The following is a 72,089-nucleotide window of genomic DNA, read 5'->3' as shown; positions in this document are numbered from 1 at the left end:
TGGCGGGCGCCTGTAGTCCCAGCTACTTGGAGAGGCTGAGGCAGGAGAATGGCGTGAACCCGGGAGGCGGAGCTTGCAGTGAGCCGAGATTGCGCCACTGCACTCCAGCCTGGGCAACAGAGCGAGACTCCGTCTCAAAAAAAAAAAACAAAAAAAAAACCATAGAATCCAACCTATAGGGTCTTCCATTGAATAAATCCAGGAAAATTTGAGCATCAAAATAAATAAGATGGTAATAGAGTGTAACCCAAAGATTAAAATAGGAATCCATAAGTCTATACTGAAGACAGATGGAAGGAAAGAGGAAGAAACGGATCTTCGTTATAGTAAGCTCTGACTGACAAATATGAAGAGAGTGATTGATAGAGTTAAAAAATCATTATTTTTCAAGTATCATAGTTAAGATTGGGTCAGACAAGAATCATCAATGGATGCTGAATGTAGGAGTAAAATTTTAATGAAAAGCAGGTTATTTACATGGTTTTTAAATGTTTCTCTACAGAATGCCTATTAGCTGCACGAGGGGAAACAGTAACCAGAAAGTAGAGGGCTGGACAACATCTGGACCAAGGGATCAAAATTAAAATCAATAATGTGAGCTTATGGACATGATGCCATAAAAACAATATAACTTTTGTGTTAGTCTAGCCAAGTGTGCTTAACCTGAATCTAATAATAAAACATACCTAAATTGAGGAACACGCTATAAAATAACTGACCTGTACTCTTCAAATAAGTCAATGTTGCTGGGCGCAGTGGCTCACGCCTGTAATCCTAACACTTTGGGAGGCCGAAGAGGGCAGATCACGAGGTCAGGTGATTGAGACCATCCTGGCCAAAATGGTGAAAACCTGTCTCTACTAAAAATACAAAAATTAGCTGGGCGTGGTGGCCTGTGCCTGTACTCACAGCTACTCGGGAGGCTGTGGCAGGAGGATCCTTTGAACCAGGGAGTCGGAGGTTGCAGTGAGCTGAGATGGCACCACTGCACTCCAGCCTGATGACAAAGTAAGAATCTGTCTCAAAAAAAAAAAGGCAAGAAAAAAAAGAAAGAAATCCATGTTATGAAAGATTTGTGTATGTTTGAGAAAGTTTCCAGCTTAAAATAAAGAAATGATAATTAAATGTAATATGTAATCCTGGATTAGATACTGTACTTGTATTTAAAAATGCTACAAAATACATTATTGGGAATATTTTGTTAAAAGTCATAAGAATTTTCTATCAAAGTTAAATTTTCTAAATTTGATAGCTACACCTTGATTACATAAGAGAATATCTTTTTCTTAGGATATCAACTCTAACTACTGAAGTTTTAAGTGAGAAAAAGGGTTAATACATGCAACTGACTCTCAAATGAGTTTGAAAATTAAATCACAACTATTCATTGGACTTACACAGAGAAACCACCTTGCCACAAGAATATTCATAAATGGTTTTCAAATTTTGAAGGAATCAAGACAAAAAGAAAATGCTTCTACCCTTTTTCACAAAAGTATACTTTACCAAATTGCTGTAAACTATACATAGCTTAAAAGTGAATATTTTCTTAAATTGGAAAACAAAACATTTAAGTAAAGAATCAACAATGTTTCAAATAAAAGTTATAAACACAAAAAAGAAGAATAAATCACATATAAATACGAATTATACATACACATATATCTCTACAGTTAGAGAAAGCGCTGTTACTAATTGTACAAATACTAATACATGTTCTAAGATTACATTTACTAATTTAATAAATGTACTAAAATGTTAAAATTTTTCTTTTTTCCAGTTTTATTGAGGTATAATTGACACAACTGCATACATTTAAGATGTATAATGTGATAATTTGATATATTTATATATTACAAAATTATTACCACAATCAAGCTAATTAATACATTCATCATCTCACAGTTACCTTGTGTATGAACTCTCAAGATATACTCTCTTAGCAAATTTTATGTAAACAATGCAGTAGTATTAATTATAGTTATCGCACAAGACATTAGATCCCTTTCGTTACTGAAAGTTTGTACCCTTTGACCAACATCTTCGCTTTTTCCACCTCTGACCCAAACAAATTCTGGCAACCACCATTCTACTCTCTGCTTCTGTGAGTTTGAGTTTTTTTAATTTAATATTTAAATGAGATAATACAATTTGTCTTTCTATAACTGGTTTATTTCACACAGCATAATGTCCTCCAGGTTCATCTATGATGTCGCAAAAGGCAAGATTTCCTTTTCTATGGCTGAATAATGTTCAATTGTATATACAATACGTACCATAATTTATTTTTCCATTTATCCATCAATAGACATTTAGGTAGCTTTCATATGTTGGCAATTGTAAATAATGCTGCAATGAACATGGGAGTGCAGGTATCTTTTTGAGATACTGATTTCATTTTCTCTGGATATATACTCAGTAGTGAGATTGCTGGACCATATGATAGTTCTATTTTAAATTTTAGAGGTATCGCCATAGTGTTTTCCACAATGACTGTGCCAATATACACTTTCACCAAAGTGTACAAGGGAAACATACCATCTCTACACCATCACCAACACTTTTTATCTCTTGTCTTGTTTATCATAGCCATCCTAACAAGTGTTAGGTGATATGCATTTCCCTAATGCTCACTGATGTTGAGGACCTTTTCATATACCTGTTGGTCATTTGTATGTTTTCTTTGAGAATATGTATATTCATGCTCTTCACCCATTTTCTAAATGAGTTGTTTTTGTGCTATTGAATTGTGTAAGTTCCTTGTATTTTTTTAATGTTAACTCTTTATTATATATATGGTTTGCAAATATTATCTTCTATTCTGTAGGTGTCCTTTTCATCCCATTGGTTGTTTCATTTGCTGTGCAAAAGCTTTTTAATTAGCTGTAATCTCACCTGTCTATTTTTGCCTTTCTTACATGTGCTTGTGTTGTTCTATCCAAAAAAATCATTGCCAAGACCAATGTCAAGAAACTTTGTCCCTATGTTTTCTTCTAGAAGTTTATAGTTTCAGGTCTTATATGCAAATTTGTAATCCATTTTGAGCTCCTTTTTGTGGATAGTGTAAGAAAAGAGTCCAGTTTCATTTTTGTGGACATCCAGTTTTCCCAAAACTATTTCTTGAAGAGACTATTCTTTCTCCACTGTGTATTCTTTAAACTGTGGCAAGAAATAGTTGATCATATATGTGTGAGTTGATTTCTGAGCTCTCAATTCAACGTCATTGGTCTGTGTATCTGTTTGAGAGAAGTGCCAAACTGTTTTGATTAGTATAGTTTTGTAATATAGTTTGAATTCAGGAAGTATAACATCTCCGGCTTTTTTATTCTTCCTCAAGATTGCTTTAGCTATTTGGGGCCTTTTGCAGTTTCATTTGAATTTTAGAATTGTTTTCTCTATATCTTTGAAAAGTGGCATTGAAATTTTGATAAGGATTGCATTGAATCTGTAGATCACTTTGGGTAGTAAGGACATTTAACAATAGTTCTTCCAGGCCATAAACATAAGATAGCTTTCCATTTTATTTGTGTCTTCTTCAATATCTGACAGTTTTCAATGTTCAGATCTTTCACCTCCTTGATTAAATTAATTCCTAACCAATGTATTGTTTTTGATGCAATTATTAAAATTTTGTGAATCAGTAAAGCTTGGAAAAGAATATCTAGGAGTTTTCTGTAATATTCTTGCAACATTGCTGTAAATTTGAAGTTATTTCAAAATTTAAAAATTAAAAATATATTGGTATCATGTCATTTACAAATATGTGACAAATAATAGTCAATGTTGTAAATAATACTGTGATAATATTAATAACATAATAAAACTAAAAAATGTAATGTGAAGTGAAACAATATTTGGGGCATACATTACTTGCACTAAATTTCTTCTCTTTCATATCAAGAATTTAATAAACTATGGCATAAAGTTTTATATGAAAACATAGAGTGATACAAATCTATTTGGCAAAGTTGGGATGATAAAAATTAGAAAAAAGTATTTCAAATTTGTGGTGGGGGTTTGTCATGGAGTGAGGTTGGAGAGAGACCTACTTTAAATAAATAAATCATTGGAAATATCTTGGAAACATATAATCAAATACCTCACGTTCTTACTTATAAGTGGGAACTAAACAGTGGGTACACATGGACATACAGAGGGAAATAATAGACAATGGTGACTCTAAAACGAGGGAAGGCAGAAAGAAGGTGAGGGTTGAAAAATTACCTGTTGGATACAATGTTCATTATTTGGGTGCTGAGTATACCAGAAACCCAAACCTCACCATTATATAATATATCCTTATAAGAAATCTGCATAAGCACTTCCTGAATCTATAAAAATTAAAAACAAAAATTAAAGCATTGGCAAAATGTTCACGTGTGTGCATCTGTGCATACACACACAAACACACACACATACACTCCTACTTAAATAAACCATATGATGCATTTGAAGTCTGCAAATAGTCACTATTTGAGCTGTAGATGTAGATCTTGGCAAATATTCTATGACAAGTAAATAAGCAATAAGAAGTTATATAGCAGCTGAGGTAGACAAATAGGAGAGACAGGACAAATACATAACACCAGATATTTTTGCAAAGACAACCTGAAGCAATTGATTCTGTCAGTTTAAGTTGCTCTCACATTATCCTTAAGCTGGTGAGAGTTGATTCTGACTGAGCCAGACCTGTAGTAATAGAGGTGCGCCGAAAATAAAAATTGGAAAACTCAGTCTGGCATTGTAGAATGCAGGAATTGTAGCAAGTAGAGTGCTTAATAAGGGTTTGTTTAAATAAACTTTTTATTTTAGAATAGTTTTAAATCTACTAAAGAGTTGTAAAGGTAATAGAGAGAACCCCCATATACTTCATACTGTTTGTCCTACTATAAGCATCTTATTAGTACGATATATTTATCACAATTAATAAATAAATGGTGATATATTATTATTAACTAAAGTCCATATTTTATTCCAATGTCCTTAGTTTTCATCAAATGATCTTTTGGGGACTGAGAGTGCATCGAAGATGCTGCATTAATTTGTCACACGTTCTCAGGCGCCTCTTGGCTGCAACAATTACTCAGACTCCTTGTTTTCAATGACCCTGACAGTCTGGAGCAGTACTGGTCAGGTATTTTGTCAATGTCCTCCTTTGGGGATTTGCTTTATGTTTTTCTTGCAATTGTACTGGAATTATGTGTTTTGGAGAGGAAGAGCATAGAACTGCCTTTTTCATTACATCATATCAATAGTAGGTATTATCAACATGAGTTGTCCCTGTTAATGTTAATCTTGATCACTTGGCTGTTTGTCAGTTTTCTTGGCTATAAAGTTACTCTTTTGCCCCCGTTTACATACTGTACCCCTTGGAAGGAAGTCGCTATGCACAGTTCACACTTAAGGACTGAGGAAGAATTATGTTCCTTCTCCTTGAAGGTAGAGTATCTACATAAATTATTAGGACAGAATATTTGTTTATTCTTTATTTGTTTGTTTACTCATTTATTTACATCAGTATGGACTCCTGGATATTTATCTTATGCTTTCGGCTATAATCCAATACTATTTTATTTATTTTGTTGCTGAAATCATTCCAGCTTTGCCCATTGGGAACTCTTATGTTTCCTCTTGACTTACCCCCGTCATTGACTGATTGTGTGTGTGTGTGTGTGTGTGTGTGTGTGTGTGTGTGTGTATGTCTTGAGCACTTTCTTCCTCTCTGACACTACAAGTTTCTCTGGGTTCATCTTGTATGTTTTCTGCTTCAGTCCTAGAATCAGGCGTTACTTTAAGAAGCCCTACTTCCTCTAATTGGATAATTCTAGAAACCAGTATTTGAATGTGAGGTATGTTTGTTGCTCCTGAGTATCCTTGTTTCTAGACCCTCTCAGCTAATAGAATAAGGAAATATACATGAGTATATTGACCTTTGTATATACATATATCTGTAAATATTTCTAGGTGTATCCATCTGAATCTATATTAAGCTAAAAATGAGTTCATGCTGATGTTTATATCACCCAATGGATCATTCTAGCCTTCTCTCATTTGTCTGTATCCTCTAGCTTCAACAGTGAGAAAAGGACTTCCATCATTCAAACATCCATTGACTTAAATGTTTAATTCTAATATACATGTGTAGTGGTTTTAGAATCAATCCATTCTACCACGGAAAACAAATATCAACTAAAATTCAATACTTATGTGAAGTTTCTTTGCTGTTAGTCTTACAGACTCCACTCATTTTCAAACTTTCTTAAGCCAGAACCTTTTCTCCTTATTTTTTTAGTGAGATTGTTTTGTACATGTTATACAGTTAGATTCTTTTGTCACAGTATGCATTTCATTCGAGAACTCCCAACCTTTCAAATAATTTTTTAAATTTGCATATGTTAAATTCAATCTTTGTGCTATGAAGTTGTATAGGTCTTGACAAACGCATACTGTTGTGCATCCATCACTTGAGTATCATACATGATAGTTTCATCATTCTTTAGAAAAAAAGTCCTAATATTGATAGTATAATGCATTCACTTACTAACTGGCTCTGTAGAGTCCTACTAACTCAGGGAATTCTGTACACATATAACGAATATTTCGACATGTCTTTGCCTATACATTGAAAATGTGAACAATTTTTTTCTTAATAGTTTAGGTTTCCTCATTTAAAATGCTGTAGGCGATTTTGAATAAGAAAATAATACATTTTTTGCCAGGCGCAGTGGCTTATGCCTGTAATCCCAGCACTTTGGGAGGCCAAGGTGGGCGGATCACCTGAGGTTGGGATTTCAAGACCAGCCTGACCAACATGGAGAAACTCTGTCTCTACTAAAAATACAAAATTAGCTGGGTGTGGTGGCGCATGCCTGTAATCCTAGCTACTCGGGAGCCTAAGGCAGGAGAATCGCTTGAACCTGGGAGGTGGAGGTTGCAGTGAGCCAAGATTGCGTCATAGCACTCCAGCCTGGGCAACAAGAGCGAAACTGCATCAAAAAAAAAAAAAAAAAAGGAAAGAAAATTATACATTTTTTGCCCAAAACAAAAATGTGTTCACAAATTTTATTTTCCACAATTTGGAAATGTGTCTATAGGCAAACGAGGTCAAGCTTATAATTTTCATAAATGTAATTTTGCAAATCTCAGAAAAACTAAAACTCCTTTTACATAATGTAATGAATAGGTGATGGTGGCATGCATAATGCAATTTTCACAAATGAAGTTAAATGTGAGTTCATATTTCCGTATTCAAGAAAAATATGAACTAACTCAATAAAGATGAGCAATATTAACCTTAAGGAGTTAATCATCAGAGTGAATGAGGGAAAATAGTATAATTAGCAATATATGAAGGTAGTCATTAAGGTGAACCAAGGCACATAATATAGTTTCCCATATAATATAAACAAAAACCAAAGTTCCCATAGCAACACAAACTTTTCTCCAACGTACACATACTGTACATTGGATTACTGGTTAGAGTTTTAATTTACAGTTTCTTACCCATTTGTGTAATAAGGGCATATTAACATGTTTCTGAGAACAATAAGATTTATATAGTCACATTCAGCTGTGTTTAGATTTGCTACCTTCAAACTTAATTTTCTATTTAGTTGACATTCCCTAAAAATATGCTGGCATTTTAGATCAATTTCATTAAAAGTCACACTGATCTTATTTGTGGCAATGTTTGTAAGCATTTTTATCCTTTAGCTCGCATGTTTTAGGATACACATGTCATGTGGATGTGAAATTTAATTTTAAAAACTTTGATGATTAAATATAGTGATGTTAAAATATAAACTTAATTGAAAATTAGGAAATTTAGTAGCCAGCCCCAAATTTTTTCACATAAACAGTAAAATAATAGATGCCACAAAATAATATTCTTTGTTAAAGACGGGCAATTATTTTTTGCAAGAAAATTTTTCTCTTCTCTAATTCTAGCTCAAATAATGTATCCCATTATAGCTATATTTTTATTTTGAATTTCTTCTCTATAAACAAAATAGGGCTACTTAAACATTTACATTTGCAAAGAATTTTACAATCATTTATATACTAATATTCATAAGATTTTTGTGACTGTGCTAGATGGGTGATAACTACAATTGTATTTTATATATGGAGAAGGATGCAAACACATAAGGTCACACAACAATGATAAACTGGCAATATAGTAGTCACCCAGGATATTAACATTAAAGTCCTACATTATTTGTAGTAGATGAAGAAGACTAGGGTAGAAATCTTATGTTTTATTTCATATTCACACATTTTATTCATCTAGAGGTAAACACCTATGCATTTTTATTGAGAACCGACAATTGAATGCTTAGAATATGCTGAAGAATTTTATTGGCTCTCTATTTCAAAGAGAAATGGAACTTTTTGAGATTTAAATTATTGATATATTTTGCTCATTGTAAAATGGAAAGAGTTTAAGAGAGGCTTTTTTTTAAACTAATCTATCTGTCCTTAAGTGCAATGCTCTCTAAGATTTGTCTCTTTTGGAATTATATTATGACAGGGACAGAAGAATCAATCTTTAAGTGAAGTTTAGTGTGAAGCCTCAAAACTAAAATATTTTGGAATTTAAATTCTCAATGGCATATAATTGAGCATCTGATATGGATTATAATTTAAATAGGCAGTATAAAAATATGAAATTCATAGCAAACTTTCCAGAAAACATAGATTTACATTCTTCCATTAGTTAAAATATCTTACTTAATAAGCGTATATATATATATATATATATGAGAAGCCGAAAATAAACTTCAGAAGCTGAAGTTTAGTGTAAAGCCTCAAAACTAAATTATTTTGGAATTCAAATTCTCAATGGCATATAATTGAGCATCTGATATGGCTTATAATTTAAATAGGCAGAATAAAAATATGAAATCCTTAGCAAACTTTCCAGAAAACATAGATTTACATTCTTCCATTAGTTAACATATCTTACTTGATAAGTATTAATATATTTATACATAAAATAAGAGAAGCTGAAAATAAGTGTATGCCATCTATCTTTGTTTTTACCAATATTTATTTTGTTTTGTTTTATAGATGGCATTAATATTTTAGTTTTTTTTTTTTGCACTTAAAGATGTTCTCATTTGGTACCAATATAAATGGTTTCATTCATGTTGCTGTGAAAATGAAAACACGGTGTCAGAATGTGAATTTTCTTTTTTTTTTTTTTTTTTTTTTTTTGAGATGGATTCTCTCTCTGTTGCTCTGTTGCCCAGGCTGGAGTGCAATGGTGTGATCTTGGCTCACTGCACCCTCTATCCCCTGGGTTCCAGCAGCTCTCTCGCCTCAGCCTCCCAGGTAGCTGGGATTACAGCCATGCACCAGGACGCCCGGCTAATTTTTGTATTTTTAGTAGAGACAGTGTTTCACCATGTTGGCCAGGCTGGTCTCAAACTCCTGACCTCAGGTGATCCGCCCGCCTTGGCCTCCCCAAGTGCTGGGATTACAGGCATGAGCCACCGGGCCCGGCCCCAGAATGTTAATTTTTAAACCAAGATGTCCAATTTCAGGAAGATAAGATCATCTCTTTTGAAGACAATGATAAATATTCAAGTTTTCCTTCATGAAGGTAATGTTTTTTGTCTAAGTCAACATACTTTACGATTTTTAAACTTTTCTCATCATATTTTTGACAGCAGGTTTTCCAATTTTGACAGCTCTTTAAAAGTAATTTTAACAGCCGAGTGATTTCTCTTCTAAGCAAAGTCAGATTATGTGAAATGTCAATGTAAAAACTATACACTTTGACACATAATCATTTTTAGTTGAATTTACTTATTAATTTTGCTTGCTATTACTAATAAAATATAAGTGCTTAGCTAATTGTATTGCTTTTTGAAATGTTTTAAAGGTATTTAAAACTGTATCCTTTTTACTACAAAATGTCTCATTTCATCACAATCACTTGCCCTTCCAAAAATGAAGAAGTGGGGGGAGTAGCAGTGCTAGGTTGATATAAGGCAATTGAAAAGCTGAGAAAAACGGCTACTGTAAAGTAAAAGTCAAGCCTGCATTGGCCCTAACCAGGTTTATAAAAAGGACAGAAGAATCTGAATCCCCTGGGGATCTTTTACAAAATATATGCATGCCCCATCTCCCCATACCCACACAAAGCCATCGTCTCAGCATTATAGCTGATGTTCTGATATACTCTCAGGGTAGGAGGACAAATAATGTCTTTTCACCCACCCACCCTCTCACCCGGTAGAAAACCTTTGGAAACAATTTAAATAAAAATTGGCAACTACCTTGACTGAATTAATCCAATTAATTTCTTCAACCCTTTATTTCACAAAGTGTTGCAGAAGGTGAGGTAATTATATGATAAATATAAACAAATGGGTTGTCAGTTAAAAAATTATCTTCTTTTTATAATATTTGCGCTACTCGGCCCGGCGCAGTGGCTCACGCCTGTAATCCCAGCACTTTGGGAGGCCGAGGCGGGCAGATCAGGAGGTCAGGAGATCGAGACCATCTTGGCTAACATGGTGAAACCCCATCGCTACTAAAAATACAAAAATTAGCTGGGTGTCCTGGTGCATGCCTGTAATCCCAGCTATCTGGGAGGCTGAGGCAGGAGAATCGCTTGAACCCAGGAGGCTGAGGTTGCAGTTAGCTGAGACCTACTCTTCCGTTTCATGATCATTTACTTTGGTGATTGAAAGCTTGTTTTTTCACAAAATGACACTGTCGTAATTGTAAAGAAAATAGTTTTACAGAAGAGGATTTCATTTTAGTTGATGATCCAGCACTATGTGTTAAGTCTCATCTGACCATTCTTCCCGCCCCCCGCCCTTTTAACTTTTATTTTAAATTCTGGGGGTACATATGCAGGTTTATTCCAAAGGTATATTGCATGAGATAATGGTTTGGAGTACAATTGAACCCGTCACCCAGGAAGTGAGTATAGTACCCAATAGGTAGTTTTGCAACCCTTGCCCCCTCCCTTCATCTCCCTTCTAGTATTCCCTAGGGTTTATTGTTTCCATCTCTATGTCCATGTGTACTCAACATTTAGCTCCTACTTACAAGTCAGAACATATGCTATTTGGTTTTCTGCTTCTACGTTAGTTCGTTTAGGGTAATGGTCTCAAGCTGCATCATGTTTGTAAAGGACATGATTTTGTTCTTTTCATGCCTGTGTAGTATTCCATGGTGTATGTATATCTGCTTTTCTTTATCCAATCCACCATTGACAGGCACTTGAATTGATTTTATTTCTTTGCTATTGTGACTAGTGCTACAATAAACATATAAGTGCAGGTGTCTTTTTAGTAGAATAATTTATTTTCCTTTGGGTACAAACCTAGTAATAGGATTGCTGGATTGAATGGTAGTACAACTCTTAGTTCTTTGAAAAATCTCCAAACTGCTCTCCACAATGGCCGAACTATTTTACATTCGCATCAACAGTGTATAAGCGCCCTCTGCAGCTCTGCCAACACTTATTTTTTAATTTTTTAGCAACAGCCATTATGACTAGTATGAGATGGTATCTTATCGTGGTTTTGATTTGCATTCCTCTGAGGATGAGTAATGTTGAGCATTTCTTCATATGTTTGTTGGCCATTTGTGTGTCTTCTTGTGAAAAGTGCCTGTTCACGTCCATTGTCCACTTTTTAATGAGATTATTTGGTGTTTGCTTGTTGATTTGTTTAAGTTCTATATAGATTCTAGATATTAGGACTTTGTCAGATGGATAGTTTGTGAATATTTTTTCTCATTCTGTAGGTTGTCTGTTTACTGCTCTGAAAGCATCTCTGGCTGTGCAGAAGTTCCTTAGTTTAATTAGGTCCCACTTGTCCGTTTTTGTTTTCATTGCTTTTGAGGATTTAGCCATAAATCCTTTGCTAAGGCTGATGTCAAGAAGGGTATTTCCTAGGTTTTCTTCTAAGATTTTTGTAGTTTGAGGATATGCCCACAATTCTAAGAATAAGAACTGTGTCTAATGTATAGCATAAGAAATTCTATTAATAATGAAGTAAGCAAAATTTAGTGAAGTCAGATTATTTTTATTGGATAAATTTATTCAGAAATATACACTGTCTCAAGTATTAAACTGGATTCTAAATCATCCTATGTCCCCAATTATTTCAGAAATACTCCTTCTCACTTTAAATGAGTAGATTTGCCCTAGAAGAATTAGGAGCATTAATTACATTTGCAATATTAACAAGTAAACAAAGAAAAAAAAATGGGCCAGGCGCAGTGGCTCACACCTGTAATCCCAGCACTTTGGGAAGCTGATGCGGGCGGATCACGAGGTCAGGAGATCCAGACCATCCTGGCTAACACAGTGAAATCCCGTCTCTACTAAAAATACAAAAAAAAAAAATATTAGCCAGGCCTGGTATCGGGCGCCTGTAGTCCCAGCTACTCGGGAGGCTGAGGCAGGAGAATGGCGTGAACCCGTGAACCCCGGAGACGGAGCTTGCAGTGAGTCAAGATCGTGCCACTGCATTCCAGCCTGGGTGACAGAATGAGACTCCATCTAAAAAAAAAAAAAAAAAAAAAAAAAAAAAAGAAAATAACAAAATCTGGGAATTGTAAGTTCATTTAAGCACTTCCTAGTACATAACATCACTGAGAGGTTGTACCCCATCGTCTGTCTGATTCCTTCTAATGATGGGGAGGATATTACCACCATAAAATTTTTCCATTTTTCTGTGCAGCTCTTGGTTCTAGAAAATTCTTCCTATAAGGAATGACAATTTACCACCAACAAGTTTTCGTTTGTTGGCCTTAGTGGTTCTAGCCAATTAAACTATTTACTTTTCGTGTTGCTTTGTTCAAGTCTCTATGCTTCTCTGGGTTCATGCTTCATCCTTGATGTAGTCAGCTAGCATCCTTCATCCTTAAAGCTGATATCTGTGACTCCAGTTCTTTTATCACTCTAGTTTATCCTGAAGCCTGGTCATCTTGCCTCCCTTCTCAGAAGCCTTCAATGGCTCCCAATTTTCCAAATGAATTAGGTACAAACTCTTTAATTTGAGTGAAAATTCACAGATGAAACTGGTAACTTGTATTGTCTCTGGAGGAGAACAGGTCACTTTGTGGGGCATATGGGTAGACGTTTTTACTAGATTCTCTGTTTCAAACATTTTGGAAGATTTCTAAAAAGCTTATAGGACCTACGACCTGTGCCCTATAGGGCTAATATAGTTAAAAATACTTTGCTCAACTCAATTTATTTTCAACAACCAGATGTGTCCCTCACTTCTCACTACCACACCAGTGAAATTTCTCTTATTTTGGTCAGCTAAATCATTCCAGACCTCACTTTTCTTGATCTCATCATGGTTATGCTAACTAAGCTCTTATTTTTGAAATTCTCCATCGGCCTTGCAGTGCATGTTTCTCCTGCCTTTTCTCCTCCTACTCTAACAGCTTTTTCCTAGCCTTCTTCATAGGCCCTTCTTTCTTTGCTCATCCTGCAATTGGTACTTCCTATAGTTCCATCTTAGGTTTTCTTGCTTATTACTTTATTCATTCTTCTTTCATGTCTTAATTTGGTTTACACTATTGCAGACTCTAAGTCAGCTACTTCAAGGCAAACAAATTATTTTGTTAGTAATACCAGAAAGCACAAATTAAAAAAAAATGGAAAAAGCAAAACATAAAAGAATATGTTCATGAATGGGTTTCCACTGTGGGAAACTGAAGCCGAATCCATTAAAAACTCTTTAATGTATCATGTAGAGTATGTCTCGGAATTGTTCAACTGAGAGAGAACCTGAGCATTTATCCCCTGCCTCACGTCCCCATTTCCTAAGGTTGCCCCTAAGGACATTAAATTCCAGCTACCCTGTATGATGTCTGAGCAAGCTCTTATGGCATTAGAAAAAGCTCTTGGTCAGAGAAACGGAGATTAAGGGGTTTGAAGTAGAAACCTGCCAGTGATAATAAAAACTGTCCATTGGGACTACAAATGATTTCAGAGAATATGAAGTAGAGTTTTACAAAGCTATGTTGAATGATCTTATCCGTACTCATAGCTTCATATACTACCTATTTACTAATCACTATCAAACATTTATCTTCAGTTTAGATCTCTCTTTTGAGTTCAAAGGCTCATTGGGTTTGACATCCGAATATCATAAGAGCATCTCAAAATCAACTTCACAAAACTAAGTTCATCATCTTTTATTTAATTGCTTCTTATCTCTGGAAGTCATCCTATACCTCTTCTTTTCCCTACCCACAATGCATAAAGTAAAAAATGTTATCAAATCAACCTCTAAATTTATTTTAAAGTGACTTTAAATACCCTCATTGCCAGCACCTTTGTTTAGGCCCTCATCAAAAATGTTTAGCCTGGTCTACTACAAAAGCTATCTAGCTTGTTTTTCTGCTTTGAATCACCTCCTAGCAAACATCCTCACAGTTGCCAGAATTATTTCTACCAAGCATGTAAATTTGATCTTCTGACTTTGGCTGAAAATACTTCAATAGCTCATCATCCCCTCCAAGAAAAGTCCCAACCTTTTAAAATGGCCTCTGAGGGTTTTCGTGATACTGCATTTGACTACTTCTCCAGCTTCATCTTCTGCCAAAAGCTCTTACACTTCTGCCACTTTGCATGTTCAGTCCCTGTATCTGGAGCTTTCTTACTCATCTTGTCTACCTCACTAATGTCTCCTCAGACGTTAAGACCTAGTTCACTTCACCCTCTTTGGGAAGCACTGCCTGGTTCTACCAAGTAGAACTCAGTTTGACAAACACGAGAACAAAAATGGCATGTTAAGAAAGGCTGAACAGAAAAATTTCAAATCCAAAGGAGCCTGGATACAAAATCCAACATTTCAGTCAAGCAGAAGGGAAGAGAGACAGAAGAAAGTACTTGCCAGCCAAACCCTCCTGCTTTAATAAACTTTACTAGAAGCCTCGCCTAGTGACTTCTACTTAAATTTATTTGGCCCCAACTGTGTCACAAGGTCACAGCTAGCTGTAAGAGACAATGAGTTTATACAGATTTTTTTAGCTGTGTACCAATCCATAACAAAATTAGGAATCTGTTAACAAGGAATATGAGAATAACGGATTTTTTTACTGTTAACTATCGGTGTCCTTAGCAATAGGTGGCATTAATACATTCTCATTATAAATGAGGAAATTAAGATGTAAAGAGCTTAAGTAATCTGTCCAAGATCACAATTAATAATTTAAGATTAAACATAAAGAGTCTAACTCTAGTATCATTGCTCATAACACTCATACATTTACTTATTATAAATATTTAGGTTCTAATACTTTGGTCATCCTAACCCTTAAAATAGGGATGATATGTTTGTTCCTTAGCATCACTACATTGCCCAGAACAGGATTTTACGCACAGAAAATTTTCAATATGTATTTCTGGATGATGATGAAGATGCTTAAAAATGGTTTCATTTCTTAAAATAACTGATAACTTTCATGTTAACAAATGCACGTTTATTTGATTGAATTCATGTGTGTATTTCTGCTCCCTTCGAAAATCTTATTAATGACAAGAACAATGGGATGGGAGAAGAAAACGATAAAATACACCAATGAAATTTAGAAATTGCGGATAGAATAGGATGGTAGAAACTGACTTGCTAGACTACATGCGAGGACATCCAATGGAGCCAAAGCCAAGATGAGTTGCTGAACTAAAAAGAGAGTGGTTACTTAAAACTTTGCACACCTGCTTCCTCTTCCTTGCTGACAACCCAGGTTGGCCCCTTCTTGTAGGAGATTACAAGCTTCCTCCAATAAAGAATACTAAAATTTGGGGATCTCCCACAGAAGTGTCCTAATCTCTACATTATCAACTGATGTGAAACTCACTACACAGTACTCCCCAAATATACAGTTTTCAAACAGCATTTTGGTGCTCTTTAGTTCTCAAATATTAATTAAAAGCCTCTGATATTAAATATAACAATTGCAACAAAAAGAAAAAAGCATTACTGAGAGGACACAAAATCAAGGAGAAGAAAATTTTACTATAATTAATATCCTGAGAAAGATGAGCGAGTATTTGCACCAATAAACCAAAAATGAAACATTCAGAGACCAAGAAAGAGTTCTTTGAAATATTAAGTAAGAGAGTTGAAATAGACTATCATAAATTCAAGTTGGGTTGTATGTGAAAGAAGAAAAAGTCTTTCAGAAAGCATAACAAAAAGGCAAAGAGATAGAAAATAGTTTTTTAAAAATCCTAAAATCAAACAGTCAGCTCAGGAAAGTAAAAAGCCAAATACCAGGATTTCCAAAACAGGAAGAAAAAAAAAAACCATGAGAGAGGAAACTATCCGGGCAATAATACAAAAATATTTCCCAGACCCAAAATGCATGAGGCTCCAGATTGAAAGTCACAACCAAGAATTCAGCAAAATTAGTGAAAAAGTCCCACACCAAAGACACATAGCATTACAGAATTTTAAGATGGGAACAATAGACACCATGGACTACTAGAGTGGGGTGGGGGATTTGGGTTAAAAACTCCCTATAGGGTACTAAGCTGATTCTCTGGGTGATGGGATCAGTACTCCAAACCCCAGTATCTTGCAATATTCCCATGTAACAAATGTGCACATGTACCCCCTGTATCCAAAATAAAAGTTAAAAAGAAAAAAAAAAAACATCAAAAATCCTAAAAAAAAGAAAAGAATTAACCCTGAGAAAGAAAAAGAGAGAAAATAGAGCATATACAAAGAATCAAGAAACATAATCATATCTAACATCTCAATAGCATCACTCTTAACAGAAGGTGGAAAACAATGGAGCAATAATTTTCAAATCCTGTGAGGAAATTATTTCCAACCAGACTATCAATCAAGGGCAAGAGTAGAATACAATCATTTTTAAGTAATTCCTAAAATGATTTTTCTTCTAGGTAGCCATTCGTTCTCAGGAAGGTATTAGAGGATATACTCCACCAAATCAACGAAATAAGTCAATGAATATCAAATCCAGGAAAAAGGGAATCACACTTAGGAAAGAGAAAAAAGTAATTTCCAGGATGATGAGAAAATGGTTGAGAAAAACAGCTACACGGTAGGTCTTGACTAAACTAAACAAAACTGCCATAGAGCAGTCTGGGTCAGAAGAATAGATATATTCAGAAAGCAATAATAAAAAAAGGAAATACATATGTTACGTAATGTATTTGGGTATAAAAAACAAGATTTATAATTTTGGTAGAAATTTGGCTCTGAAATAACAATAGTCACGTAAAAAAAAACAACTAAACAAATGTAAAGTAATGTAATTATGAACCAAGCTCTAGGAAAAACAAACAGTTGTATTATAAAGTAAATGCAATCAAGGGGGCATACACTTAAAAGCTATACACAGTATTTATAGTCAAAAACATATAACCACAGAATGTTGTTTTTTTAATAGCTTTATTGAGATAAAATTCATGTACCATAAAATTCATCCTTTTGAACCGTACAGTTTGGTGTTTCTAGTATACAAATAGAGTTGTGTACAACCATCATCACTATCTAAATTTAGAATATTTCATCACTCCACAAAGAAACCCACACCCACTAGCAGTCACTCCTCATTCCCTCCTCTTCTGACTCCTAGCAGCCAATAATATATTCAGTATCACTACAGATTTACCTATTCTTGACATTTCTCATAAATGGAATTATATATATAGTATGTGGTCATTTGTGGCTGGCTTATTTAAGCACAATGCCTTCATGTTCATACATGCTGAACATTGAGACACTGATACATAGCATATATCAGTACTTCATTTATTTTTATTGCCAAATGTTTCTTTGTGTGGATATACCATATTTTGTTTATCCATTCATCTGTTGATTAACATTTGTGCTGTTTCCACCTTTTGGCTACTATAAATAATGTTTTTGCATGAACATATATTTTTATTTATTTTGGGTGGAAATACTGAGTCCCACAATAATTCTATTTTTCGTATTTTGAAACATTTTCAAGTTGTTTTACAAAGTAGTTGTGTGACTTTACAATCTCACCATCGATGTGTGAGTTTCACTTTCCCTACATCCTTCTCAATATTGTTATTGTTTGTTGTTATTGTTGTCTTATTTTAGCCATCCTTGTATGTGTGAAGTAATAATTCACTATGGTTTGATTTGCATTTCCCTAATGACTATTGATGTTGAAGATTGAGTATATTTTCATGTGCTTATTGGCCATTTGAATATCTTCTTTGGAGAAAGGTCTATTCAAATCTTTTGCCCATTTTAAAATTGAGTTACTTGTTATTGTTGAGTTGTAAAAATTCTTTACATATTATGGATGCATGTTCCTTAACATATATGTAAATGATGAATATTTTCTCCTAACCTATGAGTTAGAATATACTTTTAACCTAAAAATTTAATATAATTATATTTTTAGACTAGAGTTGTAGGAAGTGATTTTGTGTGTGTGCAATGTTTGTATGAATTTATGGAGGATGTTTACTCATCCAGCAACTACTTGCACTTGAGAACAGAACAACAGCAAATCCAATTCCTGCAATTGAGTGCTACGATGGTTTTCATATTATAGCACAAATAATCGGAAGTTGGTGAAAAGAAATTTTCAATGCCCCTTAGTATCTCCACATTCTCTACTCTGTCTCCTCTACTCCTTACCCCTTACTCTACAGATATATCGTAGGGAGCTGAGAGAGGAAAAAAATGGATATTTCTTAAAATGCTACAGTAATAACAAAATAAAAAATTGTCTACTAAAACTGAAGAATTAAACAAGTAAATTTGACAAATCAGGCTTTTTCACATTAGCTTTTGGGAAAAGGATTTTCCTCAAAATGTCCTAGAGGAATACAACTTCTTCATGAAAAACATTCTCGGGCTTTTAGGAGGAAACAAGAGTCCAAAAAAATAAATAAATAAATATTTTTATGATGGAAACTACCAAAAATCTAGGACAGTGTCCATAGTCTAGTATCAGTAATCTAGGACAGTATCCATAATCTAGGATAGTATCCATAATCTAGGATATGCTTACTTTATGTTAACAGAATGTGTTTATTAGATGATGGTTCTTGAAATCCTCTTGAATCTTACCATTAAAGATCATAAGAAGAAATATTATGTTTTTATGTGCCTATATTCATTTTTAATTTTCCAATGTAAAATTGCATTTATTAAACATCCATATATTAAATATTTATTATGCACAAGCACAAAATGTAAGCATGAACAAAGTAGACACAGCCCTTGTTCAAGTCCCGCCCCTGGGGTCATGCCTAGCAGAGTAGACCTTTATTAATGTTCATACCTTGGGGATTAAATTATATGATGTGTATAAAAAACAGAATAAGACAAACACCATGCCTGCAGTAATTTTAAAGTGTTTTTGTAATAAGAGGCTGAAAAACAAAAAAATACTTTTTACAAAGTATGATAAGTGTCGGAGTACGGGTAAGTATATCACTTAACCAAGCCCGCAGTTGATGGAAGTGGTCAGAAGACTATTAAGAAAGTATCTGTGCTGCGACTTCGAGAACAGAGGTTGAAAAGTTGAAAAAGGAGTAAAAGTGGCCGGGCGCGGTGGCTCACGCTTGTAATCCCAGCACTTTGGGAGGCCGAGGCGGGTGGATCACGAGGTCAGGAGATCGAGACCACGGTGAAACCCCGTCTCTACTAAAAATACAAAAAATTAGCCGGGCGTGGTGGCGGGCGCCTGTAGTCCCAGCTACTCGGAGAGGCTGAGGCAGGAGAATGGCGTGAACCTGGGAGGCGGAGCTTGCAGTGAGCCGAGATTGCGCCACTGCACTCCAGGCTGAGAGACAGAGCGAGACTCCAACACAAAAAAAAAAAAAAAAAAAAGGAGTAAAAGTACACAGCACCAAGGGAAAAGTAGGTGCAAAGGTCTAGAGGGGAAAGACATATTCACGCATTCCTTCCAACTGTACATATTTTTTTTCTCTCTTCTTTTCTTTTCTTTTTTTTTCAGACGGAGTCTCGCTCTGTCGCCAGGCTGGAGTGCAGTGATGCTATCTTGGCTCCCTGCAACCTCCACCTCCCGGGTTCAAGCGATTCTCCTGCCTCAGCCTCCTGAGTAGCTGGGATTACAGACGCCCGCCACCACGCCCAGCTAATTTTTGTATTTTTAGTAAAGATGGGGTTTCATTATGTTAGCCAGGATGGTCTCGATCTCTGGACCTCGTGATCCGTCCACCTCAGCCCCCCAAAGTGCTGGGATTGTAAGCGTGAGCCACGGCGCCGGGCCTCAATTATAATTTCAAGTATTTCAAACAAGGAAGTTTATCACTGACAAAATAAGATTAAAAAAACAAAATTATTGATATCATGGAGCATGCATTGTAGTGAGAGAAACAAAAATAAAATATATGTTAAACGGTAAGAAGAAAAATAAAACAGTAAAGGTCATAAGAAGCACGAAGGAGTGGTTGAATATTTGATAGTGGGTTAGGGAATGATGCATTGGTATCTGCATAAAGGAAAGGAGGAGTGTGTGTATGTTAGTATGCCTGTGGAAGGGGAAGTGTTCCCAGCAGAGAGAACGGGAAATGCAAATTTCCTGAGGCAAGAACAGTTTGCATACCCTCGAGAAAAGGAGGCAAAAGTGGCCAGACAGAGCAATGAAGAAACAGAGTAAATGAATACAAAGTCAGAAAGGTAAGTAGGGTTTTGCTTATCTTTGCAATGATTTTGGCTTTTAGCCTGAGTGAGATGGGGAAAAAAAAAAAAATAGTGAGAAGTCTAGCAGAAAAGTGACATTATCCACGTCAGATTTGAACATTTACTTGCTACCAGTTGAATAAAACCTAAAGAACGACAAGGGCAGAAAGTAGGCTATTGTAAAAATCCAGGCAAGATATGATGATGTGGACTTGGGTTGTGGCAATAACAGTGGATGTACAAAGTAGATGACTTTGGGATACATTTTGAAAACAGCCACCAACGAAAGCTAATGATAAAGTGGGTGTTTAAGTGAAAGTTAGCAGCCAAAGACAAGTCTAAAGAATTTTGGTCACTTTGGGAGGCCGAGGTGGGTGGGTCACAAGGTCAGGAGATCGAGACCAGCCTGGCCAACATGGTGAAACCCCGTCTCCACTAAAAATATGAAAAATTAGCTAGGCATGGTGGCGCATGCCTGTAATCCCAGCTACTCGGGAGGCTGAGGCAGGAGAATCGCTTGAACCCGGGAGGCGGAGGTTGCAGTGAGCCAAGATCGTGCCATTGCACTCCAGCCTAGGCAAGAAGAGCAAAACCCCGTCTCAAAAAAAAAAAAGAAAAAGAGAGACAGAATTTTGGTTAGAGCGATTGGACAAAAGGAGTTGCCTATCCCTGCAAAGGAAAAGACTAGGTGAAGACCAGGTTATGGGAGAATAACAGAAAGTTAATTCTACACATGTTGAACCTAAGATGTGTATCTGCTACCCAAGCAGAGGTATTTTATTGGCAGCTATAAATAGTGGAATTTAGAAAAGAAATATGACATATTTATATATTTATTTAGAAATGTGTATAGATTTATATATTTTATACTTCTATATTTTACATAGAGTATAAATATTTTATATATTATCATATTAAATATACTTACATATTATATCAGTGTATCAATGACAAAGTCTTGAGAAGAATGAAATTCAGCAAAATAATTATTAAGCATAGAAAAAAGAATTGATGTGAGTTCTGAGACTAGAGACACTATGATATTTAGAAGCCAAGGAGATTGGGAGGAAATTTAAAAAAAAAATTCTAAGAGGGAGCATCCAGAGAGATAGGAAAAACGTAACGACGGTGTAAGTTTATTGTTTTGGAAGCCAAGCAAAGAAAGTGTTTCAAGGAGACAGTAATCCATTTTGTCAAATGTTAACAAGAGTTCAAGTAAGATGAGAACTGAGAATTTAGCAACATGGAGTTCATGCGTAACCTGAATAAAAGCAGTTTTAGTCGAATTTTGGTGCTGAAAATTTCTTTGGAATGGATTCAAGAAAGAATAGAAGGAGAGAGACTGGAAACTTCATGTAGAAGCATCTTGATATGGTTTGGCTGTGTCCCCATTCAAATCTCACCTTAAATTGTAATAATCCCCATATGTCAAAGGTGGGTCCAGGTGGAGATAATTGAATTGTGTGGGCAGTTTCCCCTATACTGTTCTCGTGGTAGTGAATAAGTCTCACGAGATTGGATGGTTTTATAAATGGGAGTTCTCCTGAACAAGCTTTGTTGCCTGCCACCATGTAAGATGTGACTTTGCTCCTCATTCACCTTCCACCATGATTGTGAGGCCACCCCAGCTGTGTGGAACTGAGTCAATTAAACCTCCTTCCCTTCTAAATTACCCAGTCTTGGGTATATCTTTATCGGCAGTGTGCGAACAGACTAATACACATCTTTTTTCAATAAATTTTGTCGTAAATGAAATTAGAGAAGAGGGAAGATTGTAAAGGGAATAAGCTGGAAAGGGAAGTGGAGTCAAAAAAGAGGGCTTTAGAAATGGAAGTGACAGAAACATGTTTATGTGCTATGTGAATCATCCAGTAGTAAGGGCAGTATACGTAGTACAAGAAAGAAAAATATGTGTGGTGCAAGAAAGAGAGTTGCTGGATTTACATCTTAAGGTAGGTGGGAAGGGAACTGAACCTAGCACAAAAATTGAGGGCTACACTTTGTTAGGAGTATGGAAATGAAAGTTCAAGTAAATTAGCACAAATACACATCTATTGACTTAGGTCAATAGATGTTGATACAGAAGCTCATGCCAAGTCTCTTCTGTTTACTTCAAGTTTCTTAGTAAAGTGGAAATCATGGTCAACCACTTAGGATAAGGATGGGGAAAGAGGTGTGGGAGATTTTATGAGAGAAGATATAAAATAATCATCTAAGTTTTAGGAAGGAGCTAGAAAAATATAGTGTGATTGCTAGACAGCATAAAGGAGCCACTTGAGATGAGTGATTCTAAACTTAAGGTGAGGTCAGCATTGTTTTGTATTTTTTCTCCAATTGCATTCAGTTGCAAGTGGGCAAATGCAGAGTAGGTTGAGGGTTTGATTTAACAAAAGTTGTATTTTATCCAATTGATCATAATGAAGCAAGAGTAGAGCAAAGAGGTATGCGGTGTTTTCAGGGAAGTGATTATCATTGACATAAGGTCTTTAGAAGGTCACACCAGTTTAAAACCAAGACACATTTTAAGCATCTTTGGATTTCATCAGTTGCTGTGTTTTATGGTATTCCTTGATAGCATAGGGGAAACAGCATAGGAGAAAAAAAAACACAGTTTCATGTGAACCTTTTCATTTTGTGGTTCTGAAATAGTTGCTTTTATTCTATGCAGTTCTTTAAATTGATTCATTTGAAAATAAGAGTCCACCATTATCAATAAAAGTATTATGATGTGGCTGCTCTAGAATAGCAGAAAGTTAAAAAACAAACTAAAATCAGACAACCAGTAATATTACATTATCTCTGAGTGCACATTATTTAGTTCCTCATTAACGTAATTGTTTTCCAGTAAAAGTGAAATGCACAATATGAAAATTAAATAATATTACATGTCAGAGTTTAAAAGAAATATTCATTTAACACTGGAATAGGTTTTTTCCCCAGGAAATCTTGTTCATTTATTTTGTGAGAATTTTTGTTTGTCACTATTTGTTCAAAACATAATACAATTGTGAGACCCAGTGCCTGCTGGCAAAGTTGGAATAGCTGTCAGCAGGAAATGGCAAACTAATAATAAGTGCTGGTAAAATATTTATATTATAGTTTACTGGGAAGCTGAGTGTAGTTTTGTATTTCATTAGTGCTTGAGGCAGTACAGAGTAACATATTTTTGCTCCAAAATAAGTGAATAGAATTCTAAATGCTATAGTAACTTACCTTTCAACTATCAGCTGGGGAAAGAAAGAATTAATAATAATAAAGTCCTTTACTAGTTGAAATTTGAGAAATTTTAAACGAGGTCTATAGGGCAGCAATTAGCAGCATCTCACATTTAGTGTTATTGGACACTAGACTGCCAGATCAGCCACTTCTGTATGCGGACTAGTAATTTAGCTCTGGTTCATAATTTTCAATAACAGAGCTATTCAAGAGGGAGGGGTGGTCTTAAACTACCAGAGGACTCAGAAGTATGGTGATGTTCAAGTACAACACTATGTTTATGTACTCCCCAAAGTGTATCAAAGCTCAGATCCAGAGAAATAAAAGAAAAGTCAAACAAAACAAGCATTAGACTGCGTAAAATAAGGTATGGACAAGGCAAACAGGTGAGGCATTGTTTAGGTGGCTAAGGTAGATCAATATCTATTCTTACAAGCCAGGAATCCTGCCTGCTTTCCTCTGGTGCTCTGCAGATCATCTTACGGCTTGCAGACAGACTGTCGCCTAACCCCAACTGACAGACAACCTATTTCACCCCTGTACAAATCATACCCATCTTCTTTCTTTGTGGTTCACTGAGGAGAGAAAAAATATAACTGCCAACATAAAATAATACCAGATTGGTTTTACTACACTTTAACATCCCTGTTCATTAACTTAATTTCAAAAGGACTGGTCCCCAATTTCTCTTTTATACATAATTCTAACCTACTTAATAAAATGCAAGTGTATTGTGAATATAACTGTGTGTGTGTGTGTGTGTGTGTGTGTGTGTGTGTGTGTGTGTGTTTGGGTAAAAGAAGTGACCAAATTTATCCAAATAGTAAACATATGTAAGTGTCTGGCACATAATAATCGCTAAATAAATACTAGTTTAAAAACAAAATAAACATTAGTTATATCAATATTTCTATCATAATAATTTTGAAAACCTAACAGAGGAATGCACAGGGAATCAATTAGAGACTGAGGGAATAAGCGTTTATATACACCTTGTATTTCATAGAACAGGGAGGCAATATTTCAGCAATTTTGAACACATGTTTAACAAGCTCGTGATAGCTAAACTTTGAACAAACATGAGAAAGTCAGATTGTTGGCCAGGCGCAGTGGCTCATGCCCGTAATCCCAGCACGTTTGGGGGCTGAGGCGGGCAGATCATGAGTTCAGGAGTTCGAGACCAACCTGGCCAACCTGGTGAAACCCCGTCTCTACTAAAAATACAAAAATTAGCCAGGTGTGGTGGGGGGGTGCCTGTAATCCCAAATACTTGGGAGGTTGTGGCAGAATAATTGCTTGAACCTGGGAGGTAGAGGTTGCAGTGAGCCGAATTTGTGCCACTGCACTACAGCCTGGGGTGACATAGCAAGACTCTGTCTCGGGGGAAAAAGAAAAGAAAGTCCAATTGTTTATGTTTTGTGACTTAGTAACAACAGTTTGTCTTGTTCTGATGAAGTACAAATTTATGTATAACTTTTTGTAACCTTTTAGTTTTTCTATACAGTATTCTAATTCCAATGGGAAAACCAAATACAGGAAATTGTTCTCTAAAAATGTGTAACACTTTTGTTATATCAAAAATAGTCAAAATATAAAATCTGTTTTCTAATTCCATCAAATTTAGATTATCCAGACTTCCATGCAAATTAATCATTATATAAATATTTGACTTTACATGTATAATTCTTATTGAGTTTCTTTTCACTTCATAGTCTTAACTAAAGAGAATACCTTCTACTGATGTAACAGCAATGGTAATTGGTATACAGGCGAAAGCTTGTGGAAAGGAGAAATCACAATAAAGGTCACTTACTGAAATGAAACCTATTAAAAATGTGCATTATCCTCTTGATTCTGCTGTGGCAAATGGGGGCCATTTTGTACGTTTCATTCTTGAACATAGAATTTACTGAGACCTACTATTTTTCATATTTGTGTAATAACTTAGATTTTAATATATTCAGATTTTCATATAGAAACCCATCCTGTTCTTTTTTTGTCCTCTGAGTTGACTAATGAAAGGAATGGCAGTTTTAACATCATATTAAAAGAACCGAAAGCCAAAACTAAGATCCTTATTACAGTGGTTGTAAAAACTTTGGCTGAATCTTGAAAGTGGGAAAGGTCATATTTTGCAGACTGGTGCATATCATATCACTAGATAGTAAGAATATGTCTTTTCATTGCTGCTACAGTTTTCTGCTTACCTTTTTATGGTGGAAGAAATGTAATTTACTTGTCAGATTGAAACATTTGATATAAATCCTTATTCTATCTTTTGAACTAGTATTTCTGAAACACTACATTATAAACAAATATCATGTTTAATTAAACAACTACTTTACTCCTAACTGAACAAGAGTGTATGATTATATTAATTTAATAAAAAGCCTTTGACTAGAATTTAAAAAAACATTTCAATTCAGCAAGAAATATGATTATACTAATTTAAAATTGTGCCATATGATCAGAATGTAAACAGAACATTTTAAGTTCCTGTCTTCAGGATATAAAAAATACTTTTTAAGAGAGAAAACTAATATGATTTAGAAAATATTCATTTACATTAAAATTTCTTCTTCGCCCTACGAATCTACATGCAAAACTAAATTTAAAAGTCAATTAACAGGTCACTATAATGCTAAAAACCTATTTTAAATATAAACAATTGTGATTTTACCAAGAGATTCGTTTTTCTTTTGTGTGTGTGACTGATTTTTCACAGCTAAAGCTTAGCAATTCTGAAACATGTTAGTGCAATTCTAATAAGAATAAAAATAAGGTGAGGTAAATTGAAGTGAATAATTAGGCATACTATACTCTATATGATTAGTGTGTGTGTGTTTATGTGTGTATGCGTAAAAATATATATTTAAATATATAATGTACATGATTCTTTGAATTCCAGGAATTAATTTAATCTTCAGACTTCAACATAGAAAATAATAGATTTACTGTAATCACTCAAAGCCACTTAATGCTGAAAGTCAGTTCATTTTTACAAATTTGTGGGAACAAAGAAAAACCAAAAACTGGGTTCTGACCTAATCAAAGCCATAAGTTGTTTGTTAAAATATGCATTGCTAGCATCCTAATTATCTCTATTTGTGTTTGTTTAGTTAGATAAACAAATGAAACATTTCTGATCCAGATGTGACTATCTCAGAGCTGTCATTTACCTTTCAAGGATCATAGAATTTTTGCTTTTAACACATTCCCTTGAGTACCTACATGTTTTCATTATAAACTAGAGTTGAGAAAACATGTCAGATGCTAAATTCAAAATCCACCATGCAGGAAACATGGAGAAATATAACAACTGTTTTGGAAGAAAATGTCTTGAAGTCAACTTACATAAAATCCTAAATGATTTGCCAATGAATTTTAATTAACATTTATATTACACACAACTTCAAATGCTAAAATAATTTCTACATAACTACTATAGAATTGAAATTATTTTTGTCAAATATGCGTAAAACCTTAAGCTGAAATGTGTATGTTCTATAATATAAAAGTTTAACGATAAAAATGTAGAATTTATAATGCTGATTTAAGATATGAAACAAAAGAAATAAAATAGTTTAAAGTCTAGAGCACTTAAACCCTTTTAATACTTAACACATGATATAAAATCTCATACAGAACATGCAGCACTCAAGGTAATAATTTTGTATATGAATATTCAATAACTTGTATGTCCAAGTAGACTGAAAACTTTAAAATTCTTTAACAGGCTCACATTCACTAGAGTAGATGAAAATGAAAATTTTAGGTTGGTTGTGTAAAGGGTAAAATAACTCAAATTGTTTTCTCAATAAATGCTACCACATCTTCATCAATCAACTGCTATTCTTAAACATCAAGAAAATAACTTGTATAATACAAACAATATAGTCAACAAAAAGCTATATACAAAGATAGCTAATGCAAGATCACTGAGCTTATAATACATAAGGCCAAAAATATTTCATCCCAGTTCTTCTTCTTTATTTATTTATTTATTTATTTATTTATTTATCTGAGATGGAGTCCCACTGTGTCACCCAGACTGGAGTGCAATAGCATGATCTCGGCTCACTGCAACCTCCACCTCCTGGGTTCAAGCAATTCTCCTGTCTCAGCCTCCCGAGTAGCTGGGGCTACAGGTGTGCACCACCTCGCCTGGCTAATTTTTTGTGTGTATATTTTTAGTAGAGACGGGTTTCACCATGTTAGCCAGGATGGTCTCGATTTCCTGACCTTGTGATCCACCCACTTCGGCCTCCCAAAGTGCTGGGATTACAGGCATGCACCACCGCACCTGGCCTTATCCCAGTTCTTATGTGGCTACATACTTAATATATTTCTACTTAACAAAATAGTAAAATGCCATTTTTTACTATTTAATGTATATTTGCAGACATTTTCTCTCACAAAATTGTTCAATTAAAAATATGCATTTCTAATTATATAACTAATGTATTTATGAACATTCGTTTTCAACTTTTATTTATTTAATAAAGGCTAAAGTTGATTAGGCTGGCATAAAAAACAAAACTATGATGTTACAATGAACTCTCTAGCCTCCTTTAATTTGCAAACAGGTAATTATATGAAAAACTATAAAACGCATGCACTAAAAAGCAGTTGGAAAACAACAAATATTTTATATAAGAATTAAGTTAGTGCTATAATCACTAGAAGCAGAAGTATGTACATGAATATATAATCATCTAAAGAATGTCAGTCTTTTGTTCCTTTTATTTCAGGAGGCCATAATCCTAAACAAATTAATGCAGTGATAGAAAACCAAATACCTTACCTACTCACTTCTACGTGGAGCTAAACATTGAACACATATGGGAACAATAGACACTGCAGACTACTAGAGCAGGGAGGTCGAGACGGGAGTGTGGATGGAAAAACTACCTATTGGGTACAATGCTCACTGACTGGAGGCAATGTACTCATGCAACAAGCCTGCACATGTACCCTGTACCGAAAATAAAAGTTGAAAAAAAAGTCAGGCCGGGCGCGGTGGCTCACGCTTGTAATCCCAGCACTTTGGGAGGCCGAGGCGGACGGATCGAGGTCAGGAGATCGAGACCATGGTGAAACCCCGTCTCTACTGAAAATACAAAAAATTAGCCGGGCGTGGTGGCGGGTGCCTGTAGTCCCAGCTACTCGGAGAGGCTGAGGCAGGAGAACGGCGTGAACCCGGGAAGCAGAGCTTGCAGTGAGCCGAGATTGCGCCACTGCACGCCAGCCTGGGTGACAGAGCAAGACTCCGTCTCAAAAAAAAAAAAAAAGAAATAGCAGTTAAAATTGAAAAAAAAAAAAAACCTCTTAAAAGCATTGACTTTTATACTTCATTCCAACTAAACAACTCACTATTTACTTATTTCACAGTTAATCTCTATGCTAAATCTGAAAGTATGCTCTCAATAACAACTATAATAAAAGAATGTTGGGATAATGACACAAGATGATAAAAGCAAGGAAATGCTCATTTAAGGATATAATCTCTGTCATATATACGAGCTTTAAGTAGAAATGAAGTAGGATAAATGCTTCACAAAAAGTTATCCAGAGAATTCCTACAGAACAAAGACTTATCAAAAGGTGATACTTTCCAATCCTTGTTGACAAAGACGTTCTAATATAAGATATATTGTTCTATAAAACTATGTGCAAATTAATTTCCTAGGCAAGAGTTCCTCACCATCTTTAGGTAACTGAAAATTTATAGAAGAATCGTAAAACTAATTTTGTTAGTGGCAGTGTTTGGTTGATTAGTAGGGCAGAAGTAATGCTGTGTGTTCAACAAACCCATTTTCTTTTTTCCTTCAGATAGGGTCTCACTCTGTCACCTAGGCTGAAGTGCAGTGGCACCATCATGGCTCACTGTAGCCTTAACCTCCCGTGCTCAAGCAATTTTCTCGCCTCAGCCTCCTGAGTAGTTGGGAATAGAGGTGCATGTCACCACGTCTGGCTAGTTTTTTAATTTTTATTTTTTGTAGACACATGGTCCCCCTATGTTGCTCAGGCTGGTTTCAAACTCTTGGATGCAAGGTATCCTCCCATCTTTGCCTCTCAAAGTGCTGGGATTACAGGCGTGAGCTACTGTGCCAGCCCATTTCTTTTTCCTCCAAAATACACAGCTAAATTATATTCCCACACCTCCCCTGCAATTAGGTTGGGCCATGTGGTTGACTACAAGTCAATGGGATTAAGGAATTATCCTGCTGGCTCTCCAATAAGCTTTCTTCCCTCCTACCCAATGTTGTGTATCCTTTGGAAGACTCCAAAGCCCTAAAGAATGGCAGAGTCACTTCCAGGGTTCCTGAATGACTAAATGGGACTCAGTGAAACAGATTCACCAGACTCTTCATCCAACTTGCACTGGAATGTGACATGAGGGAATAATAAATCTTGATAGTATTAAGCCATTGAGAGAGATTTGGGAGACTCTAGAAGATTATTCATTCATTAATTTATTCCTCAAATATTATAAATGATAAAGAATTATAAAGAATAAATATAAGATCTGATACTTCAGAGGACGGCAAAGGCGGGACCGTAATCGATCTAAGTATTAGAGTGGAAATAATTTCTAGAAACTATATGATCTCAAGTATTCTGCAATTGGTCCCTGTGAAAATTTTGCTTCCCAAATCATATCCTGAATTAACATCATCTTATTATGATAATAATATTATTACTCTTAGTGATAAAATGTTAAGGCATTATTTTACATTCATGTCCATACTCCGGGCACAGTGCTAAAGATTTATGTGAATTATTTATTTTAATTTTGAAGTAACCCTACGAGGGAATTTTAATAATACATTCTTTACACTCAGGAAATTGATGGTATAAAAGTAAAGGTGGGCCGGGCGCAGTGGCTCACGCCTGTAATCCCAGCACTTTGGGAGGCCGAGGCGGGCGGATCACGAGGTCAGGAGATCGAGACCATCCTGCCTAATACGGTGAAACCCCGTCTCTACTAAAAATACAAAAAATCGGCCGGGCACGGTGGCCGGCGCCTGTAGTCCCAGCTACTCAGGAGGCTGAGGCAGGAGAATGGCGTGAACCTGGGAGGCGGAGCTTGCAGTGAGCCGAGATAGCACCACTGCAGTCCGGCCTCGGCGAAACAGTGAGACTCCGTCTCAAAAAAAAAAAAAGTAAAGGTGATCTCACATCAAATAAATAGTGAATCCAGGATTCAAAAGAAAGTTTTTGACTCTATGGCCATTCTTTTAAGGTAGACAATTGCATTGTGGGTGATATTTGGTTCCAACAAATTATTGTTTGAACAATGGTAACTTACTTCAACGATTCTCCTGCCCATGTAGTTGTATGTGCACTTTGCATATCACAGAAAAGGCTAGCAAGAAAACCTGAAGTTGACAAATTTATTATAATCCTGGCTTTACCCCTCATACTGGATACTTTACACTCTGACTTTTATCAACATGCCAAAAAATTATCCTTCTATCAAATGTGGATACACAGCAAAGAAATCACAGGTTGGGCTCCATGGCTCACGCTTGTAGTTCTGGCACTTTGGGAGGCCAAAGCAGGCTGATTGTTTGAGCCCAGGAGTTCAAGACAAGCCTGGACAACATGGCACAACCCCTTCTCAACAAAAAATACAAAAATTAGCTGAGTGTGGTGGAGCATGCCTTAGTCCTAGCTACTCAAAAGGCTGAGGCTGGAGGATCACTGGAGCCTGGGAGGCAGAGGTTGCAGTGAGCCATGATGGTGCCACTGCACTCCAGCCTGGACAACAAAACGAGATTCTGTCTCAAAAAAAAACAAAATAAAATAAAATAAAGAAAGAAAAAACGAAATTATAATGTTTTACCCAGAAATTATTCATTTATGACAAATTAACTGTTATGAGAAAAACCTCGCTAAAGGCCGGGATCATTGCTCACTAAAATGTTTCTACCATTATAAATAGTATATTTGAAATTTGTGTGATTAGGCTGGGTGCGGTGGCTCACGCTTGTAATCCCAGCACTTTGGGAGGCCGAGGCGGGTGGATCACGAGGTCAGGAGATCGAGACCATGGTGAAACCCCGTCTCTACTAAAAATACAAAAAATTAGCCGGGCGTGGTGGCGGGCGCCTGTAGTCCCAGCTACTCGGAGAGGCTGAGGCAGGAGAATGGCATGAACCCGGGAGGCGGAGCTTGCAGTGAGCCGAGATTGCGCCACTGCACTCCAGCCTGGGCGACAGAGCGAGACTCCGTCTCAAAAAAAAAAAAAAAGAAAGAAATTTGTGTGATTAGTTTATTTTCTTTTAATCTTTTCTGAGACAGGATCTTCCTATCTTGCATGAGCCAGAGTGCAGTAGTGCGGTCAGCTCACTGCTACCTTGAACTCTCGGGCTCAAGCGATCCTCCCACCTCAGCCTCCGAAGTACCTGGGACTACAAGCACGTGCTACTATGCCTGACTAATTTTTGGCGGGGGTAGAGGGGGATAAAGACAGGGTCCTACCATGTTGACTTAGTTGGTCTCAAACTCCTGGCCTCATGTGATCCTCCTGTCTTGGCCTCCCAAAGCACTAGGATTACAGGCATGAGCCACTGTACCCAGCCCTGACTGATGTATTTTCTAAGAACACAGCTACTTTGACAGCTAAATAATAATCCAGAATGTTGTTTGAAAAACATGAATTCAGAATGAAAAATTTTTATGGATAGAACATTTAATAACATCAAGTTTAATTAGCCTGATATTAATTCACAATAGTAGTGGCCTTGTCACTGGGACTGAAGTCCAATGGAATAAAGTCCCCACCCTTGTCTCTGAACCATATTTGAGTAGGGTATTCTTACGCTGTTTCTGGCTTTTCTTTAGTAGCTTTTGAAAGAGTGGCTCTGTAGCCTCAGACTAAGACCACGCCACACCGGTTGCAGTCAAGATATCTTTATTGGAGGAGTCCAAGGGAGAGCCGAAGCGGAAGGGAAGACAGAGAGAGAGCTCTGCGGCCTCCATCTTTCATGCCCGGGACGTTACGTGGGGGTTGCTGGTTGGCTGAGGGGCTGGGCCTAGGCCGAGGCGGGAAGGCGTGACCTCTGGTTGGCTCCTTTTTGGCGGGCCTGTGTTGGGGAGGACGAAGAACCCGGAACCAGCGCCATTAGGGTGCTCCTGTTACCTAACAGCTTTCATGCCTAAATTTTTTTTCTGTAAATATGTAATAGCTTCTATTAGTTTTTGTCAAAGCCTGCTGGATAGGAATTAATCTGTTAAGATAACTTTGCACATATTTTGCTGATTTATTTTGTGTTGATCTGCAATTTTAACAATCAAAGGGCAATCTCATTTTGTGTTCATTATTTCAAATTTCTTGCTGGTGCCTTTCTCATTATAATCTATAAGAACCAACAAGAACTGAAAATAATTTCAGGACAAGAGAATGTGCACTGAAAAATCCTGGCTATCTATGAGAAATGAGTGAAGATAAATAATTGCAGCTGTTCTCTTTTTCTTTCACTTAAGGTAGAAACAGTGTGTTCACAGAATTCAGTTAAGTATTACAATGCACATCTTGATTACCATACCAAAACTCTCCAAATTCTTCCTATAAGAGGTACAATGTTTCTTTATAATGGTGCCAAACTGGTACCAATGGTAGGCAACAACTGCTGCACTGGAAGGAAGTAGTTCATAATAACTAAAAGCTAATATACAGTGTCAGAGAAAGGTGGTGCTATATCAGTTGCACTCCATCAATAAAAAAGCTAGGTCTGTTCAAGTTTATGCTGCCACAGTGCCGTGAACTTCAAGAGCATTATCCAGTGGCTACAGTCTTAGGGTTCCTTTTTCCACTAGGCAAATGCCAAGAGGAGGGCCTTCCCACAAACAAGTGTGTAGGTGACAGTAAATACAATAATAAGACTAATTAATCCACTGGGTGCTTCAAAAGTGGAATGAGTCAGCCTGACAGAAACATATAATTTTTGTTCCTTTATTATTATTTCTTCTTTACCTGTGGAGCCAGAGGCAAGGAAGATGACCAAGAATTCAGACATAGGAGAGATCTGGATAAACTTAGGAATCTGTCTAATAGTTTAGACCCTGGAAGATACTGAAGAGGAAAGTTGTTTATTGTTGTTGTTTGTTTGTTTGTTTAGTGCTGAAGTAACTTTCTCTGGAGACACATCATGAGCACTGTAAAGAACGTTGTTCCTCCCCAAATGCCTTTCTTCCTGGATCCAGCTACTTTTCTTTGAGTTGGAGAACTCATACTTGAAAATCTCTGATTGACAACAGCACACTGATGAGTAGATATTATTTGATGGGAAGCTGATGATCATGCCAGCCTTCACTGTATTGACTAATGAAAAACCTCTGAAAATAACACATGAAAAGGACAAGGAAAAAGATTATCAGTATAGAAAAGACAGAATTTCTTAATAAGAGAAATAAACAAAGATAAAAACCTGATTACCAAAGCAAAAACAATTTTAAGGTATATTAATACCATGTTTGTAATTTTAAAATTGTTATGGTGATTTGCTATGTTGTTAAGTTCACCAAGTTTTATTTTTTTATTATAGTTAATTTAATTGATAATAAAGTGAAGGAAATTTTATTTAAATAAGGATTGTCTATCATGTCACCATAAAAATTTGGTAAGGTCTGAATACTCAAGCTATTTCAGTAAAGCAAAGAAAGGTAAACTACTTGTGCATAATTGAGCATATGCAATGTTATCCCCCACACACAAAAAAATGATTAAATAAATAAAAGGGGCCAGGTGCAGCGGCTCACAGTACTTTGGGAGGCTGAGGCGGGCAGATCACCTGAGGTCAGGAGTTGGAGACCAGCCTGGCCAACATAGTGAAACACCATCTCTACAAAAATACACACACACACACACACACACACACACACTAGCCAGGCATGATGGTGGGTGCCTGTAATCGCAGCTACTTGGGAGGCTGAGGCAGGAGAATCGCTTGAGCCTAGGAGGTAGAGGGTGCAGTGAGCCAAGATCATGCCACTGCACAACAGCCTGGGTGACACAGCGAGACTCCATCTCAAAAAAATAAATAAACAAATAAATAAATAAAAGGAAATAAAAGGAATTTAAAAGAGAAAATTCCAAGTGAGTTTTGGAAAAAAAAAAATCTTACAGATTCTACACATCTAATTGTATTACTGTATTTGATTATTAGCAACTGTACAACTATAAAAGATATGACATTACAAACCAAACTCAGCAACTATATGGTTTCATTTGATTCGGCTTAAAAAGTTTCTGTAGTCAGCAACAAGATGAACCACATTAATGGAGAGAAATCAGAAGAAACACAAAATTCTGAAAGAAAAAATACATATACTCCAAAGAAAAACTGGAAGAAACAGCTGATAAAACACTCGAAATAAGAGATCACTGCTATCTGGCTAAACTAATGAGTGGGAAAATAAGTCAAAGAAGAATGAAAACTTTATTATGTCTTCACTACTAATGAACAATAGCTTGGGATACTTGTCCAAAAACTGTACTTTTTTTTTTGAGACAGGATCTCTCTCTGTTGCCTAGGCTGGAGTGGAGTGGCACAATCATAGATCATTGCAGCCTTGACTTCCAGGGCTCAAGTGATCCTCCTACCTCAGCCTCTGCAGTAGCTGGGATCACAGGTGCACACCACCTCAAAAAACTGTACTTTTGGACAATGACTTTGGTTAGTGGTTGTTTTGAACTCTGTAACTTAATAGTATGTGCATAATAAATAAATAAATAAATAATGGGCCAGTAAACTTTTCCTGATTACTTTCAAGAAAGAATCTGAAGCTTGATTATAATGGTGGAGGAAGCTTCCATTTTAGAGAATAACTTGTTAGTCCTATGTAATTATATTCTGAGAGACAAGATTTGACTTTCAAGTCCTAAAAAGTCATTATCATGATGCTCTACTTTAGTCATGTAACTGCAGATTTGTAAGGGTTTTCTTTTCTAAAAACAGGAAATCAAAAAGAACAAAGTACTAGCCAAATTGACAATGATTTCTTTACATTTATGGGAAACGCGGTGCCTGTAGTTCATTATTTCAGTGAAACATTTGGTTTGTCTTGTCAATAACTATGAAATGGGGGCAATATATAAAGATGAAGAAGCATTTCATCTTTTTCAATCAGAAAAAGAAAATGCATTTATCCTGTGAATTACCTGTACTATTTCACGCATAGCACCTGTATTGCTGCCACACATCTGTGGAAACACAATATCAGCCAACAGTTAATCAAGGATCACTTCCCTTCAAAGTGACTGATGATCCACTGTTAAAACAGCTTATAAAAATAACTTCTTTGAAAAGGTGCTTCAGGGTTTTCAGACACATCTTACCAGTCCTGCTAGCTTCATGCATGTTTGAAAGTTAATTTCTCATTAATATTTAAAGAAGAAATGGCTTCAGAACAAAATTTAAATAATCCATTTTATTTTAGACATACAACATTATTGGCATTATTTTCATTTCGATTACAAGGAGTGATAATGTCCAAGATTGGCTTTTAAAACTGTTAATGAGCCCTGGCAATGCGAAACAGATATGGATTAGGTAGATGTAATGAGATATGATTAAAGGGTGCAGGCACTGAAGGGTGTTGGAGAAATTCTATTCAGAAAGCGTATAATTAGTGTCTGATAAAAGTACTTAGTAGATAAGATTTTTGAAGAAGAAAGGTTAAGATAAACACATATTTTATGACAAACCTGCTTAATTTTTCCCCTTTGGTTCTCTTACATACTCAATATTATGTTGAAGTTTCATACATAAATAATGTTTGTCGAATACTTGATGCAATTCTACCAGACAATTAGAGTGTTTTAATTGCCAGACAGGAGAGAAGAAAATGTGTTGAAACATCTTATTCCATTTTCAGTGTACATTTCTTTGTTGATTTATGTAATGTAGCTAATAATATGCAACCTATCCAGGTTTTAAACAAACAAATGAACTTCTAAAAAGCAAGCTTTCCATAAGTTGCTAAGCAACTCCAAAGGCATATTTTATTAATTTAATAAATAACATTTAGATGAAGACAAATCCTTAAGAAGATTTCTGACTTTATTTTATAAAAAGTAGAAAATCCAAGCAGGTACCCTTCTGATTTTCTTGTTTCTAAGGCCTCAAGGGTAGGCAAAGTTACTGGGATATTCAGAGTTATATTTGTCTCACTAAGCAAAACATTTCTTCGATTGAAATTGTTGCCATAATAGAAGTTAAGACCTGGGACTCATAGTGCAGCTCTCCAGAGTTAGAGCTCATGCTTCGTTCCCATAACTGAGGGTTTTCCAAGCTCAGAACAACCTGACATTTTGGACATAATAGTCTGTGGTTGTGGGGATCCGTCCTGTGAATTTAACATGTTCAGCAATACACTGGTCCTCTATCTACCAGACGTCAGTAGTGGCCCCAGAGGTGCTATAACTAAAAAATGTCTCCAGACATTGTGAAAAGTCTCCCAGGGGAGGGAAGGGACAAAAATCACCCCAGTTGAGAACCACTGCAATTGCATAATGGGTGGATATGCTAAATGCAAAAAAAATATCTAGAGCTTAACTGGTGACGAAGATATTTTGGGGTTAGTTGCCCTCTCTCAATGTCTAACATCCCCTGTCATTATCAATAATGAAGAATAAGGGGGTAGTACTGATTCCAGTGGTACTCTGGCTTTTGTTCTATGCAAGATTCATTCCTGATTTCATCATTTCAATGCAATTTCAATTGTATAAAAATTGAGAAGGGACGTAATGATAGCTCTGACTACAGCCCTTCTCTAATAGTAAGTCCACATTCCAGAACTGCACCAGTCTTTTCTCCTGCAATTTTCCCCATATTCAGTTGCTGGCTAGAATCTTTATTTATTTATTTATTTATTTATTTATGTATTTATTTATTTATTTATTTATTTTATTGAGACAGAGTCTTGCTCTGTCGCCCAGGCTGGAGGTCAGTGGTGCGATCTTGGCTACACTGGTAGCCTCTGCCTCCCGGGTTCCAGCGATTCTCCTGCCTCAGCCTCCTGGGTAGCTGGGATTACAGGCTCATGCCACCACACCTGGCTAATTTTTGTATGTTTAGTAGAGACAGGGTTTCGCCATGTTGGCCAGGCTGGTCTCGAACTCCTAACCTCAGGTGATCTGCCCACCTCGGACTCCCAAATTGCTGGGATTACAGGCATGAGCCACAGTGCCCAGCCTAGAATCATTTTTAAAATAAAACTCAATTTTAGTAATGTCATCCTCTGCTCATAGGGCCACCGTGGGTCTTTATTACCTCTACTATCAAATAGAAATTCCTCTGAATGGTCTTTAAGTTTTCCTTCAATTTACCACCAAACTCCATCTCATCAAACATCTTTCTCATCTTTATTTATGCCCCCTTTATTCTTCTTACACACAATCAACTTGCATATTCCAATCTCCATGTGTGACACATACAGGACAAATTCATTTCCTAAAGTTTTACTAATTATTCCTTCCTTTACTTCTTATCAATATCATATTCTATTCTAAGAATGACAGGACTGCAATTATTGTGAGGTAATTATTTACTGAATGCCTTCAATATGCCAGACACCGAATATGGGTTAGTAGCTGTTTCTATCAATTTACATTTCATTATTTTGCCCAACCAGATTGTAAGTTCCCAGAGGGTAGGACCAGGTCTTATTTGTATCCCTCTGACACCTCTTAATAATGATGCTAATAAATATGCTTTATATTGACTTGCAACTATAACATTTCAAATTACTGTCACGATTACTAGCTCACTGGTTATATATTTTCAGTATTTTACAGTCAATGAACGTGGGTCATTAAATGCTCTAGGGAACAGACTGTGGATTACACAACCGGTGCTGGGTAGATATGCATTTAAAACATGATGAGCGACCGAATTCAGTCTCACAACTTCACAACTCTTAACTGGTCACAAAAAAATTCTTTTGGCATTTAAAAACAAAAGTTATTATAGAGAACAAGAACTGCCGAATGAGGCAGAAGACAACACGGAAGTGAATTAAACTATAATACAGCAGCAGGAAAAACAAAAGAGGAGTCGTAGTTTCTGTCTCAAATTCACTATGAGAATTTAAATTCATTTCATAAGGTCTTGACCTCTTATCAAATAAAGCTGTTTTAAAAGAATGCAAAATGCTGGGCACAGTGGCTCATGCCTGTAATCTCAGCACTTTGGGAGGCTGAGGCGGGAGAATCACTTGAGGCCAGGAGTTCAAAACCAGCCTGGCCAAAATGGCAAAAGCCCGTTTTTACTAAAAATACAAAAATCAGCTGGGTGTGGTTGTGCACACATATAATCCCAGCTACTCAGGAGGCTGAGGCAGGAGAATCACTTGAACCCGGGAGGTGGAGGTTGCAGTATGCCAAGATGGCACCACTGCACTCCACCCTGGGTGACAGTTGATAAAACTCAAAAACCTAAAAATCACAGCATTTTACCTCATATGTATAAAGAAGTCCAAGAAAATATTTTCAGCACAGGTGCAGTGGCTCAGGCCTGTAATCCCAAAACTTTGGGAGGTCCAGGTGGGTGTATCACCTGAGGTCAGGAATTCCAGACCAGCCTCAGCAACAGAGTGAGAACCCCTCTGACAAAAAATTAGCTGAGCATGGTGGTGGGTGCCTGTAATCCCAGCTACTTGGGAGGCTGAGGCAGGAGAACTGCTTGAGCCGGGTAGGCAGAGGTTGCAGTGAGCTGAGATCGCACCACTGCATTCCAGCCTGGGCAACAGAGCAAGACCCTGTAACAGAAAAAACAAACAAACAAACAAACAAAAACAACAAAAAAAACCCTATATTTTTTTTTCCAACAATTTTTGGTGATTTCCCCCACACCTGTTTTGGGGAGTCCCTAAATAAATAACACTTAAGTGCCTGTAAAAACCATGTATTTATCAACTTTTCAAATGAATTCAGCCAAAAACAGAAGTCAACTGATTTGACGATACCCATTAACCCTAGGCACAATATGCCTAAAGAACAGAATATCATTTATCCAGTAATTCTTTCAACATATATTGCGTGCCTACTAAGTGCAGACACTGGCCTAGGCCCTGGAGGCCTAAATCTCAGTTACTGGTATGAATTTGTACAGGGAATTCAGAAAGGGGCAAGTGATCTGAAAAGCCAAAAAAGATTTGTCTTCAATGAGCCTTTTCTCTCCACCTCTAGCTTTCTCGACCCTCAAATTTAAGGAAGTGAAAAAAACTAAAGGACATTCAAATTTTAAAGAGAAATTAAAGAAACAAGTTTAGGATCCCAGCAGCCACCTGGAAGATAGAGAAAACAGCTCCCAACGCTATCCATCATCCATGTGACTGGGCGGAAGTGCAGGAGAGCAAGGGGGCCGGAAATGCAGGGCCCGGCGCGGAGGAGGGGAAGAGTCACGGCCCGCGAGGGTTGGAGACCGGAAGTGCAAGTTCTCCCGTGCGCGGGAGAATGTCGCTGGGCAGGGCGTGACTCTAAACTCAGGCCGCACGAGGCCTCTCAGAGGTTCCTCTCACCACAAAGCCCCATCACAGTACAGAAGGCTTTTTGCAAAACAGGGATTTCTCAGCTTTTCCGAAGAGGTTCCTAAATGTGGCTGTAACCCTGACGTGAGGTTTGTAGTGAAGGGTCCGCGCTCTTCTCCCAGGGTTTTGTTAGGCGAATTGGCGTCCCGCAAACCGGACGGGGAAGGGAACGGACCCCTGGACCTGGAGCCACGCGGGTGGGGTCAGGGTTGCTGAACTGCCTGGCTAATGCGGAGCGGCGCCCCCTCCCTGAAGACTGAAGGGGAAAGAGGGACGGGGTCGTGGCGGACGCAATCGCAGAAAGCGGTCACTCGGGGGCACCGAAAGTGTGTCTGTTGGAGTGGTTGGCAGTGGCGTTTATTGAAAGAGGGGCGCATTATTCTCCCGTCCCTCCTTCCCCGAAGCCGGGGCGGCTGGCGGCGATCAGGGCTGAGAACTGGCTCCGGCCTCTGCGGACGCCCGAGGCGCGGGTGGCGCTTTGTGAGCGGCCGCTGGGGCGAAAGGGGTGCGGGGACGTACGCAGGGGGGCTCTTTTCAAATTGAGTTGTTAGAATAAGGTTGTCTTCAGTTTTTTATCTGGGGTATAGAAAAGAAGCTAGAAACTCGGAGTCTCTCTGTCTCTGCCCCAAATTAATTGAGAAATTGTCAGCCTGCCTTGCAAATACACGTCTCTTTCCTTCTCTCAATCTTTTTCTCCCTTCTCTCCCCACAGAGTCGCTCCCGCCCCTACCTACATCCCACACATTTCAGGAGTCCCCTATGTATTCTACAAAACACAGAACGACCATATGAGCCACTTCAGTCCTTCTCAGCATTAGGTGACTGATTTACATCAGAATAAAACAAGAGTTTCTTGCTGGTCTTAATGTAATTAAAATGCACCATCCCTGTATGTTCCCAAAGGAGTGGGAGGAAAAGTGTTTGGACAGGGGACTGATCGTCAGTAGGTTTTCACAGCGTGGTTTATAAAATCACTTTTAAGCTCTCTTCCATCTAGTTGTCACTGAGAATTCGGTTTGAGAGGAAATGGCTTTCTAGACGATTTTTCATCTGGATAATTTTTCATCATATTCAACCAAGAGTCTTTCTCATCCTCTAGCTCTCTGAATGTCCAGAAATGTAATAGAAACTCTGCATTGATTTCCAAAGGTCTAATTTCCAGAGGAGCCCTAACTCTCCTGTCCTGCCTACATTGCCTGCCCTCTAACATCCTGGGAATGGGAAGTAACACTGGGATCGGTGGCGGCAGAACTGCGGACCCTGACAACTTCAGATTGTTGAAGTGGGGAGGGGGAGAATGGAAAAGAGGAATGGAAAGGCAAAAGAAAAAACATTTGTGTTCATTTACACATTTCCTGTGCAGAACAAAAAAGTCCCACCATCAGCAAAAGAAGTCTCTTCCTCCAAAATAGCAGCCAAAGAGAGAAAATTAGAATATGCATAAAGTCTTTCATTTTCATTCGCACAGAGCACGATTTCCAATTTCCGGCAGATTTGTATTTAAACTGCTCGATTAATCCCAATTTCTGAACAGCGTTTTACTTAGCATTTCCCCAAAACTCACCTAAAGAGTTATTGCTCCCCTCCCATCCCCCTGTTTTGGAGCCTCCCTTTTCCCTATTCTCCAACTGGGAATAAGAATTTCATTGATAAGACTGTAACTTTATTTTTCCTGTCCATTGTTTTCCTCTTAAAACTAGACTGATGCATTGGACCACACTTGAATGCAAGCTGGTTGTTGTCTGTGAAGCCGCGACTGCAAACGAGAGCCTTTTGGAAAGGATATGTTTATGTACCTAAAAGAGAATAAACATGATAGGGCCAATAGACTCTTGCAGATCCTCTCATGTCATCAAAACCTTTCCCATTCTACCCAGGTCATATCTTTTCACCACTAGCAATAGCTGAGATGCTTGGACATAATCCACCCTCCAAACCTTTCCTTCCCTCACCCCTTTTAAGGAGCTTGATAGACAATCATACAATCCTCTTCAAAGGAATATTACTCTTCTTAAATATTCAGAGTGTCAGTCCATTAAATTCCCCAACAGCCCATTACTAAAATATTTTGCTTTGCCACTTGTGCAACAGATCTGGCTGTATCTGCCTTGAAATTTTCTTTGTTGGAAAAAATGTTATTGAGCTTCATTTGAATATCTTTTCTGAAATATCATCTCTTGACTTGGGCTTACGGCTTCTGCTTTTGAAACTGTATATGTTTATTTTACTTAGTAGTAGAATGTTAAAAGAATAAAATTACTACATTTTGACTTACTGAAAAAAAATATGTATCTTAATTCTATCAACCCCTAAATTCCTCACTCTTGCACACCCCAAGACAGAAAGAACCCTTTATTTGATTCATAATGTAATCTAAGCAAAATATAGTGGTTCTGGCTTTCCTTCAGTGTTTATAGATCGCATGTAAATCCCAATTATGAGTAATCAAAAACTTAGAAATACTAATATTTGTTCAGCTTTCAGTTTCTGTAAAGAACATACATATTTGAACCATATGCAGCATGGTATATGTAATATAGGTGCATAAGCATTTAAATATATGGTTTAAGTATCTGGTTAGCTAAACAGTCATTAAGATACTGGAATATAGAAACATATTAATTTAGTTAAATGGGTGCATAAACTCTGCATGTGTAATAGTGTCTGCATGACTTACTACTTTGAAATAACTGCCTTTATTGTTTCTTTTTCTGTCATGACAAAAGTATTACACAATTTATTTTAGTTATGCATTTTTCTGTTGAGTTGGAGGTTCTCAGTTATATACTATTAAAACCAAAATGTTGGAAAATAAATTCTCAAAAGCCAGTCGGGAGTAAATGTAACAGGATTGAAGGCCACATTTACTGGCAGTGCTGATTTCTTTTAATTTTCTTATTGAAACAAAAGATTGTTTCTTAATCAAAAGAACAATTCAAACAAAGAAGAAACTATCATAATAACAGAGTATTTTTCTTAAAATATTATTTTAATTAGAATTTCATTTTATATGGAAAGCTCCTGTTTGATTTCAAGTTGCAGAACTGTACTTCCAGAAGAGTTGGAGTGAATTTAGTAGTTATGATTAGTGCAGTGAGAAAGCCTGGGGGTATCATTGAAGAATAGATTGATATATAGTTACAGCCAGAACTGCATTTCTCCCATTGCAGACTTAAGCGAGATAAGACTGAACATCACCTCAGAGAATTTATCATCAGAAATGAAAGCTCCTCATTCTTTGCTGATCTTTAGTGAAATAATATTCTCATGAACTGGAATTTTTTTCATACTTTTTACAATGAAAAGACTAGGAAGAAATGAAATGAAAGAGGATTGTTCAGTCTCCCTGCCGTGAAAAGTGAAAAGACAGATGCATGGTACTACAGCAGGGAATTTGCATCCTTTTTTTTTTTCCCTCCCTTTCTTCCTTCAACTACTGTTTGGTTTTGGGATAGTGTGTATATATGAGTTTGAAGACAATATCTTCATTAAAATTTTCTAAAGGATAAAACTTGCTATTGATATTTATGCCTTTCTCGTTGTAATTTTTAAGGTGTACAGATCTTGCTTTTACATACATTACTAGGCTATATTACTTTTCAAGAAAACAGAACAAAGAAAATATGTTCAATGGTTACTCTTCCTTGACCTAAAATTGTCCTTCTATAGCTAAGATCCTTCTCCATTTGGCCTTGGCTGCTGGACTGCCAAAGAATTTCTGTCTCAGTCTCTGTTCTCTTCCATAATCACCCTTCCTCTTCTAACCAGCTTTCTTTTCCCTCTCACAAAAGAAGGAAGTTAGTTATAAAACAACCTGCTTTCACCTCAATATCTTCCTGATAAATACTGAGTCTAATTCCCTCCCAATCCATTTTTTAGTTTTCGTTCATTTTCTTTTTGGGGGGATGATGGTGCCTGGGGGTTCATGAGATGGGAAGAACATGGGGCTGAGAGGAGAGTTGAATTACTGCAGACACAGACTCGCTGGCAGATACTTTCAAGCCTAGTCCTAGGAACTGGTGGCTGTTCTTTCACCTAAACAATAAACCTTGGCAAGTTTACAGCTCACAAAGGCATTTTTCCCTTCTCCTGAAGAAATGGGCTGAGCTTTACTTGCCAGACCAACACCAGTTACTAACATCTTTAACCTGCTGTCTTCCCTCCAGGTATACTCCCTTCACATCATTATCCTCTTTATGTCTCTCTATCCCTAAAGGAATCAAAAGAGTTCATCCTGGGGGATCTAATTCCTACTTCTTATGTCTTGCCCTATGGGCTGGCTTCCTTAGGGCCAGTGATCACTTTAGACTCATAGGAACTTCAGTGACTCAGCCCTTCTCAAACTCCTCAGCTTTGTGAACTTGCTTCCCATATAGGACAACTTGCCCTCTCACCAGCAGGGCTCCAGTCAGAAGGCACCTGGTCCTTCTACCCAAGAATCGCTTCACATGTCTGCCTCCGCACCCAGTTTCCCGTCCCTACCCCCTGCCAAGGTTGCTTTATTTGGGAATGTCATCTGCAGGGCAGCATGTCCACAGCAATAAAGGGGAGTGGATACAAAAATACTCAGTGCCATTAAAAAGACCTACCATATTAGACCAAGGGAGTCTCTATTAGGAAACTTGCGTTGGAATAGATCATCCATTTAACCAGTGGAACAAGAAATCAGAGAAATGCCTGACTGCAGCTGTGAACCACAAATTTCAGACTGAAATGGATTACATCTTCATCCTGTCAGCCAGATAAATTATTTTAAAATTGTTTCTGCTATTATTTGCATTATTATTATTAAGTTTATTTTTGTCATTATTGTAATTTTTGTTATTTATTTTTGTTGTTGTTGCAGCTATTATACTATTCAACAGAAGTTTAGAAAGATTAGTCAGATTAATTAGTTTATTGGTAATTTAAAGCTGAAAACTAGTAATTAAGCCAAAAACTAAAAATGATCAGGGATGATTCATAGTAATGTAGGATTTGGGAGGAAGAGAACCTAAATTTTGGACATAAAATTTGGCAGCTGTGAAATAAATAGGACTTGGGGATAAAAAAAATATGATAACTGAAATTTTCTTAGTCATTCAATCACTCCCCCTCCCCCAAATTCAGCTAAGATTATTCTGTATTTGCTTGGTAGAGGAAAAAAAAATTCTATTTGTTTTTGTTGACAGGGAACAAAGATCCCATGTAGTTCTTCATGTGATTTGCATTTTCATGTGGATTCCCTCTGCTCAGGACCAACCAAACATTTAAGATCACTCCCCTCCAAGTTTGACTCTTTCATCTCTTTGCTCTTGTTAGGCACCTCTCTGAAGAGGATGCATCATATAAGACAGGTATACAATTTCAGCCCTCTCAGACAGATTCTGTGGAATATAAATTCAATAATGCAATTTTCTTCACAACATGCTCTGTTCTCTTTCAAATATAATTAATGTTTTGATAGCATAGTTCTTTAACTACATATATACACACAAAAACAGACATACCCTCTAGCTTTGCTATTTGTGATCTAAAGCAGAAATGGATGCAGTTCTTTGAGTGACTCCTAAAATTCCTCAACTCCAGCCCACAGAGAAGAATCTGTTTAGGTAAAAACTGCACAGTCTGTTGCCTACTCAAAAATATTTAAAACAATTAAAAATTGTAAGCCCCTAGGATTTAATACTAATTTTTCTGTTAAATTTCCTAGAAAATAAAGGATATTCTGAACTGATAATCTGATACGGATATTTACTAGAGAACGGTTAAAATAAACAAAAACACTGTCCTAAAACCCTGGTTGTCTTTTCCAAGTTTTGATGATGGAAATTGAATTTCAATCTCTTCCATTTTATCCAATTGGTGCTAAATTGACAGACGTATAAAAACTAGCAACCACAATAACATAACTACAATGACTTACATAAAAAATTGCTTACTCTATCAAATAACTCAGCTGTATGTTTTAGTTGAATTAACTCTCTTAATTGCTATCGGGTGTATATAGACATATTTGTATGTGAAATAGATGGTCACAACAGACAGACACAGATATGTAGATAACATTATGGCCAATAGGAGTTAAGTGAGTAAATGCTGAGCTTCCACATTCAAGTGTACTAAATCCCTAAAATTTCATTTCTCCAAATGGATTACAATTAAAAGAGAACAAATAACCTTGCAGATTGCAGGGAATCATATTTTTTTGTCTTTCATATAGAAAATATGTACTGTAGAATACTTAATCCAATAAAAATATAAGCTTTGGTCTCCCTATGTTGTTACTGAGTTGAAGAAGCTAGATCTGTGGCACTAGAATACTGATTTCCAAGCATCATGGCCATTTTGTTTGAATTGTGAATATATAAAAAATGCTGGTAGGGGAAATATTTTACATATTTCTTCTTTCCACAGATATGTTAGAGGGAATGTGTAAAAGATTTTATAAAAATCTTTTGAAGTTTTTTTCTTAATCTTCATGTGATATTTAATGTTTGGAATTATGAAAGAGGATAAAAGAATCAACAAGGAAGGGAGAACACGCGACTGATTTCAAATAGGTCTTCTTACTGAATGAGAAAGAAAATATTTTCCAGTGCAGTTTTGCAAAAAAAGGGGGAGGGTATAATCAGTGAAAATCTCATTTGTATTTTTTTGTTATGATTTTCGATAATAGCCAGCTAGGGTTCTTTTTCCATTACTTTCCTCCAAACTCCTTTCCTTGAAAGCACAAATGTGCAAACGACTTATACCTTTATTCTCTCACAGGCTAATACACAAACAACAAATATTTTCGTTAAATGTCTGATAGAAAAAGCCCTTACAGGTCTACAAATTCAATCTTAGTACAAGACTAAATTACTAGTCCAGTTGTTTAGATACAAGTAACCTGACATTCGCCTTTAGTGAGCTATAAAGCAATATATAAAAGGAAGATTTTTACAACATTGATCAGCAGTAATATGTGAGCTATCAACAAGAAATTATCCCTCAGACATTTTATATTTGTTCTGATTCCTTCCTCCTTATTCCTTTCTTCCAATTTGTTCTTTGAGAGAGACACGACTAATTCTCTGATTCTCCAAATGAGGTTTTGTTTGGCTCAGATTAATATTAAAGAAGATCACATACACGGTCGAAAAATATTGTTATTTTTCTTTAATGGGGAAAATTGGACTCCCGCGTGTCAGATCTGTGGATTTCCGAAAGGCAATGGAAATGGTACTGACATCACTTTGCACTTTAACAATCGGATTTGGTCAGGGTACAAGTTGTTTGTTTAACCCGACAGCTCGGTGCACCCCGTCGCACGCTTTGCACACTCATTAAAACGATTATTCACGACCTGTCGAGTGTTTTCGGGTTCATTCACAGGAAAGGCTTGGAACGAGGGACAGCAATTCAAGTCAACACTGTCCACTACCCCTATGCACGTGAGGACGAGTTGCTGCGTGCGTAAAAAGACGAAGGGAGGGGTGGGTGAGTACGCCTTAGCTATAAGTCCCGTTCATCCGATGCTCTGGAATCTCAATCTCGACAGAATGCCAAGAATGCTTGGTCCTACAAGGACCACGTCGTCGCTAACTTCAAGGGCTTGGCACAAGACAAAAAAAAAAAAAAAAAAGAAAAAAAAAAAAAAAAAAAAAGGAAAATAAAATAAATAAACTCAAAACTCTCCCTCTGCTCCTCTTTTCAACCTTCTCCAAAACTTTTTAAGTCCCAGGAGGACTCGCCCACCTTCTGTCTGCAGCCACCCGCGGGACTGAGCGGCTCCACCTCTCACAGCGCTGACGCTAAGGATAAGTAGTTTCAGGAAAACTCGCCAGGGTGAGAAGATTAATTCCTTTTCCATCTCCCAAGGCCCTATGGTTCTAAAAAAAAAAAAAATTGTTATATTCCTTGCACGGACTGGGGGTGGTTGCTTCACGCAAAAGATGAAGAATAGGGCTGTTAACAGTATTTGCTAAATGTATCCAAACTGTTAACAAGGAAGAATTACTTCTCCAAACTTCAATAAAAGTCCTATAACATGAGCATTAAATAGCCCTCAATAAATTAGTTCACTTTTTTCTCTCAATTTTAAAGTCATCTTTCAATATGTTGTAATGGTGATAGGAGAGGCACAGACATTAACGCATCTCAATATCCCACTGTTGCTCTGTGCTTATAAAAGACACATTACGGGATCTTTAGTTTTCCTATTTGTTCAAATGAATTCTGATATATAACATTCCTGTGAGATATTAGTTCAAGATAAATGTCTATCTTTGTAAGTTATAATCACACATAATGCTAAATAATACAAAATATGAGTATATATATAAACTATATACTCAAGAACTCCAGATTGTCTCATTCAGCCTAAGCACCCCTGGCATAATTTAGAGTTAATAGATGTTTTAAAACACATGTATTATGTCTATATTCAAATGATTGCTACTTGATTTTTCATAAACAGCATTACTAAACCCAATGGCCAGCTTATTGTTATGAGGGTAACTTCATCATGCCAATGGAAAAAGACAACCAAGCTCATTTAGCAGTTTCATTCTATTATATTTGACATCACAAATCATCTGTTTTTCTATTTTATTGAAGCACATCAATACAATGTATGAAGAATGGAAGTTTTCAAGCAGCATGAGGTTTTAATCAGAAACAGATTCCTAATTGCTAAAAAGCAAGTATGAATAAGTAAATTCATAATCTCCTTGGGTTGCCATAATTCACTATCAGGTTTACTTAAAATGGATCTGCCAAGTTTCGCTTCCTATATAAGCTCTTTCATTAAAAGCAACCCACGATAATAATCAAGAGGCAGATGCTGAAATATGTAAGTAAATAACTGAAAGTCTCTGCATAAATAAACACAAATCAATATAGTAATAGACAACACTATTGATGTAGGAATGATCGATTTTAGTTTTCTAACCTGCAATCAGAGCTTGCAATGTATAATTAAAAGTATATTTTTCAACTCCACTAATACTACTACTACTGGAAAAAAAATCTTTCTGCCAGTTCTACCTGATCTACTTTATTCCTTCTAGTGTATTTCTGATGGGATGGGAGGAGTTCTCTGTTTTTTCTGCGAAAGCTTTGCCAAACTTTAAAATGACATCATTAATTATATAAATTGTAAAAGTATCAAATAATAAAATTACCAGCTAATTCTTGCTCTGAATTTTTCAACCTTTATCCTAGCCTCTAATTATTCATTCAGCACATTTTAATAGGAAAAACACACAATAGTGCTTATTATTTTTAAAGATCTTTTTCAACTACTGTAGTACATTTTGGTTTAAAGATTCTTTGGGCCTTTTGTTAAAACAAATAAGATGTCATTTCCTCAGTACATTATGGAAGCTCCCACACCTATACTTGTGTATGGAAGCACCATGAAGCAAGCAAGGAGAACAAAAACTGCATTGTTTCAATATTGTTTCATATAATGATTGCAAAACAAACTAGTATCTGACTCAAAGAAATAAATATACTTTGGATTTCTAGAAATTCACATCTAAAACAATGTTTTAGATTTTGCTAAAAGTTAAATTTTCTTTTTGAGAATATGTATCCCTGGAAGGCCGAATTGATTTAGATTAGCAAGCACCAGTATGTGATGAGTTTGAATATTTAGATTCTGGAGAGTAATGAAAATACAGTGTTCATATTTTTTCTTCATCAACAAAGATGCTTATTTACATTCATTCTTGAATCCAGGCTTCTCAAGCACAAGCCTTTAAAAGAATGTCTTCTTTATGAAATTCAGCTACTTTGAAAGGGATTTTTTTCCTATGTGATATCACTGGCACACAAATATTGATTTTGATTGTCTTTATAATATTGTATCACAAACCACTCTCTTAGACTTCTCTCCCATCCAGGGCCAAGAATTCAAGGGCAACCGAATCCAAAAGGAAAATATCATCAGTTATTATTTAGGGCTAATTTAACAGATAATTTAACTTCAAACAACAATGATCAGGTCATTAAATTTCAGAGCAATGAGAAAATGAAAGAACTGAGAGACAACTCTCCATAACCCCATTACAGATTTTAGTCTTCGTGCTCAATCAACGGAATCAAAAACGTCTACGCAGGAAGATATGTTTTCACCTTAAACGCATTGATTCAAAGAGTGAGACAATAGATAGAGATGAGGAGGAATAAAGTCGAAAGCGACGACTTCAGTTTCTGGGAGTGCCAGCGGAGTAGGCAAATTCAACCTAAGCCGAAAATGAACACCCAAATATGTTTGTTAATTAAACACTCCCTCTCATTCCAACACGAATCTCAAATCTGTAAATGTCCAACATGCTTTCCTCCTATGCAGCTTTTCTGCAAGATAGGGAAGATAGGACCGAAGATAGGGAAAAAGATTACATGTGCTAAGCAACAGACCACGAAAAAAACATGGGGCATTTTATTTTCCCTCCCACCCTCACAAACATAATTTGTGAGTTATTTGTTATTTTAAATGCCTTTTCTGATCACAACACTTTCAGAATGTCTGCCTACCTCAAGGTTTGATAGAGGAGCTGGTGAAGGCAGTGTTGAATCATAGAAATTGAGTCTTACTTGCAGGGGAGGGCGGGTGAGGGGGGAGTCGGAAGTGGACCACCTCTATTCTGCATCGCCCTTCCTTCCCATCGCCTTTCCCAGACTGAAGATTACTGCCCGAGAATCTCCGCACTCGCGGGGTACTCTGCCCACCGGAGTCCCGGCCTCCCTCTGGCCAACAACCGGCCGCCTTCGGTGCTCTGGGAATTCCCACCCCGAGGCTACCTCTTCCTGTGAGACCCCTCCACCTTGGACCACAGGCTTGGGCAGAGAGAAGCAAAATGGGGTAGAAAGCGAAGGGCGAGTGGGGTAACAAGTGGAGAGGAGAAGAGATGTCCGTTACAGAGCAAATCATTTTATCTACTAGCTGAGAAGTGCTGAGATCTGAAACCGCACCGGGTAAACAAAAGGAAACAACTCTGGGAGGGGAAAAAAGGCTGGGGAGAGGTGGTGGCACACAGAAGATTAAGAAGAAAGGGAAAAGGTAGGGAAGCGCGCCAGCCAAGGTTCTGAAGTCACTTTTCTTGGCATCAGCCAATATGAGCTACCCAAACGTACAGCTCTGCTTGTCCTGGGCAAGAGCGCCCTCATGTTGCTGCTCCCTGCTCAGCGCCCGGCTTCACCCTCTGCGGGGATCTCCGCCGCAACGTCCAGAGAGCGCTTCTCCTCTCCTCCTTGGCCACCGCGCAGCCAGGGCGGCCCCAACTCAGCAGCTTAAGTTACTTCTCCACACCGGTTCCAAACCGGAGAAAACAACGCTGCCGGGTCCCTGCTACAACGACTTCAAGTCCCACCATTATGCCACCTCTCCATCTTCACCCCGGAGTCCCTGAGGCGCCGGGAAGGCTAATTAATAGGACACCGCGACGAGAGTCCCAAATTCGCTTCGGGCCGAGCCAACCTGTGTCTGGCGCGTGCTCTCAGCCACTCTGGGACAGAGAGGCTCTGGAGCGTACTACCGACGTCTCCTAAGTGTGCATTAAGAATCAATTATTTGCCTGAGATTTCTAAAGCCAGGAACTGGGATATTCCCAGCAGGGACAAAGTCAAGCCCAGAACGGTGTTCATTTCCCTAGTCTTTCGAAGAGACAGAAGAGAAGACTCCCACACGCACCCAGTGCCTCACCCGACCCGGAGCAGCCCGGCTAAATCCGACCTGGTGTGACCCAGGCCAAGGAGCTGGGGGCGGAGGGCCGGCTCTGGGGAAGGTTGGCGACGTTAGTGTGCAAATAGAGAAGGGCGATCCAAAGAAGAAGAACTTTAGAGAGAAGCAGGTTCTTGGCTCTGGGGCAAAGAGCTTTAGCTGAAATAAGGATAGCTAATAACCCTGTGTTTGAGCGTTAAGAACGTCCCGGAAGTTCCTGTAGCAACCATAAGATTCAGAAATCATATTTCCACGAAATGAATTAATTTACACTTTAGGACCTATTTCAGTCTCCCACTATCCCTTCTTCGTATAATTTTTTCTCGTTTTCTCTCCATGTTCCTTTGCCGTGTCTACATCCTTTTGACCTGGGGATTCACCGTGATTTCTGTCAACGTGGAAAAAATTATGCATCCTTTCAGCTACGTCTGTTGGTAGCGAGCCTGCTAACATTTTCTAAGAAAAGATGAACACTTAAGGCCAGGACCCCAAAGTCAGGTGTTAAAACTCAGTCAAAAGCAGTCAGTTACACATATTCCCTACCCCACCCCTTCCCCTCTGAAAAACACTTTCACTTACGGATCTTGCTGTAAGAGCGCTTCCAGTCCTGATATCCCTCGGCATCCTTCGGACAACCTCAGGCAGAGCCTTAGGTGGTGGGGAAAAACAAAAACAAAACACAGTAGAAATCGGGAGGGAGACAAGAGGCACAAAACATAGCAACACATCATCTATTTGCCAGCCTGGAGTCCCCTTGGCCTACATCCTCAGGATAAGGTCCCTAGAACTGACCGCTAGGGTGGGGAATGGGTGCCTTTGGGAGCCAAAATCTGAGGTGGGTTATTTTAACTGCTGGTGATTGAGTGGGAAAGGGCCCTGAAGGGAGAATCGAAAAGGGGAATGATTGGTATAGAGAAAAGAAATCCTTTTAAAAAAAAAATGCACGCAAAAGAAAATCTAGCATGAAGTACTAACTGGGAAAGATCTCTAGCACCTTTTAACTCTTACAGGTAGGTAGCTCTTAGGAAGAATGCAGACGTGTGTGCCCAAAAGAGAGAATCTAGATGACCTCTATTCTTTCCATATCTCCAGGATCTGGCCTTCAGTAGAAAAATAAAGAGGGGAGAATTTTAATTCAAGTTTCACCTACCCTGCTTGTTGGAATGGCTGCGCAGATTTTCATGCTGGAGAGTTCCATCTGTCTGGCAGAAGCTGAAGTGGTGTTGGGGGCAGGTTATCTGGTGAAGTAGGAATGTACAGGAACCCCGCCCTCTAGGCACAGTTACACAACCCCAGCAACCCATCTCAGCCAGTTCTAAAACCTCTAATGATCTTCACCTTCACCCTTTGTTAGTCTAATTCTCCAACAGGCTTTTAGTCTCAAACACAACCAGCCACTTTAGCTATTCATAAAATTAATTTCTCAAAAGCAAAATTTTCCCAATGCATGCAAATTCCTCAACAATGTTGTAGAAAATACACTTTTTAAAAAAACTACACTTCTATAGACTTCTAAATATATTGAATTTATCCACGTATTTGGGTGAAATATGCACCAACTTAAATATATATTAAAATCAATACACTATGAGACTAAATTTTTGCCTCTCTGCCTTTGATTTTATGCAAGTCACATAAACTACATGAAGGCTTCCATGACCATAAAGATATTTGTATTAAACCTTGTTAGTTCTAGACTTTATGTTCACTTGGTTCCAAATTTTGTAACAGGCTGAAGAAACATATTTGAAATAATACTTTAACTCCTCTAGTTCAATTACATCATTTTCTCAGTGTTTTACATATTAATATTTTTTGTTAACTTTACAACAGACAAATTCAAGTAAAATACTTTAAACCTGGAAATAAACTTTAATTTGGGATTTCAAGTTTTAAGTTGTGATCAGTTTCAGTTCCAAAGTCTCACAAAGGACAACCTTCATCTTATTAAGAACAATTATAATACGAAAGAAAATAATCCTTAAAAGTTTTGAAGTGTATCTCTGACATAAACTAATTTTAACGGTCAAAGTTGGAGACAACAAATAACACAACATTACAACCCGTTCGATGCAAAAATGTATTATATGCCATGCCAGACTGTCATGTGTTTTTTGAGAAGATAAGTTGAGGGATGATGGGATAGATCAAGGGAAATGAGATGTTCATATTGGGCTTCAGGAAGCCTTTACAAAGTTCTCTCTCCATATATCCACCTTCATGTCTAGTATACCTAACAAACTTCTAGTCATATCCATTATATGTAATTTGGACATCGGTCCAAGCAGAACTCCCACTCCAGTACTTCGTTTCTATGAATTCAAAGAAATCAGTTTTACTCTTGACTTCAAAGTATGATGTTCGCCATTAAAATTCTATTTATCTGTCACCCAAATAAACACTTATAAATACAAATAAGTATACTTATTTAATGCGGCCAAAAAAAATACTCATGCAGGAAAACTTTCTTCTATATCTATATCCCTTTACCTTAGCACAAGAGTTCAACTTTCTTTTTAACGTTTGGTAAGCAAAATTCTATATTTCCCCTGTGATAAGACATTCTTATTCCACAAATAAAATCCATGGCAAAAGCAAACAATAAATCATCACCTTTTTTTCAGCTTGGACACATGTCTCTCTTTGAGCTATTTTGGTTCAAAATGTGTAATGGGGATTTCCTTTGCCTAAAACCATTCACTTGGACTTTATCACTATTTTTAATATCAGCCGTAAATTTGACTTTTGACACAATAATTTTTTGTGAAATGTTTTTATGCTTCATTCTGAAGAACTTAAATTTCAAGAAAACTTGGACCTCTGGTGAAACTGTTTTTATACTAAGAAAATAAAATCATGTCTAATTGCTTAAAGGAGATAATTAAACTAGCTGTCTTGGCCTATTTTTGTCCATTCCCCATTTGTGTATATTTGGTTCCAGCTCTTTTAATTTTCCTCGCCCTTATATATTTTTCTTAGGCCTCTCTCTCTCTTTATCACTCACCTTATCTCCCTCTCTCTCTCATGCATTCTTTTTGGTGGTAATTATTTTTTCACCATAAAGATCCTCTCTCTTTCCCTCTCTCCACTCCACAGTCCATCCCCTTCTATTTTCCAATATTAAGTATTCAGCATTTCAATTTCAAATCTATTCCAGTAAACTTGCTTCTCCCTTAGGCTTTTTTTTTTTTTCCTCCCCCTGAGCAACTCTCTAAGTGTTTGCTGATAACATCTTAGGGCCAGATTATTTTTCACTGGACCCATTGTAAGAAGTAACCAGCTTATTCCAATACTGCAGAACACATTTCAGACTACACAATTGTAACAAATGAACAACTTGTCCTCCACAGATTCACCACAGGATCCAATTAGTTACGAAACCTTTTACTAGGGTTTTCTAATTATTTTCTGCAACTATAGTGATTGGGCTGCCTGAAACAATTCAAAAAATGTTTTCATTTTGTCTCACATATACACGCATATACAGTATATGCATACATATGCATATGGAAAGTTAAAACAAAATTATGACTGTAAGCAAAAGGAACAAATCTCTAGATTGAATTACACAGACACTTAAAAGGGAATCAAATAAATACCTCTACGTTGTAAAAATTAAAAAAAAGGAAAGAGGCATTTTACTTCTGAATATCTAGAATTCTAAATTGTTATAATTTTAAAATAAAATATAAACATTGATCTGCAAGTCATTAAACAGGTGATCACTTCAGCAAAATCTATATTGCAACTTCAGCACATCTTTATTAGAACTCTTTCATTGTGGGTAAACAGCCACAAAAATAAATGCTGACTTAGAAAGTATAAATACAAATATTTAAACAAAAATGTTTGCAGCATTCATAGCGCAAATTGTACCTGAACTGAAGGGCTCTGTGTGTCTATATATATTACATATGTGTGCATTATATTCACTTCTATCTAACCATATACATATATTTATTTATAATTTGCCAAGCTCTATTAACAATATACCTGAAACAAAATATATAAAAGGCATTCTATTAACGTATTGGAAATAAACACAGGGTAAAGAGCTATGCACAGAAAATTAAATTATATCTCTTTTTGCTGTATATCCACAGAAACTTACAGGTATCAGCTGAAAAGCCTATACTTTGTTTAAAGCTAGTGTTTGTTAAATAGGCTGCTCCGTGTAAAATTTGTTCACAAAGGGAAAAATATTATTTTCATTTTTAGAGTCAGTTCAAATTAAAGGAGCAGTTTAAATTTTAGTTTGGCTGAAAAAGCCTTTGAATTCCCTATAACTTGATTGGTCTTTAAAAAATTAGCTCTACTTAATAAAAGAGACAAAAGTATCAAGATATATATGAATTTAGCCTATTTTTTATTTCTGTGTGTTCATAGTAAACATTTTTGTAAGTGACAAACACGGGCATATGACCACAGTATCACAATCAAGAAATTTTAAGACAACATTAACAATCACTCAAATTTATGCGGCATTTGCGCAACACAGGTTACATATTTGCAAGGTTTACCTATAAGTACAATAGGTATTAACATTTCACTACATTTAGAAAAAATAAAAGTGACCTGTTAGTGACCACATACATCAAAATATACACAACACAAACTGAAGGCAATCGTTAATTTTGTCCCCTTCTGATTCAATTGAATGGGCAGTGTTGCCAACTGAAACAACTTTCCTTTTTGTTTGTTTTAATACTTAGTATACCAAGTGCATTTTCTAGAACCCAATCTTTGGTCTAAAAGTAAACAAAAGAAAAAAAAAACAGTTCTTTAAAGAAAAGGACAAAACAATAAATGGCCAAAATAATTTCTTGGGCACCTTTACTACGAATGCTTTTTAAATACAAATTACAGTTTAACATTTTAAAACTCTCCCCATAATTTAGGTTGTTCTCAAGGTCTGCGTCCACCATATAGTTCCATGATAACTTATAATACTGCACACATGGAAATCTGGCGGCTCTTAGAGATAGACTTGTCAGGTTTGAATGAAATGGCAAAGCAGTCACTATTTAGATACACATTCTACTATAATTTTGACTTCCAAACCTTATATTCTACAATGTATTCTCCCCACATTGCACCTCGCTGACACTCCACACCTTGTTAGAATAATAAACAACCCTAGAGACTGAACAAACGTACAGAAATGGGAGCGGGGGCTTAATAAAAAATACCTGGACTTATTTTTTTAATTATCATTTACAATGCAAATGTGTGTAAAACGTTCACTTACAGTCTGGTCCCAGGGATGTTAATGTATTAAAGGGTTGGAAGAAGACCCCTGATTTTGATGTGTGAAATAATCAGACAGTCCCCCGGACAGTCCCGTCGTAAAACTTGGCAAAGAGGGTCTTAAAGACTCACAGGGCAGGGTCGAGGGGGCCTGCGGCGACGTGGAGGAGGACGCGGCCCTGGCGCTCATGGACGTGCTGCTCTGCGAAGTCATTGACGGGTGCGGGACGTGGGGGAAAAAGTAACTGGTCTGGCCCGCGAGCAGGTTGACGGAGCAGGGGTTGAGGGAGTAGGTCCCGGAGCAGGGCACCGACAGGCCGCAGGGCACCGAGGCGGCTAGCGCGGCGGCCGTGAGGTGGTGCGTGGCGTACGGGATCTCCCCGTTGACCAGCCGGTCCACGCTCAGGCCGTTGGCCGTAGAGAAGGAGTGGTTGTTGCCCAGCGAGTTCTGAGTCAACACGGAGCTGTAGGGCATGGGGTGGCTGGGGTAGGCCGACGTGGTGCCGTTATAACTCAAAGTGCTGCTGGCGCGGGGGTGGTGCAGGGACAGGAAGGGCGACATGGGCCAGTAGAGGGAGCCGGCGCGGTCCATGAAGGTGAGGCCGGTGGAGGTGAGACGCGCACCGCGCTTGAAGGCCAGCTTGGCCCGCGAGGTGGTGGAGCGGCGCCGCAGCTTGCCCGTGGTGCCGCCGATGAACACGTCGTCGCTCGACGGGTCCAGCATCCAGTAGTTGCCCTTGCCCGGGTCGTCGTAGTGGCGCGGCACCTTCACGAAGCACTTGTTGAGGGACAGATTGTGGCGGATGGAGTTCTGCCAGCCCTGCTTGTTCTCGCGGTAGTAGGGGAAGTTCTTCATGATGAACTCGTAGATGCCGTTGAGCGTGAGCCGCTTCTCGGGGCTCTGCCGGATGGCCATCATGATGAGAGCGTTGTAGCTGAACGGCGGCTTCTCGTACTTGCCGTTCTTCTTCTCGCCCTCCTTGCCCCCCTCCCCGTCCTTGCCGCCCTCGCCCGCCCCCTTCTTCTCCTCCCCCCCGGCGCCGGCGCCCTTCTCCTTCTCGTCCGGCCCGACGGGCGCCAGCTCCCCGGGCCCGCCGCCCGGCTCGCCCTTGCCGCCCAGCCCGTCCGCTTTGGCCCCGTCCAGGGCGGCGGCCGGTGGTGGCGGTGGCGGCGGCGGGAGCAGCAGCTGCTGGGGGCCCTTGTCGTCGTCGGCGGCCGGGGCGCCCCGCGTCTGGGGGGGCTGCGGTGCCGGGGGCGGCGGCGGCGGCGGCGGCTGCTGCTGCTGCGGCGGCGGCGGCGGTTGCGGGGCGGGCGGCGGCGGGTGGTGGTGATGGTGGTGGTGGTGGTGGTGGTGCTGGGGGTGGTGGCTGTTGTGGTGGCCGTGGCTCGCGTGGTGGTTGTCGTTCTGGACCGCCTCGGGCACCAGGCTGTTGATGCTGAACGAGGACTTGGGGATCATTTTCACCTCTTTCCTATCTCCCATGTCCAGCATCACCCAGTCGTCGGGGGGAAACGGCGGCGGCGGCGCGGGAGCGGGACAGCGGCGCGGCGGGCGGCGGCGACCGGTGGGTGCCGAACGGGGCGCGGGGGGCGCGGGCGGCAGCGGCGGCACTGAGCGCTCCGGCAGCAGCGCAGTTGGACCGCAGGCTCGGGCGCTGGCAAGTCATGTAGCAAAAGCAGCAACCACCCCTCAGGAATTAGAAAAAAAAAAAAAAAAAAAGGAAAAGAAAAAAAGAAAGAAAGAAAAAAGAAACAACCACCGCCCCGGGGGTGAAGCTCCCTCGCTCCCAACTGTACTTCTTGGTCTCCCCCCCCACCCCCCGCTCCCCCCCCCTGCTGCTTCCTCCTCCTCCTCCTCCTCTCGCAGCAGCAGTCACAGCAGCAGCAGCAGCAGCCCAAAGGGGGGGAGAGCCGGGCGGCGGGCGGGCGCGTCCCGGAGCGGCCGCGGCGAGGCTGGGGAGACAGCGATCGAGGCGGCTATAGCCACAATTAATTTTCCGAGCTACAGGCGCACACTAGGGCTGTAAAAAAATTTTTGGTTTAACCTTTCCTACCGCTGGGCCAATCAGAGCCGGCGGCGTGCGGGAGCGTCTCTCTCGCCGTCGACCAATCGGAGGGGCCGGGCCCACCCACCCCCGCCCCGCCCCGCCCGCCGGCTGCCGCCCCCTCGGGCGCTCGCCTCCCCCTCTCCGCGGGCCTCGGACCCCGAGGCCGCGCGGAGCCGCGTAGGGATACGCCGGCGGGAGCACGCGATGCCGCAGCCCTTCCCTGCGCCCCCGCCACCCCCTCCACCCCGCCGGCTCCGCTCCACCGAAATTCCCCTCCTAGGGCCAATAGCTCACATTTCCGGCTTCTTCCTCATTGTACTGGGTTATTTTCGTTTAAGCGTCAATATTTGTCCTTAGTGATTAAAGTTTGTATCCAATTTTATTTTTGAAAGCGGGGGTGGTGGTGGTAGTGGGAAGAGTGGGAGTGCAGGGAGAGGATGCGAGAGGGCAGGAAATGGAGGAGGTAGAGGCAAGGCACTACTTTTCCGAGTCGGACCTGCAGGCCAGTGTCTGGCATTTCTGAGCCAGCAGGAAAATTGTGCCCTTTGTAGGTAATAGTCTAACGCAGCTTTGGATAAGGGGGGAGAGAAGGCCCACCGCTGGCGTATGTCCTGGGGTGTCCTTTACTTCGGGGGAGGAGGGTGTGGGAGAGCTTTGGGAGCGATGAGATGAGGAGGAGGAAGTGGGCAGAGGAGCGCGGGGCCAAACAAGGGTTACTTACTCGATTCCTGAGGCCTGGGCGGCGGCGAGCTCCGGGCTCCGGCGCCGCGGGGAAACCGGGCCTGGGGCTCCGGGTGCTGCTGCGGCGGGCCGGGGCCGCTCAGTAGTGGGCGCCTCTGATGGCCTTCCGAAATGAGAGGTGCCCAGAGAGAAAACAGTACCAAACAATCTCGAAATAAATCAGGTAACACATGCTATATACGTGTGTCTCTTCCTTTTCCTTCTCTCCTGCTCCAGACTGTCGTTCACGCGCGGGGTGACTCGATGTCGTTTTCTCCTCGCCGCTCCAGCCTCAGCTTCTAATCCGAATTGGAAGCGGGTAGCTGCGAGCGATCACCCTGGAAATATTTTCGTTTTGCTTGTTGACATTGGAGGGAAAATAAGGGTGGGCGTCTATTTCTTTCCGGGTTTTTTTTTTTTAAGCCTTCCTATTTTCACTCCCTTTTTTTCTTTCCGTTTCTCAAATGCTTTTATTTTGTGCGGGCCTCATTCCTGAAATAACAGTATACTGAAGCCAGCTCTTGCCAACCCTGAGCGCTGCTGGAAAGCACCGGGGAGCCTTAGGAACGTGGATCCCACAGTCCCAGCCTCTTGGAACTGGGAAGGTTCGGTTGGAGGTTGAAGTGAATGGGGAAATTGCGAATCGGGGGCTTTAAAAGGATCCCGTGGCCAGGGGCAGGGCTAAGGCCCAGCATTTCCCAGGGATTGGAATTTAGTGGGGAGCACATTGATCAAAGGCTGTTTCATCCCACATGGGCACGAAACATACCACATTTTACGGAGGATGTAGCCCCAGAGAAGAGGGAGGTGGAGGAGAAGCATAAATGAAAAGCACCTTTTCCTTCCTCTAGAAGGTAAATAATTATAAAATGTAAGCATTTCTTCATTTGATAAACTTTCATTAAGATATCTGGCAGATTTGGTATTTAAGAAAACGAAGGAAGGAAAATTGGTGCTTATGCTTGATGCTAAAGTTAAATTGTAAGATAAAGAATGCGGTTGATGAATTCGCAGGATAATAGGGGGTTATTCCATCCTCCCCACCCCCAGTCTTAAGAAAGAGAAAGAGAAAAGGTTGGGGGTGGGGGGAGGAAACTAGAGAGAATAATAGATAATTACAAATAGCTAGTGAATTTTAAATATGCATCTATTAGGAATGCCACAAAGGAGCTTTGAATATTGGACTAACCTCAAATGTCCTTCCACTGTATGTATGTATCTTTTCGTATGTCTACATATCTTCTCACTTTAAAACAAACTGTATTTACATGTGGAAAAATTCAAGGGTTCCAGCAATCATTGTTGATAGTGACATGGCCCCAAACATTGATTTCCAAGCTCTGGATTTCTCGCAGGGCCGGGTGAGCTAATGGGCTTTGCCTACCGGCTGGAGAGATCTGTGGGCCTTCCCCTTCCTACTCACTTTTCCTCCTCCCACCTTCTCCCCTCTTCAGGCCCGTTCTTCCTACTTTTCCTCAACTCTCCTTCCTCCCTCCTCCCTCCTTCTCCCTTAGCTCCCCCCACCCCTTCCCCCCACCCTCCATTCCTCTGTCTCTCCATTCCTCCACCTACTCCTCCCAACTTCTCCCCCTACAGCCCCCCTTCTCACCACCACTTATAATGGCACACAGGGCTCCCTCTGAGGTGGACGGCCCGGTACGTTTTCGTAGTCGGTCTAGCGTGAAATGATTCGGTGTAACCGGATTCTTGGGAAAGGACAGGTTACGTAAACATTTACTGATGTGGAGTAACTATACTATTTGTACTCTGATATGCAGGAAGGAAAGTGTTGATTAACACAGAAGAAAAAAAAACGAAATTAGCTGATTGCATGCTCATAAGTGCAAGCTGTCATTGAACTGCTTTTAAAATAGACACAGCTGGGTGTTTGTGTTGAAAAATTTCTTGTGTTTTTGCTAATACTGAAATAAGCATGATTTTGTATACCAAACATTTTCAGATCATTAAAATTTGTAATCTGTGCTGGTTTTAAACACAAAGAAAAGAAACAGAATCATTTCGATGTAAAATTTGCTGATATTATATTAACTCAATCAGGTCTGTACAAATTGTGCATTGTGCCTCCTAAAATCTGTTTGATCAATTTAATACACAAAGTGCCAAACGTGGGTATTGTTTGTTAACATTGGACATTTTATTCAAATCCGAGCTCAGCAGTAAACTGGAGGAGCTTTCCTTCAATACAACACCAGCTCTGACTGATGAATTTTTAATGTTTTAAGGTGTTTCTTAGGTCAAATCGGAGCGTGCATTGTTTTGTAATCTTGTATAAAATTTGAGCAGGTGAAAATAAGTTTTTCTTCTGTTTACTTTCAAATAGCAAAAACTGGGGTTTGCTAATGAGCACTGTAATAATCTGATTTTATATGCTAGGAGCTCATATTGACTGGGAAAATGTTTTTCATTGAAATTAAGACTATGTTACATAGTTTAAGGATTGCATGAATGCAAGTCTCTCAAAATAGGATATCCTTATGGGCATAAATAGTATATAGTTTAATGTAATATTTAAAAATCTATTCTTCCTAATGACAAAAGTTATTTGTAATCTGGCAAGAAGTGAGTTTTAGTTCTTTTTAATAATTTAAATTACACTTTATGTCGAGATGGTGATAGATAGATAGATAGCTTGTTCAACAAAACATGCACTGTTTACTCAGCACCCCGTGTTTGTCTCAGCAATAGCTTTTTTAAAGAACTGCTACTAGCTGAAATGGAGGGGGAGGGGGGTCCTGGACAGAGTATTGTGCAAGTTGAAAGTCTCTGGATGGGGCTTTGTATATCCTACCAGCCAATTTGGGTGCAAATTGGATTTGAAGGCCTGCCTCTGTCCACCTCGGGCCTCTTCCCTAAGCACTTGAAGCCCCATCTTCAGCCCCACTCAGTCACTGTGATTACCTTCAGAAGACAGAGGGAATTCAGTTGTCTCAGACCTGAAACAAATTCTCTATCATTCTAATTTTTTTCTCATGATGGATCTAACCTTGATCTCTCACACAGAAGTCTACAAATGTGTACTATTAATGAATAAAAGCAGAAGTCAAAGTAAATGTAATTTTCTTGTATGTATCACAATGAACTTCTTTCTTGCTCTGTCTGCAGTCCCCCAGCTCCCCCAAAGAGGTCAGGCCCTGTAAAGAGTGAGCAGTTCCAATGGAAGAATTGCTTAGGAAATGAATTAGATTATTCCTTCTGGAGTTTTAATTAATAACCAAAGCTACACAGCATACTTCATCCGAGTAGGGAGCAGAACATTTCATTTTTCCATTTGGCGGTGTTATTTAAGTATTCTTCAGGGCCTCTTTCCTGTTTTCAGTCAGTGATCTGCCTCTTTTCTTCTTGCTAGCTGCTGGTTAAAGGAAGGTGGGCCCCATTTACCTAAAATCCACTCTGCTCTCCATTCCCTGGACAGGGTGTCCTTGGAGTGGCACCCAGCACCAAGCTCTAGCTAAAGTTCTCTTCCTGCAGATGCACAGAGAATTTCTGACCTTGTGACGTTTGGGAGTGAGGAGATCCCACACAGAGGCTTCCAGGTATTTCCAGAGATCCTGTGGCAGGTGAGGTCTGCCCTCGCTGGAGCCAACTCGTCTGTAATATCTTCCTAACAGCAGGTAATGGTGCTAACATTTAGTGATTAGAAGTTACTCTTTAGCGTGTTGTATCATTGTTCTGTGGGTTTTGGTTACAGGTTATACGATTAGGTTTGCGAGAACAGTAGTGAACTAAACTTCTCAGTAAGAGGTCTTCACACCAGGGAAGTGTTACTTTTCTGCAGCAGCCCTGCCTCGTCACTCATTAGGGAGCTGCAGGTTGTCAGCGGCTGCTCTCAGCGCGCGCACGCGCACCCTCAACGTCCCCGGGGGCGCGCACATTCGCGCGTGTGTGTACACACACACACACACACACACACACACTCACAGCACTAAAACTAAATTAAGAAGCCGATGATTAAGACAAGCGTCTACTAGGCCTGTCATTTCAGCATCCTTCCATCATAACATTGTGGCACCGGCAATTTTGCTTGAGAACCTCGCGTAAAAAAATCTATGGGAGAGCCTCGTCTATGAGAGTGGAAATGTTTAGCTTGTATAAGCTAGGGAGCCACTTTAAAAGCGAGAAAGTCCAAGGCGAAGAAGAGGAGCAGGAGGAGGAAGAGGACGAGGATAAGGAGAAGGCCTTGACAGAGACCCCTGGGACTCTCCAGGCAAGTCTGTGGCGCTGCCAGGTGTTCCAGGCTCTTTGAAGCCAAGTACGTACGCAGCCAAAAGAAAAGTCCGTGATCTTCAGCAAAATGTGCATGGGAGAAGCTTTGTCCCGGCATTAGCCAAGGGAGAGCCAGGTGTGGAAAGATCCATGATAAAATACCACCAGAGGGCCAAGGGACTTTAGTCTCTGGAAAAACTTCTCAGCCGAATACTCTGTCCATCTCTTGTAAACATTGTAAACATAATGTCCACTACCCTTTTACTTGTTTCGCGTTCTTTGCCAGTGCCCTCCAGAGGCTGAGTGATTTGCTGAAGGACTTGAGTCCCTGATAGTGTGAGGGCAGACCTATTCCATTTTTAGACCTGATCCAGTTGTGAGAAATGGTCCCACACAGCCTGGGGAAGTGCCCCTGAGAAGTCAATTCCTATTTTTCCTAGTTACCCAAGGAAATGGTGTAGTCAGTCTTTCAAAGGAGATAGGGGAAGCTCCACAGACAACCACAACACAGCACAACAAAACAAAACAAAAAGAGCTGAAGGGGTGTTGGTGAACTGGAATGAAGGAGGCTAGAGCTCAGGTTCTTAGTTTTAACCCCCAGCTCTATCCCATAGACACTGAGACTTGGCAAAAGCCAGCCCACAAAACAATGCTACCTCGGAGTTTCCATCGGTGGGGCACCGAAAGAGGAAAAAAGAAAATAACTTATATATATATATATGTATATATATATATATATATATATCTGAAACAAAAACTTACAGGGCTAAAAATGCTGAGCTCTTAAGAGCTGGAGCTCCTAACTATCCCATCACTGTTCTTTAGTTGGAGCTTCAATGTGATTTGTGGTAGAAGCCTCAATCTTCTTCTGGAAGTGCTACAGGACCTTTTAGAGAAGGGATGTGTGTGTATGGGGGGGGGGGGTGGCGGATGAACCAAGACTTCTCCTTTGAAACACACCTCCAAATGATCCCCCAAATTCCAGTTGTGTGAGAGAAGATGGAAAGGTGTTACTCCTTCGCAATTTTTAGCCGGTCACCTTTGAACTAGTCACCGCTGAATATTTAAATGTACACGGAAAACACTGGACAGTTCAAAGTCCGTATATGAGATTAATAAGTATCTTATAGGAAATGCTTGCACCCACTGAAGGTCTGAAGGAATGAGAAGAGAGAAAACTTCATGAGTGGGGTAAGGAAGCCAGGAAGCACGCAGAGAACCCTTCACCCCAAAGTCTCCCTTTGTGTGGGGAAAGTAATATCTACTAATCAGATCTATCTGCTTTCTTTCAAAAAACCTGCTTGGACAAACCAATGGGCAAGTTTTTACTTTTCTGTGCTCATCTTACACCCACCTGGCCCTCACTCTCCGGTGTGGGTTCCAGTAGGTCTTCCTACTCCAACCCTCGCTCCTCCCCCGCGCCCCTTCTCCAACACGAGGCCATGGAAAATCTGTTGGAGCAGCGTTTCTCAAAAGGTCCAGCTCTTCTCCCTCCCCTGCTTTGCCTCTTGAGGCTGTAACTGCGAGGGTTCCCTTCGAGGAGCTTCGCGGAGCTGGGGCTCCCAGGTCTGCGCGCCGCTGCTCCCTGCGCATACCCGCGAGCTTGCCCGGCGCTCCTTTGTTGCAGACGCTTGCCGAACGCAATCGAGCCAGAGGCCTTGATTCTAGGCGTCATCTCTCTAGATGTCCCCCCTTAAAGTTGCCTTTTCAGCCTAGGTATCTCGTTTTTTGGCACATCAGACCGGATACACACCAAATCAATTTTGGGCTAAGAGGTCATCTGCCACGGTAAACGCGGGGATATGGAAAGAAAGCAGTTAAAGGTTTCAAGTCTGTATTGCTCTAAAGCACATTTCAGAGTTAAAAGACTGGGGTGCATGCAGGTGACGTTAATTCGAATATTCAGTTACATGTAAGGGGTATCGAACCCAGTGGGGGAGAACAGTAATACCCGTATTTCTCTCCCGCTCTTTGGAAGGAGTCGCCTGCGGGGAGGAGAGGAGAGGACAGACTAAGCTACGCGTAGAGCGGCATCAGGAGCAAGTTACGGTTATCATGTGTAAACAAAACAACTCGACTCCTCTGTGTCAGAATCAACAACATCAAAGGTGTCTGTGGGGGGTCACTTTTATTTTTAAAACAATCCTAGATTCTTGTTCAGCAATTTTAGTGTCTTCCTTCTGGGTTTGTCCTAAGGCACGCAGGAGAGAAAGTAATGCTCGAGAAAAAAGCTGGGTCGGCAAATTTGGCTCCGGAGCCTATGAACTATGAATCACCGCGGTGAAGAGGTTTTCTTTTCTTTCTTTTTTTTTTTTTTCTCACCCTCTTCTTTTCTCCCGGAGCGTGAACTTGTTAGATAAGATAGATGAGGCTACAAGGAAATAGAAACGCTGAAAAAGCCCAGCTCCTTTGGAGAGCAGCCTGTGGGGCTGGCAGGCGGCTGCCGCGCGCCCTCCCCCAGCTAAGGGGCACCGGGGTAGCTCCGGAGCTGTCCCAACTTGGGCCTCCTGGGCCCCCCGCGGGGCCAGACATCACGCTCAGATCGCTGCCTTGGCCATCTTACCTTTTGGCCATAGAATAAACACCCCGAAAGACGAGAGAAAGGCCTCTATTTGAGCTGAGTGTTTGCTCTCCCGCTCGAAACACAAAACAGGGCCCGCAGGTTTTCCTAGAGGAAGTCCCAATCACAAAACGGTCGGACAGTGGGAGACGCTAGAGAAGTCTGGAATTACACATGAAACATTATTTTCCTAATTAATTAAAATAATTCTCTTTTCCTATTTATATGCATACACACGCTACTGATTACACGTCCCTATTTACTTGAAAAAAATGCTTGGAGTATCTTTAGTACACAATGCTCATTCTTTGTCCCCTTGAACATTTACAGCTGATAATGTGGCTGGTTGGGATCAATTAGCACTGGATTTTGCCCCAGGATTGCTCCCCAGGGTGGACAAGTGGAGCCAACTCATCTCCAGCGACTTTTACTTCGCTCACGTGCATATCCACGCCAGGGCTGCAGAAGCATTTCAAAATCCCCAGCCTTGGTTTCACTTGATTTTGTTGTTGTTATTGATAAATATTGGGTCATACACAAGCCACTTGTCAGAGCCTTTGGCTCCATCTCGCAGCTGCAGCTCCTAGCGGGACGTTTGAGTCTTGTCCTAGGAACTGGAAGGATTTACTGGGAAAAGATTTACACATTCTCTGCTCCTTCAGTTTTGGAGATGGTCCCTTAAGATCATATCATATTGTCTGTCTGCTTGCTGTCACATTTATTTCTTGATTGTTCCGATATGTGAACAATGGGAAGATGTGTGCATCTTTTCCTCCTATCTTTTTAAAACAATTATTGAAATGGTTTAAAAGGGGGGGAGGGAGAAAGTGTTGATCCCAGTTCTTTCCGTATATTTGGAACCAAAAGAACATAGGCAAATAGATGATTGTTTTAATTGTCGGTGTGGGGGGTGGGTTGGTAGGTAGGACCTTTGGGGTTTGTGTAATTGGAGTAATAAATACAGTTGATCTTTTAGCTCCGCCGTATATATTCTTTCCCTTGATACATATTGCACATGAAATGAACCCATGGTCTACTTGTCTTAGCATGTTTGAAGCCCCAGACGCCCAACAGTATCATTACAGGAAAAAGACAGAGCCCCCAAAGACTCCAGGCAGGAAGGTGACTGTCTTTGGGGCCAATGGGGAATTTATCTTGACGTTGAACTTTTCTGGGAAGTGCACCCACTCGCTCAGACTCCCTTGCTGCGCAGAGTTCAGGTCTTCCCCATGCTGAAGTGCGGGGAGGAGGTGTGGAAAAAAACAGCTGATTTTTGACATTTCAAAGGGACTCTTTCTATTTATCAGTGTTACCGAAGTGTACGTTACTGGAGAAACAACAAAACAAGCATAGAGCTGCAATTTTCAAGAAAATAGGATTCCCAAATATAAAAATAAAAAAGTAGCAGATAAGATGTATAATTCAATCAAATTACACAAAATTGCTTGAAAATCTAGAACAGTAGCGATCCATTATGCCTCTGTTTTATTAGTGACAAGTACAATTACTCTAAAATAAAGAACACTGGTGAATATATAATTGGCTGTAATCATGTTAGTGTTTGAATAAAAATGACGGGAACATTTAACACTTTGACAACAAAATGTTCAGAAATAACTTATTTATTCAAACAGTTTTTATTTTCCACCAAGTGAAGGAGAAACACAGTTTGCTTAGGAAAATCAATGACTTTTCCCTGCAATAAATAAATATCCAAAAAGGGGAAAAAACAGCCCCACACCTCTATATTATCACTGATTATTTTTAACCAGCAAGAAGCTTAATCCTGTGTTTGAAGTCAGCGCTCATCTAGTGGTTGTTTGGTACCAAAGTCCGCCACCTAGAGGAAGAGCTCTGCAGCCCGGAACCCCTTTTCCCGCGGTGACCCCGGGAATCAAAGTTAATATTCCTTTGCAAATTGCTCTCCAAACTAACTCCCCCTCCCTTTCCTCCTCACGTCCCCTTTCGCCCTACAACATCGTCACAATATTTTCTTAGTAATTGCTCTGCACAATTGACAGAAGCGCCGCGTCTCCGGCAGCGCTGTGCTCTCCCAGGAAAGCGTGAGGGCGCCTTGGGGAAGCAGGTCAGGGAATATTTGGTTCTGGAGAGACAATCCACTTTCATCCACAATGGTCTAGAGCAGCCTGACTTGGGGGCTCATAAAGTGACGGCTGATGGAGGCATCGCCACATTCCAATGCATTTTTTAACCCCGGGCTTTCTTAGAAAAAACAACTGGGATCCCCAGGTACCGCGGGGCTATTCCCGACTTTTCCCCAGCGCCCCCACTCCCCACCCCAAACGCAAAGATCTGAGATCTCTGCTTTATTTAATCATCTACTCAGTTATTGGAGCTCAGTGAGTCCTTTTATTCTCCTAGGTGGGTTGCTTGAAGAACTGAGTTACAAAGGTATTAAAGAGGAGGCCGTGTTTGCAGGGGTCCCCCTGTGGTCAGGGAGACCGACTCAGGAGAACCCCCATGTTTTTACACTGAGCTGAGCCTCAGTGTAAAGTGAGTTTCAAGTGTAAAGTGAGTTTCAAGAAACTTGGGCAGTGTGCGGGAGAATTTGGGGTTGTACTCGGAAGCACCAGGAGCCTTTTTGGATCTTAGTCTTGGTGGATCCTATCGGCTCCTCACACAGAAAAGCCAACCTCACTCTTCAATCTCGAGCTCATCCTCTCAAGTAATTATTGGGGAAGGGAGATGCTAAATGAGGGAGCATGGGGCTCTGGGAAGAAATTTAACAACAGCATTCGAGCGCTCAAATTCTCCTTAACACCAGTGCTGCAGATTCTGCTGCGATCCCTGCTCTGGCCCTCCAGGAATGTCTCCCCGCCCCACTCCTCCAAAGTTTTGTTTTTATTGCTTTAGGGCACTTAGAATATTGTTCAAGTTGAGGATTTCCTAGAAAGGCGAGGAAGGTAGAGAGAGTTGATTTAGTTTTGAAAAAAAAAAGTTATTAATAATAAGACTTCAACTGGGTTTCATTTCTTCTAATTTTCCTTCCTGTCCCCTCCTTCCCTCCTTCCCTCCTTCCCTCTTTCCCTCCTTCCTTCCTTCCCGCCTGCCTGCCTGCCTGCCTGCCTTCCTTCCTTCCTTCCTTCCTTCCTTCCTTCCTTCCTTCCCTGCTTTTTCTTCCCTTTTCTCTTTCCTCTCTCTCCTTCTCCCTTTCCCTATCTCTCTCACTATTTCTATGTCCGTCTAACTGTATCTCATCTACCTCCCTAAATGTGAGAGAAATGAAGCCTCGTGAAGGTGATGGAGGTGACCATTTTCATTCTGACTTCCAGAACCTCCTTAATTGTCAATTCTTAGTCCCAATGCTGGAGTTTGAAAGACATCCTGGAGGTGATTCTTCTCCCTCCCAGAGAGGACCTCAGAACCATGGTCTAAGAAGCTATTTTTCTGACTGTGAAATTATTTTTTAAGGCAGCTGAAATAAATATATATTTTTAAAATAAGCCTCTGAAACTGATGCCCCGGTGCATGCTTCCTCCATGGATTGAGGCGCTCCCTAAATTCACTCCACCCAACCCCCTAGGAGCTTAAGCCCTCAGAAATGTTTTGTTTTGTTTTATGCAAACTAGCGCTTCCACTCTCAACTCCCAGGTCTATCATTCCTCTCCCGCATTATATTAACGGCGATGTTAGCCTTTCCCTACGTGTTTAGGCTGCTAATGCCGGCCACTTAACGCAACAAAAATGCTCATCTGTGGAGATTTTCCCAAGGCTAGCTGCAATGTTGGCTCCTTTTTCTTTTCTTTTCAGGGCACGTCCATTCCTCCCTGCCCCCTTCTTCTTTTCTTGAGATGGGGACTGGAAAAAGGGTCCAACAACTCTAAGCGAGTGTGTGAAGTTTCCCCCCTTTCTCTTGCCTGCCAATCCATCAAGTGGGGTGGTGAATTTTTGGTTTTCTCTAGAGAGCATGACTATGGAAGCCTCAGCGTAGATTGGTTGCCTCTCTCAGTTAACTTGCGTTCTTCTTCTTCTTCTTTTTTTTTTTTTTCCCCAGTCATGACTTTCCTTTCTCCTCACCTTAGTCAGTGAAAGCAGTTGGGGATTGCCCTCACAGTCCTTCTGCACCCTTCCTAGCCCCAGGCTTCTGAAGAAAGCTCCACTGGCTTTCTTTTGTATTGACAGGGAAGCTGGGTTGGAGATCCCCTCTGTATTGGACTGTGTGTGGGTGTTGTGTATGTTTGCTTAGTTTTAATAACTTTATGAGGGAGACTCTCCTGAGCTTGTTGACATTTTTCTTCTATGGGGAGGTTTTCTGAAGCACGGAATCACCTTAACTTAGATAATTACCGTCTATTAGGCTTCTTACTCTTTCAAGTAAATTTAGCCTGGGAAAGTCATCTGCCCTCATGATTAATACGTACCTAGTGTCCAAGGAGAAGACCGTCAGGGGCAATGCAAAGTGAAACTGACTTAAAGGGTAATAAATATTACCCAGTGGGTTTTGATTTAAAAAGATGAATATCGTCATTGTTCACAGCTGGAACACGTTTACTTCTTAAAAGCTGGTGAAGTGCAGACATGAGAACTGTTTTCCCGACTCTGGCTCTAGCACTCTTTTCCTATGGATCCTTAGGCAAGTTATTTCATCTTTCCAGTTTTTTCTTAATCCGGAAAATAAGTGACCTGCAATCATTAATATATAACATATCATTCATTCATCAAATTCCCAACAACACTACCACTAAAATATAACTTTAAAAACCATAAGAATCTTTAGAAAATATTTTTTTGGGTTGGTGGGGGGAAGCAGGAAGAAAATCTCATTCAAACGGCAGCAGCGACATCTAGTGCCCATAATGCTCAATTGTAGCAGGGAAGGTATGGAATAGTTTACTGAGTTTTTGGAGGAGAGAGCCATGGAGGCTTTTCTAATAAATCCTGACTGTCTGTCGGGCAAACAATAGTCTTTTGATAATGAAAAAAAATTCTAAGCTTTGATTATGGTAATAAGACATAGAGAGACAACGGTTTTTACCTCGAATATGCACATAGGGCAATTAAAGTTTGTTATGAGTACTCTTCCAATGCTTTAAATTCCATGTCAAGGAACTAGTTCTAAAAAGTAATTTTATTTTGAGGGGGGTTGCAATTTATTTACCTAATTTTCCAAATTATCACTAAATGTGTTTCTACACAAGTACTTAACAAAATTTTAAAAAGAAATTTTTGAT

General features: G+C 39.2%; 1 protein-coding gene across 3 annotated transcripts; it reads right to left on the bottom strand.

Moving 5' to 3' along the window:
• Window positions 1–56,447: 56,447 nt before the first annotated feature.
• On the bottom strand, window positions 56,448–61,760 carry FOXG1 (forkhead box G1). Of its 3 annotated transcripts, none has more exons than XM_058429711.1 (3): window positions 61,723–61,760; window positions 60,115–60,451; window positions 56,448–59,298 (listed from the first exon to the last, which is right to left on the bottom strand). In XM_058429711.1, the coding sequence occupies exon 3, from the start codon at window positions 58,835–58,837 to the stop codon at window positions 57,365–57,367; it is 1,473 nt and encodes a 490-aa protein (XP_058285694.1). In that variant the 5' UTR covers window positions 58,838–59,298; window positions 60,115–60,451; window positions 61,723–61,760; the 3' UTR covers window positions 56,448–57,364. The 3 variants fall into 3 exon arrangements, with proteins under 3 accessions (XP_058285694.1, XP_058285695.1, XP_058285693.1); XM_058429712.1 differs by lacking the exon at window positions 61,723–61,760 and adding an exon at window positions 61,303–61,317; XM_058429710.1 differs by lacking the exon at window positions 61,723–61,760 and having other exon boundaries at window positions 60,115–60,718.
• Window positions 61,761–72,089: the final 10,329 nt, after the last annotated feature.

Source organism: Hylobates moloch, unplaced genomic scaffold, assembly GCF_009828535.3.
Source record: "Hylobates moloch isolate HMO894 unplaced genomic scaffold, HMol_V3 SCAFFOLD_16, whole genome shotgun sequence".
Classification (NCBI taxonomy): Eukaryota; Metazoa; Chordata; class Mammalia; order Primates; family Hylobatidae; genus Hylobates; species Hylobates moloch.
This window is presented reverse-complemented; position numbering and strand designations above follow the sequence as displayed.

What these genes read in the sequence shown, in the direction of transcription:
- FOXG1 (XM_058429711.1), bottom strand. Translation starts at nt 58,837, where the DNA reads ATGCTGGACATGGGAGATAGGAAAGAGGTGAAAATGATCCCCAAGTCC.